This window comes from Xyrauchen texanus, chromosome 21 (genome assembly GCF_025860055.1).
Source record: "Xyrauchen texanus isolate HMW12.3.18 chromosome 21, RBS_HiC_50CHRs, whole genome shotgun sequence".
Lineage (NCBI taxonomy): Eukaryota > Metazoa > Chordata > Actinopteri > Cypriniformes > Catostomidae > Xyrauchen > Xyrauchen texanus.
The window spans coordinates 11,665,755-11,737,843 of record NC_068296.1 but is presented as its reverse complement, the minus strand read 5'-3'; the positions used below and the strand labels follow the sequence as shown (position 1 = coordinate 11,737,843).

The window sequence follows — 72,089 nt, the reverse complement described above, 5'->3', positions numbered from 1 at the left end:
GTTTTCTTTTGTTCATGCATAGAGAGCATTGTGAAAATTAACAAAGGCCATTTTATACAATACTTTGAGATGTGACTAAATGCATTCATTCATCCCAAAAATGTCATAATTTACTCTAATTTTACTCTCATTATTTACTCTCATTACACTCATGTTGTTCCAAACTCATGACTTTATTTCTTCCATGGAACATAAGAACATTTTTCAAGAATATCCTTTTTCCATACACTAAAAGTGAACAGGGACTGTCTAGCATCTCCTATTGTGTTCCATGGAAGAAGAAAAAAAAAGGAGGTTTTGTACAACACAGGGGTGAAGAAATTATGACAGATTTTTTTCTTTTTGTGTGAACCATCCCTTAAAATGAAAAAGAGCAACTAAACTGAAATACATGTTCCATGTGGAGGAAAATGTGAGTTAGCAGGCAAAATCTCTTTTAGCCTTAATTCAAATTAATGATGTGTCACATTGAAACTAATTTCAAGTAATGTGTACTTTTCTTTCGTTATCATTAAGATTACAGAATACGGCCCATTAACTGCGTACAGCAATTTAAGATTCAAAGATATTGTTCTTAATTTGATTAAGAACATGAAACAAAATAAATATGGAAAGTTGATCAAAGTTAGAATCTGGTCAATAGAAGGCATTCACACACAGCAAGTATATTTGACTTCTGCGAGATAGCGACTAAACTGCATTTTGTCACAACTAAAAACTATTAGTGGTAAGTGGTAATGCTCTCTAATGAGGTGTGTAATCTCTGTGTAAACATAAATGTGTATCTGACAGATATCGGTATGCTCTTTTAGAAAGTTAGAACCCACGCTGTAAGCCCCTGTCATCCAAACACGAATCATCATATGCCTCAGGTATATATCTGCTGACCTCACAGTTAACCAGAGGGACTAAACATTGTTCCCTACAGGTCTTTACAGCACTGACACAGAGAAAATGTCTATTTTTAACCATATAGTCCTGTTATCCTTGAGGGGCTTGAAAATACAGTGCCAGCTGGAGTCTTAAAGATAACTCAATAACTCTAAGTGCAATATAGCAGTAAAATAATGCATACATTCTCAATTCATAGATTAAAGGGATAGTTCACTGAAACATTATCGCATCATTTATTTACCCTCATTTACATCCCACATGTGTATGACTTTCTTTCTTCTGCAGAACACAAACAAACATTTTTAGAAGAATATCTCGGCTCTGTAGGTCCATAAAATGCAAGTGAATGGTGATCAGGCCTTTGAAGCTCCAAAAAGAAGATAAAGTCAGCATAAAATCAATCATCCAGTTCATCAATGCCTTTTGAAGTGATCTAGTTGGTTTTGGGTGATAACAGACCAAAATGTAACTCTTTTATCACTTTACATCTTGTCATTGCAGTCTCTTGGCGCGATCATGATTTCAAGATTGATTACCCTTCCTAGTACTTGACGCATGCACAGAGCATTAGATGGCACTGTAGGATGTGTAATCATCATTTACTTGCATTGTATGGACCTACAAAGCTGAGATATTCTTCTAAAAATCTTTGTGTTCTGTAAAAGAAAGAAAGTCATACACACCTTAGATGGCATGAGGGTGAGTAACTGATGAGTGAATTTTCATTTTTGGGTGAACTATATCTTTAAGTAAATATAATGGAAAGGATAATCCTCCCATACATTAACTGGTCAGACATAAATATATATATATATATATATATACATGTATATATCTATACTATAAAAAAAAAAAATGCTCCATTCACCTAATGCTGTCCCTTTCTTTTTAAAGGGTAACTAAACACCTGCTCAGAGTCTGACTCCACCCACTAGAAATATTTGAAAATGCAGGAAAAGTGGGCAGACCCCGACGGGGATAGAGGGAACGAACTGAGTGCGGGGCTGAGCGGGGGGCACCTGAGACTCGTAGTGACGGATTAATTGACAGCTGCTGTCAGACTCTATGTTATTATTATTCCTCACACGGTCGCAAGACGACATGTACATGAATCTGCCGTAAAAACCTGCTTACGTCAGCTGTCACCGCTTACGTCACGAAGTACCGCAACAGCCAATAGGACAATTCAACTGCAGTTCAACCTGAAGAGGGCAGCACTCAGATGTTTTTACACCATATATTGTAGAATTAAAACACTTTATACACAAATGTCAAAAAAATTACTTGAATCAATGACCAGTACTATTAAAGCCCCATGCTTACAGATCATTAACTAAAAAAAGTTGGTTTAGGGTTTAGTTACCCTTTAAGTGTTGTTTTGCTGTCAACAGTATTTTAAACACAGAACACAGATTTTGCCCACAGTGCAAATATTGCAAATACAGTGGCATCAAAAGTCGAAGAACACTAGAGAAAATGCCTGTTTTTCCATTTCTTTTTCTCATTTTTTTTTGCTTTATACAACCCTTATAATTATGTATTCATCATAACAATTCCAGGGAAAAGTTGAAAACAAATATTGAAAAATTTACAATTAACATGACCATTTCAGAATTTCTTAATTTTTTTATACTCAAAATCCTAAACATTTTTGTTTATTACCAGGTTTTGTATGTGGTCTCAAACATTTGGACCCCACAGCATACATGCTCACAGTCACAGAACTGCAAAGACTATTAAAATATAGTGGAAGCTGCTCTCATTCTTTTTCTCAGCTACCAGTTTATAGCATTTGAAAAAGACCATAAATGTAACTGATGATAATTTATGAGATAGCATAGCTTGTTTAAGAATCATCATGAGCCTTGTAATATGAATATTTCCTAAAAAATTGTCCCTTTAAAATGAGACTGTTTGACATTGCAAAGTTTCCTGTTTTTTTACATGATGAAGACTCAAACTGAAGCAATGTGAATGGCTGGTTTGCAGGGAAATAGTGCTTCAATATATCCAACATGTTACAAACCAAATCAAAAGTGCGTATGGCAAAACATATAAAGTAAAATAGCCGACATTTGAGTGTAGCACTACATAAATACAATGAGGTGAAATCAACTGTGAATATTTTGCACCTGTAGTCATGTGCATAATCAGGCATCCTGCTGCCACATGTCAGCACATATTCACTAATCTGTGCTGTCATGTTAAGCAATGCTAACTGCATTTATAAGTGGTTTATTAGGAGATGTGTTCTGACATAAATACTTGATCTCATATACATATATATATATATATATATATATATATATATATATATATATACATATACACACACACACTGTACCAATATGCTCTCAAAATCTTAAATTAAATCAAAATGGTTTCATAGTTTTGATAAAAAGCACGAGATATTATTCTTCAAGTAAGTTTATAACACATGCATCTCCTTTAGAGTTTCAGAGGAAATGCCAATATACCAAAGTCTGCAATCAAAAGTCAGACATTTCAATTTGATCTGAATCCAAATATTATGTGCTCTGTAATCTGTATTAATTGTATATCTCTATTTTCTTAATGACTGATAAAAATGGCCTTGAGAAACATCTCGAGTCAATTAGGCATACCCAAGAACTCCATTTCCTTAGCTGTGACAAACAGAGCAACCTCTAAGCAATAAATAGTTCCTATTGGAGCAGGCAGCTGAAGAAACCGGACTCAAACTTAAAGTCATGTTGAATTTACCATCCAAAACAGACAATTTACAGCACAATATGACCATAATATTTGATGGATACAATTCTGATAGGACATGTGTGTATATGGATATGCAATATATTTAATATTTTATTAATATATAGCAAAAATCTACATAATTATAAACAAATATGAAACCTATTTCTATCAGAGCAATCAAAGGCACCATGCTATGGAGATTTGTTTCAGAGTGAACAATGAACAACAGGTTAGAGGGATGGAAAGATGAAGAGACAGGGCAGACATCAGCGTGTTAAAGAGATGTTGAAGGGGAAGCGGGGCAGAAAGGCGAGGGAAAGAAAAAAGAAAGTTAAAGGAGTACCTCTAGTCAGGTTTCAGCTCCAGAGTTGACTGAAGGGTAACATTGTCTACTTTATAAATGGCATGTCCCTCATACACATTACTCGTCGTACCAGGAATCTCTCACACACGTACCAGTGTGTGAGAGAGAGCAGTCTTGCCGCAGGGGGATTACTTCAAACAGATTAGAGTCACTACTGATCTGCTGGCTTTTACTATCTCACGGCAAATCAGGACACTTGAAATTTTTGTCCATCCAGTCCAGACCAACCTGCTTACTCATGTGACGTGTCAACATGATCTGTGTTGAAATCTGCATCTTAGTTCGGAATTTTTTTCCACCAAGTTTGGACCCAAATTCCAGACAGGCGGAAGCGCTTCAAACGCTACCATGCTGCAAATTTTCATGCCCTGAAATTGCTCGCTTTGTGCCTTTTGTAACACATTACTTTTGATATCCGGCTAGACCAAGCTGTTTTGAACTCAGTACTCAGTTAGATCAGTTAACAGATGTGCCGTCCCTTTCATGTCACATCCATTCAAAGAAGCTGATAAAAGAACTGAGTTTTGGTCTCAGTTCTGCTGTGCATATGCACAACTATAGTTCCAACTTCAGCCACTGGGGAGCAGTTCAGAAATTGAAACAGAGTTATGTTATGCTAGTTCATGCACGTGTTTGTTATAATCTACACAAAGCTTTTGAGTTCACTTACATGATTGGCTTTTTTCAGAATGAATACTCATCTCTTTTTTTCCAGATGTGGATCATGGATAATGACAGAGACCATTTGGAGGTGGTCAACAAGCTGTCAGCATTGACCTACCTTATCTTGTATAGCAATGACTGCTTTAAATTATTATGTAATATTCCGCAGAACATCTGAAATACAATCCTTTTTTCTGTGGCACTATTGTCACTAAATTGAACTGCAAAAAGTATGATGTCATCTGCCAGTGATTGGACAATGAGATGAGCCAGTGTTGTTTTGATGGGCTGGTCGAAATACTCAAACACTCAGAGCAATGCCACTGAGCCACAGTGTTCCCCATTTTCGACGCAATCAACCTACAAATGACTTATTTATAGTTGTCTCTGCATATTAAGAAAGCAGCAAGGTAAATATATATGTATATGCACATACCTGTGTGGTTTGTGTAAACCTCACTCCCCTGGCCTCAAGAGGCACACTAGCGACTGATGCTAAGGACTGTAGCCTTTAGCCTCCTCGTTAGTGCGCCCGCCTCACATGCTGGCTAACCCTGGTTCAAATCCCGCTAAGAGCTGGTTGAGCAGGACTGGTCACATTAGTATCAAATGACCAGCCAAATATTACTCGCTTAATCTCAGTAACTGCCCTGTTATTGGATACTTTCATTCATGGACTTAATGAATCCTGGCTTACTGCACATAGTGAATTTCTACAATGGCATTGGTAACTGAAAACTACTGTGTTTGAATAATGCATCATCCAGGCCACTAGGGGTCAGTGTAAGCCAATGTAAGCCACTTCGACATACTTAAAAATAATACTGAGTGCACCTTTAATGTTCCTTGCATTGGCTTAAATCAGTTATCCCTACAAACTGAATCTGATCTAGAATCTGATTACTTTTTTCACATTTTCTATGCTGATATTTGGAGAAATGTTTGGAATTATGCATGGTAAAAAGTGTGTTAAACAGACTTGAGAGTACTAGATTCAATCAAATTAGCCAAAATAAACAAACAAGCAATGGGCAGTGGAAGTGTAGAACTTTGTGAATGATGGGCATTCTTATTCTGTGGAAATCTTTGATATGCCGCTGAAATCGTGGATTTTGCGGACAAATTGTGGATATCTGAAATGTATGCCTTTTTTAAAAAACAATTCCTGTGTATTTGTTTTTTATAATGCTCATATTTCTCTTTTTTAAGCCTGTATTACACTGATGTGTGCAAAGATTCTGCCTTTTGAGACAAATTTCGGGAATCCTAAGGGATTTCTGTCATCGTAGGCCATAATTGGCAGTCTTATTCGTTTAGTGTGACATGCTAACTGACGGCCGATTACTTGCCTTTAAGATAATCTTTAGCTTCAGACGAAGTTCTGAAATTTTGGGTCAAAGACCTGCAGTGTGACTACACTGCATCTGATGACACAATCAATACAATCAGCATGTTGATACTAGCTTGTCTATGTGATATGCCAACAAAAATATGCCATTGGCTAGCATTATATTCAGGCTATGATCATAATATCAAAATTACCTTGAGTTTGCATTGTAGAATGGGCATTCCATGGTGTTTTTTTTTTAACCCATCCTTTTATTTCAGGCAAAATATAGGAAAAATTTGCGCTATATCTTGTTTTTGCTTGTATGGAACTGTTTTTAATTTTGTGCGTCTATGCAGTTGAGACAACATCACGCGGATGGATGACTATTTCCCAGTCAACGCTATCAATAGTGAGTAAAGTCCTAAAAGATGTATATCATGCAATCTGACATAGAAAGAGTTGATATTGCTCAGTCTGTCTTGGCATCTTTACTGGGGTCAAATTGTACAGTCTAACATGCTGCAATCATAAAGGGGAAAAAATTATACAGTGTGAACCAGGCTGTAGTTTATAAACTGGCTCAGATTTACTCTAATGCTGATTAGATCTGAGAGGCTCATCAAATGTCATCCATCTTTGTAATCCACTTAAGTTCTGTGGCATAACTAGAGCAGTTTCCATCAAAGCCACAATGCACTCAGATTGCAATAGGGAATAATCTAAACATGAAAACTCAATCCATCTTCAGTTGCTTTGACATTCATATTATAAACATATTAGCCTAAAGTAAAGCATGCAACTCAGTAGTGCAGAGAGATGCTCAATAGTTTGAATTATCTGCAGTTTTTTAATATGATGCACACAAAAATTCACAGAGCAGCATTATTATTGTATTGAGTTTTTCATTTATATTGTATTTCTCATTTATTTCAATTAGTTCTATTTAGTCTTCACTTTTTTTACTTTTAGTTTTAATTTAGTTTTATTTTTATATTTATTTTTCTTCAATGTTTTAGTTATAATTAGTTTTTGATTTAGTTTTAGTATATTAGCAGTGCCAAAGTTATTTAATAGTGGAGTGGTGGTGGCGTAGTGGGCTAAAGCACATAACTGTTAATCAGAAGGTTGCTGGTTGGATCCCCACAGCCACACCGACTTACAGAGCCATTGTGTCCTTGAGTAAGATACTCAAGGTACTCAACAAATGTCATTTTTGCTGGGAGGGGGCAGTCCTGTTTTTCACACAAGCGTGAATCTGGTCACCCTAATTATAGCACTTAATAATAATTGGGGAGAGAATTTAAACATTGACATTTATGCATTTGGCAGACTCTTTTATCCAAAGCGACTTACAGAGCCCTTATTACAGGGACAATCCCCCCGGAGCAACCTGGAGTTAAGTGCCTTGCTCAAGGACACAATGGTGGTGGCTGTGGGGATCGAACCAGTGACCTTCTGATTACCAGATTACCAGTTATGTGCTTTAGACCACTACACCACCACTAACACTCACATGGTTGGTGCAGCCTCCATGGGGGATGGAAAAGCAAGCTCCACAAATCTCACACCTCACTCCATCTGTGACTCCTTTTTTAGAAATTAAAATTATTTTTGAAGATCTTAATTATGCAAGCATGCTTCCTTGACATTTTCCAGCTGCAATTTCATCTGTGCGCTCTTTCAGATTGACACTTCAATCAGTTCACTAACTGGATGTCTATTGATAGGGTATTGTGATTGGATAGTTTAATCCAGTCATGTACTTCAAATAACACGGTGTGATTTTATTGGTTTCTCAAGCCGTTTTGTTGTTTTCTCTCTTTTAAATGTGCACATGCATATTCACATTGTTTTTTTAATTGTGTATGATTGTTAGGTGAGTTGTTTGGCTTTTTTATTTGCATGTTATTATTTGCATATTATTATAATGAAACACTAATAATGCAGCGTTGAGATATTGGGTAATGAAACTTTCACTAAATAAAATCTTCCACAGTGCCATGTATTAGCACTACTGTATGTATCCTATTTGGAGAAGCTCTACCTCACCTGTGCATCATGAATCACATGCCAGGCTAAGAAAAGACCTCAACCCCTGCCTTCATTCCCTTCCCTGCTGCTCTGCCTCATTTGTCACTGAGTGATCTTATTGTGAATCTGTGTGGCCTGCTGAGACTTGAGCAGAATGACATTTCTTCTTACTGTCATTTCTTGACAGAGCAGTCCATGGAGTTACTTTAGAAACTCTGAGATGCCTTTCATGTAAACTTAAAGGAAAGAAACTTCCAAAGTGATGTGAAAGGCCTTTGAACCATACATGAAATAAACAATTTATATAAAACACTGCTCTATTACTTCACTCTTATTTCAAAAATATATAAGAAATGCCTTGCCTCACATACAGTCAAAAGATAGTGTTGACTGTAATCTGTAAATGTGCATTCAAAATGTACTTTGGTTAATTTGTATAACTTATTTAACTTTCATTAAATAATGTACGTTCATCTAATCTATGAAGCATTGCATGAAATCAGTTGCCTGAGACAATGTTGTGGTCATTAAACTAAATACTGAAACATAGAATTCCACGATTGACAACATCAAAATCAATATTTTATTCCATAAAGTTATTCAATAAAATGTCATAATGATCGTTAATGCTGTTAATCAAAGAGTTAACCGATGTTTCAAACATAAAGTAAATGTTTAAGGAACTTAATGTCCAGCGCATGAAGCTCACATGGTTGTCCATGGTCTCGTTTTTGCATCTCTAGTTATGACTGTATTAGTTAGGGAACAGATGCAAACTGGTGGCCTACTTTTAAATTCTAATTAGCAATGTGTCACTTAATAATAAAGTGAAAAAAGACAAAGCAGGTTGATTAAATAGCGATCACCAGATACTTTACTCTATGAAATAGATATTTTCAGGAATGCAGCAGTTCTATTACATAGGAGTATTTCAACTTAATTAACAAAAAAGCAAAAACGTTTTAAAATCATAATACCCTAAAAGTCTCACTAATTATACCTTTGTATTTCCAGACCAGCTTTAACAGAGTAATTAGAAAAATGACAGACACTAATGTGATTCTATGAGACCAGGTTGGATTTACCAAACCCTAGATTGTGTTGTGCTGTACATCCAAGCCTGGTGGCTTTCTGGACAGGCAATTAAGCTTACAGTGCTAGTAGCACAATGATGCAATGCTTTGATGACCCATCAACCTAAACTCTTGAAGGAGAACTTCTACTTTTTCAATAACTGACATTGGCACATCAAATCTGCTATTCAAGTGATTTAATATGAGATACACAACATTTTTCTTCCTTTTGTTTTTTTTTTACGCACACACCATAGATCTGACTTCCCCTGCTTTCTAAATGTTTCGAAAGGTTAGTATTTTGGTTGAGGGACAATGCACACATATAAATGATGCATGTCAGATAGGTGGGTTTTCAAAAACATACAGTGATAAACTACATTTTGTAAACATACTGCATAAAGGATATTATGCATTCACATTGCATATTGAACACCAGTTGAAATATTTGAACAGCTCAAATACCAGTGGATCTAAAAAAAAACAATAATAATAATAATAATAATAATAAAAGATGCATACATAGAACAGTCAAGGGTAAAAAGAGAGTAAAGTGAAACATCTCTTAACTTTCATTTGCTATGAATAATATATATATATATATATATATATATATATATATATATATATATATATTTTTTTTTTTTTTTTTTTAAATACCAGTCTCTATCAGGTTGTAAAATGCACTACTCAGACAAAACAGTAGCTTCCAAAAGATGTTCTTTGAATAAAAACAAAAATACACCAATATAATTACACCAACCAAACATGAATACTTTATAGACCTTAGAGTTTTGCACCACATGTCTTCTGCTTGCATGTAAAAATTTAATAAACTTGTACAGACCTATGTTTCAGTAGGCTACGCATCCTCGCACGAATAAGCATCTGGCCTACCACCTGTATGAAACTGGGAGAAACATATTTACCAAAATGTGGAGTGGTGGTGGCGTAGTGGCTAAAGCACAGGGCTGTTAATCAGAAGGTCACAGGTTCTAACCCCACAGCCACTACCATTGTGTCCTTGAGCAAGACACTTAACTCCAGGTTGCTCCGGGGGGATTGTCCCTGTAATAAGTGCACTGTAAGTCGCTTTGGATAAAAGCGTCTGCCAAATGCATAAATGTAAATGTAAATTTACCAATAGAAAAATGACCAGTAATGTATTAACACTGAGAGGGACTTAATCATAATATTGAATTTTATATTAGTTGTAAGATTGTTACAGTCGTCCCATTACAAAAATGGCTAAATTGCTAAGTTCAGGCATTAAACTTAATGGTGCAAGCTGATTGGTTCTTGTTGTCTGTTAGTCAATCAGTTCGCAAGCCAATCGGTTCACATGGTGTGAGCTGATAGGTCCTTTTATATGTAATCTGGCAGCCAATCAACTTGTGCACTCTCTCAAGTAAGCCGGTTTCATTGCAGCATGCTGCAAAAGTTTTCTCTGAAACCCTCCCCCTCCCAAGCTTCACAGGTCTATATCTGCTACATGGTGATTGTATTTATGTCTAATTGTGCATCAGCATATCATACATGCTTGATGCAGCATGTCTTGTGTTTTTCTAATTGTACAGCAGCAGCAACATGTCCATATGCTTTACTCAGTATATCTGTTTATGTTCTAGCAGTAGCAAGTCAACGTATTTGCTCTGCTACATCAGCAGCAGCACTGTAGCATATCTAGTCCGCCAAGACCAATATCCTATCAATATGTCATACCAACATTAACATGCTAAATCTTTCAGAGAGTTGTCATGACTGCAATAGACATCATAACGTTTGACAAACATCAACATAACAAACAATTACTGGACATCCAAATTTATTTTAATAGGGTCTCTCATAATTAGTCAATTTGACAATTATTAGTTCATAGTGATTTATTATTATTATTACTTACAAAGTGATGTGTTTGTAGGTCATATCACTTTGTAGAGAGAACTACTATGCATATGTTCAGTAATCACTCTAGCTTGCTTGTTATCAAAGAAAATTAGGTAGTAACAATTGCCCCTCCACTACCCTTATGTCACAAATTCTACTCAGTTACAGCATACTCAGTAAACACTCAATTAGCACTTTTATGGTAGAAAAATAATAATGGTGAAAGTCATACCTGCGCTGCCATGAGTGACAACTCCATCCTTCTCTTCTCCTCCTTGTGTGGAGTGTGTTGAGAGAAACTCTCTTCTGAGCGCACGGCTGTATATCAGCGCAGCACGAGAGATTGTTGATTATGCGCGTGGCTGCCTGCTCGGCGCGCGCATGTGTGCTGAATTCAGCTGCAGGCATGTACAGTATATGAACGCCATACTTGCAGAATTATGTATGCAACTTATTTGACTGTCAAACTCTTTTCCACTTTTGCTGACAACGTCCTTTGCCTCTTCCAGAACTATTGGGTTGTAAACAATTTTCATGTTATCATCTTGCCAAATGAATGTTTGTTTCTTTAACACATCAGCAATAGCCTGTAAGTCGAGTTGTCACAAAGAGAAGTTGTCTCATCTATCGAGTAAATGGTCAAATAACACAAAAACGTATTTTCTCTAGAAGCGGTTTTGTGTGTTCGTTTTAGACAGTTAAAAATAGCCTACTCTTAAATCAGGATTTTTAGTTGTTGTTGTATTATTATTATTATTGTTTACAAAATTCTAAAATCATGCAATAATATCATCTTTTTGTTTCTCTTTTTGTAATAGTTTGTAGCCACAGTTTCATAATTTTGCTGAAAAGACTTTAATTGGAAATTTAGTAGAATTTAGTGTGACAACATTTAGTGTGTCTTTTGGCCATTTATGTTTTTAACTTCATATGTTTTACATTTTCAGATATTTATCAGAGACTCATAAATGTGCACAAGCAGTAGCAAAAACTAATGTTAACATATACAACTTTTGATTTAAAGCATTTAGAACTATATGTTGAAATTAACATTAACCAAGATTAATAAATGCTGTGAAATGATTGTTCATTGTTAGTTCATGTTACCTAATGTTGTTAACTAATGGTAACAAAAAGAAACTTATTGTAAAGTGTTACCAACTTAGCCATGTTTAAGAATAACAAACTGTGTTGGCTATTCAAAAAGTCCATGCTTCACATATGCAAAGCCCTTGTTTCACCTCAACTATTTAAGTTATTGGTTTTTTCTGCTGCAAATTTAATTTATATTGAATTATTCACTTTGTGGATGTCCTCTTTTCCTATATAAGCGATACAAGTTTAATCACAACATCTTTCAAATAATTAAGTATATAGTTTCCAAATTTCAAATGTTCAAAAAGTCAAATATTTCTGGCAAACAAAGTGTTTTGAACATCAGTCACATCAGTAGTTTTTGCTTTTATGCTACTAAAGTGGATTAAGGCAACTTGTTAGGCAATTCAGGCAAATACTAGTTATGACCTGTAATGGTACGTTTGAGCAGAAGGACTTTTGTAGAGAGGAAAAAACCTTGAATTTATGTGTGACTCCAATTTATGAATTAATATAATATGAAACTTTTATTTTTTAAACTAAAGCTTTTGTGGGCTAGAAGGAATTATTAGTCTCTCAGGCCAGTATGTCATTCACAGATGCCATGCACTCAAAGCCTGAATCACTTCACACTATTAACCTTCTGGCTGATGCTATTATTAAACATTTTCTTTATTAAGTGATTACAAAAGATGAGGAGCTGCTTCAGGCTGAAGAAAACAGACGCCTTATATGGGCTAAATAATGCACCATAAATTCTGAATGAGTATTGAAATGCATTAAAGAGAGAAATAAGGAATATTTCATCCCCCTAGCATTATGAAAAGAAGTGTAAGTCATTTTAACATGTGAAACTTTAGTCTTTTGCCACCCTTTATTAGTTAGCTTAATAGCTTAAGCACTTGAGGCCAATAACTGCATCTAGCTCTTCTGAAGTAATGCATTCTGGATAATTAATTTTCAAGCAACCAGTTAAACAGTAAACCTTGAGTGGTTCAAAGTTGTCCTCAAAGCCCCCAATGTCAGCACAGAGTTGAATATGATTTAAGTACACAATTACTTGCATGAATGTATCACTAATAGGACATATTAAAAGGTTACATTTCTGTCAGTTTAAATGTCAAGTTAAATTACCATCACATTTACAACACATATTTAACACATAGCCTATTTAAAATGTTCGCAAATATTAGTTGTTGCTATATGGTACAATTTTAAACAGGACAAAATACCAATAGTAAAAAAAAGTTTCAATGTGCTGAATTTTAATACTGATAGCAAATGTGCAGGCTAAGCTTTTTATTCTGCTGCATTATAAGCAGAATGTCTAGATTAAGGCAAGAAACAATTGTATTGAGTTTATAACAGGACTGATAAGAAAACAGGTCAGAAACAGCCACAGGCACTGGTGTGTTCCTGATCATGCATAATGACACTCAAAGGTGTGTGTGTGTGTGTGTGTGTGTGTGTGTGTGTGTGATATACAGAGAAGAAAGATAAAGAGAAAGAAAGATAAAGAGAAAGATATAGTCTTTTTTTAGTGTATGAGTGTATGAGGATGTGTGTATTCACATCTGTGTATGTGAGTGTGAGGACAGCAGCTGTGTCAGTTAAAAAGAGACTTGACTGAGCTGCTTATAGCCTCACTGGTTTGACAGATGTTCAAGTTTTCTCATGCATCCCTCCAAAACTACTCCTGCCACCATCCCACTTGCCAGACGTCTCCGTAGATATTTCTGCCAAAACAAAATATTAACATTCTCTAAAGAAGTTAATATTTATTTGTGAAAACCAAAAGGCTTAGGATATGAGCAGGAAATATTGCTTGCACATTGAGTGTACATATATTGACAGGGCCCTGCATAAGTTACTATTCTACTAATTACTGTACCATCTTTTTGTTTTTTTTATGAGCTTTAGTTATTCAAACTCTTGACTAATGAGGCAAAAACTTTGTGCATGCATTAGACAGAGAGGGTGTACTGGACTGCACTTATTATAAAAATGGAAGCCTTGCAATTTCTTGATAAATCCCAGTGAATTGCAAATGATGCAACTAGTTTGGCAAAAGAAAAGGAGCATCATGGGTAAGCCTACTAGTCTCTAAATGACCCAGATAAATGTTCATCATGTGACATAGCTGTGACATGGCACCCATGGTACTATGCTGTGTGGGACTGCTGAGGTCATCATGTTGCGGGAAAGGGTTTGTTCATGTTCCATGCCCTACTGTGCCACCTGTCAGTTTTTTGTGGGATATAACCACATGAGCCCTGTCATGAAATGAGATGAGCTGGTAAAACAAAGGATGCATGCAAACACACTGGAAAATAGAAGCAGATTTATACAACTCATCTGTTTGTGTAAAATATTTGTAAAAAAAAAAAAGAAAGTTATCTTGAAAATAGTATAAAGTTTTTTTAAAAACATGTATTTATTTGATACGTTTTTGGAAATGCAATCTTTGCTTTCATGTTCGTTTCATATGTTTTTAAAAATATTTATACAATTTTCAAGATAACGTCTTGTAAAATATAATAAAATATTTTCCATGTACACATTTTAGACATAATTAAAAAACAAAAAACAGTTTTTAAACATTTTACAAGGTGTAAAGTATTAAATCCTAAATATCATAAAGTTTTCCTATAATGAGACTATTTTCTTAATTATGAATTCAGGACGGTTCCAGCAACTATTCATATGTTTATTCTATACCCTACAAAAAATTTAAACATAAATATTTATTTAAAATTTTAAAACATGTATATTATAGAAGAGAAGTATAGTTGCCCTTATGACATGAATTTTTAATGCAATTTTGATAAATTTAAATAGAGATACAGATAAATATTGCCACAGTGAGGTCATGGTACTTGGCATGGCTTTCATTGTTCTGCTGAACACAAACTAAGATTTCCAGAAGCATATCTCAGCTCTATAGGTCCATACAATGCAAGTGAATAGTGGTCAGAATTTTGAAGTAAAAAAAAAGCACATAAAGGCAGCCTAAAAGTAATCCATATGACTGCTGTGGTTAAATCCATATAATTTCTCAGCAATGATATTTTGAAACAAGCGCTGTCACGTAATGGAAAAGTGATTTCACCTATCAAGAAGATTACGATCGGATCGCGTAATCTCCTTTATTGAAACATATCGTTTAATTTAGGAGATTTGCATTCATGATCATCAAATATGACGCAGAATTGGATTTGACACTAAATTTCCGTGTGGACAATTTTGAATATGTCGTGTTTGTTACTACTGACAGAATAAAGTACTTTGGATGTGGTATATCGGGCCACTTAATCCATTCATGTCCCAACAAGAATGCAGCTGGAGGTAGTAAGGATAGTGGTTCAACTGAGATACGACTGACCGTCTGTAGAATGTAGAAATGATCAGTAATGCAAAGTGTTTTAAAAAAGGAGAAGTTTTTGAAGATCAGAAAGAGTCAGAAAGTGGAAGTGAATTGTCTGACTCAAGTACAGTGTTGTCACAGACTGAAGGTATAAGCAGAAGCTATGATGTTGATGACATAAATCGTTTTCTTAAAACCACAAAAAACAAAAGAGGTGTGATTGTAAAGGAATTTTCCTTGATCTAATGCAGTTCCATTACAAAGCCAAAAGCCTAATAGCAGATGGGTGCCTTTCAAACAGGGAGGTTTATCGTTTGAAAAAGATTGTGAGGAAAGTTGGCACGGAGTTAAATGAAAATGAAGACTAAGAACATTAGTAATCTGGTTTTGCTTGTGTTTTTTTGTTTGTTTATTTATTTTAGTATGGCTGAAGTGCGGATTGCCTCCATGAATGTTAATGGTGCTAGAGATTATACAAAAAGAGCTGAGCATAGTGACGTAGGAGTGGTGGTGGCGTAGTGGCTAAAGCACAGGGCTGTTAATCAGGCTGTTCTAACCTCACAGCCACCACCATTGTGTCCTTGAGCAAGGCACTTAACTCCAGGTTGGTCCGGGGGGATTGTCCCTGTAATAATTGCACTGTAAGTCGCTTTGGATAAAAGCGTCTGCCAAATGCATAAATGTAAATGTAAATGTAGTGACGTGAACAATGTTAATGATTGGATGAAGGAATGGGAAGGCTCATCATTTTTCAGTCACAACACCACGTTAAGTGGAGGAGTAGCAATATTATTGGCAAAAACATTTAAAGAGTTTTTGAAGGGTAGACTTTTAAAAGTGACAGCACAAGTGGAGAATTATAATTTTGTTTTTATTTGTGTGTATTTCCCCAACTCAACAATTGATAGGATGTTGTTTTTGGATACATTATGTTCTGTTTTACAAGATGTTTCTAATGATGATTATTTATTCCTGGGAGGAGATTTTAATTGTACAGTGAGTAATTGTGACAGAAATCATATTGAACCCCATATGCCTTCAAGAAAATGTCTCATTCAAATAATAAATAAGCATGAGCTAAGTGACGTGTGGAAGTTTTATCATGAGGATAAAAGACAATATACTTGGGCACACGCACATGATAATGTTTTATCTCTGGCAAGATTGGATAGATTTGATGTGTTTAAGCATCATGCTGGTATTTTTAAAAATTGTTGTATTTTTCCTGTTGGGTTATCAGATCATTGCATGGTGCAATGTTCTTTTATTTTGAATTATGTCAAGCCTAAAAGTGCTTACTGGCATTTTAATTTAACTTTGTTAGATAATAACGATTTTATACACACTTTTAAATTGTTTTGGGCTGATTATAGAACAAAAAAAAGAATCTTTTCAATCAGTACAAAAATGGTGGGATTTTGGAAAAGTACAAATTAAACAGTATTGTTAGCAGTATGCTCACAACAGCACCAAAGTTTTAAATCAGTCAATGAAAGACTTCGAGAATGACATACTTAAGATACAGGAATTGGCAGAATTAACAAAACAACAAAGCTATTTGAAAATTATTATTAAAAAAAAGAATCAATTATTAGGGGTTAAAACACAGGGGGCTTTGGTCCGGTCAAGATTTATAAGTCTTGATCAGATGGATGCAACTTCAAAGTATTTTTTTAACCTTGAAAGGAAAAATGGGCAAAAAAAAATCATTCACGCTTTGCGATCTGAGGAAGGAATTCTGTTGTCCAATCCTGTAGTGATTAGGAGGAGAGCAATTGGTTTTTATGAGAAACTGTACAGAAGTGAAGTAGGATCAGATGATATCAATGAGTGTCTTTTTTGAGGATTTACCAAAAGTGTCTGATGAAGCTAATGCAGAGATTTCAGGTGTGCTTAGCCTGGGAGAACTGCGTAAGGCCGTTCAGAGCATGGAATCCAATAGACTTTTATAAATGTTTTTGGGAAGTTTTAGGAGAGGATCTCTTAGAAGTACTCAATGGTAGTCTGGACGAAGGTCTTCTACCTTTGAGTTGCCGGAGAGCAGTCCTGACCCTCCTTCCCAAAAAAGGAGCTCTCACGGAGATCAAAAACTGGAGACCTGTTTCACTTCTGTGTAGTGACTATAAACTTCTTTCAAAGATTTTAGCAAACAGATTATCAAAAATTATGAATAAGGTGATCCATCCGGACCAAACCTATTGTGTCCCCAAAATGTCAATTTTTTATAATATTTCCCTCATTAGGGATATTTATGATGTCTCTAAGTTATTAAATAGTGACATTGGATTGATTTCGCTCGACCAAGAAAAAGCTTTTGACAGTGTTGAACACACATACTTATGGGAAACTTTAAAATCTTTTGGTTTTAGTAAAAGTTTTATAGATAAAATGTAAGTTTTGTTCAGTGATGTTGAGAGCATACTCAAAATTAATGGTGGCTTATGCACTCCTTTTAAAGTTTTTAGAGGAGTGAGGCAGGGATGCCCGCTCTCTGGAATGCTACATTCGCTAGCAATAGAACCTCTGTTACAACAAAAAAAAAAAACTGTAAAAGAAAAACTGTACAAGGTTTTAAATTGCCTAATTTTGGAAAACGTATAAGAGTCTCTGCATATGCTGATGATGTGTTGGTGTTTGTTAGTCAACAGAGTGATGTACAGGTTTTTATGAGTGTACTTGATTATTTAAAAAACTGTCCTCTGCTAAAATTAATTTGGAAAAAAGTGAAGCACTCCTAATAGGGGATTGGAATTTTTTTAATTTTTCCCTTCCTCCTGGCTTAGAATGGAAGAAAGGAGGCTTTAAATTGTGGAGCGGAGGGGGGTGGGGCCGGGTCGGAATATCGCGTGCCTGGTCCCCAATCGGCCTGATGAGGCACGCGAGGGATAAAGGTGTCCGGTGATGATGGTTCGAGAGAGATAGAATTACGGGCATGTCCGTCGTGTGTGTGTTTGCTTATGCTTTTGGTTTAAGTTTTCATAAAATTATTATTTATGTTGACAAGCCGGTTCTCGCCTCCTCCTTGCCCATCTTTAACTGTGTTACATTGGTGCCGAAGCCCGGGAAGGAGGAGGGATGCCCGTCGCCGTCCACCCCGGGGAGTGCCGCTGCCATCTGCCAGGTGACGGAGTAGCCCGACCGCCCGGATGCGGTGAACGGCCGCCGTCCGCGAGGCGAGTGGGGACTGGATTCCCCGACCTCCTGGAGCGATGGAGCCACTGCCAGGGGCGGAGGAGTGCCCTGCCGTCCCCCAGAAACGTGGAGGGGTCGAGTGAAGACCGCTGTCTGCGAGGGGAGGAGGGAAGTAACTCCCTGATCGCCTGGAGTGGTAGGGCCGCTGCCAGGGGCGGAGGAATGTCCCCAGGTGCCGCCAGAAAAGCGGAGGGGCGTTCTGTCCGCTGGGAGTCGGAGATTTGACTCAGGTTCGCCCAGAGAGGAGCGGCTGTCATCCGCCAGAAAGTGTGGAGGCATGTTCAAGGACCACGCAACGGTACATCAGAGAACCGGTGAGTGAGCTTTTTCTCTCTCTCCTCTCTCTCTCTCTTTCACACCGTGTTGGCCTTTTCCCTTGCCTATTTTGTTTTTGTTGATGTTGTTTTTTCCCCTCCTGTCTCCTCCCAGGTCGAGGAAGGCGGGGATGACCACACGGGAGATACACCCCGCCCCAGGGATGGGGGGTGTACGTCATGCCGGTGGCACCCCGGCCTGAGATAACGCCGGGAGGAGTGTGGGGAATAAAGTTGCTGAAGTGGCCCGTTAACCAGTCAAGCGGCGATGCGGAGTAAATGTTCGCCGGAACACTGCAGGGGTCTTCTCATTGCCATGAAGATCCCGCCCGCTGACTCGTGTATGTTCACACTGAAGTAGAAGGCTTCTATATGAGACATGAATCACTGTCTTGAAGTAAGAAAATTCTGAGGAACGGTGTTTGCGCTCCAGTTTTTATACCGGACAGCTTCGTCCTAAAGGGTGAGGCTTAAACACCATACCCAATTTTAGAATTGCCATTATTACAGAAAGGATTCAACTAGGTCGTATAGAAGGGCACTCCCCATAGTGTCAAGTTAGTGATGCAATGTCAAGTGTACTAAGGGAACTTTGAATATCTTTAAAGATTTGATGTCACTAACCTGGTAAACTTGGGCAATTTCTGTGATTATTTCATCCTCAAAAGCACCGTGTATCAACTCGGCACCTTGTGAACATGACCCAACTTCCAGACAGACTGATAAAACGCCCTGTATGAGTCTCTTTGAAGAAGTTCAGTCAAACCAGCCAATCAGATTTGCGCTGACTGTTCAAGAAAGCCTTTTCCAGTTTTGTGTGCTATAAGCATAAGACGGTTAGAACACAAACTGTGGGCTTGCCGTCTGAGGCTGAGATGGCATTATCTTGATGCTAATTATCTTGATGATAATTTTTTTTATTGTTTTTCTATTAAAATATCTAAAAATCCTTAAAACAAGATCTATTTGCTTGGTCTTGTATTAGAAGCAACACTGCATAAAATATTTTGGCTTTTTTCAGAGAATGTATTTTTAAAGTGTATTTTGTCATACTGTACTGGCAGATTTTTATAGTAAAAACAAATGAAAAAAATCTACCAGTGCTGAAGAAGTAATCCAAAGTATTTAGATTACGTTACTGAGTAATCAGAATATGTTACACATTTCATTTTAGAGCATGTAATCTGCAATCTGTAGTGGAATACATTTTAAAAGCAACCCTCCCGACCCTGGTGTTTTGTGATAAAATCGTTTACTAACATTTTCTGTGTGAAGTTATCCAATTTTACTACTTTGTTGCCATTACAATGTAACATTATAAACCCTAAAACTCTAAAATGACCTACACATTACAATTTAAACAACTTTACAGCTCAAATAATACACAAGTTTTAACAGAATTCACGTTAGTTCCTTTTATACAATTATAAGCTTCATATTTCTGCCTTTAAATCCTCCAAAAAAAATATTTTTAATAATTTTATTGTACGTGCCACACTGTAACCCAGATATTTGCTTTTTTAAAAGAAAAGGAGGGACGAACAAATACATTTTTGTGATAATCAACATTTTGCCATAAATGCTGTCAATTGAGTATTTCTTTAAGCAGAATGTTAGCTTGAGTCCCCATTCCCTTTTATTGTAGAGAAAGATGCAATGAAAGTAAAGGGTGACTGAGGCTATATTCTGACTAACATCTTTAAATATAGCCCATGGGTTGTTTACTAGCAGTTACGGTCAAAAGGATGAGAAGGAATTAAAAGGCGCATACTGTATGGTGTGTGTTATTGTGAGATACAGTGCCAGATTAAATAAATAAATAAAATGATTTTAACAAACACACATAGCACACATGCCTTATAAGAGCATTTTTACCCTAAGGCCTTTAAAAAGGACATTTCATTTCTAAGGATGAATTTGCATTTGCTCCTTTGTACCTCAGCACCCACAATGCAAGGCCTTAATTCTCTGTTGACATGTGTATTCAAAGCGTTTTACATTATGTTATGTAATTCCCACAACAGGCCTTCCTGATAGCTTCTAATTCTGACCATTGGCCAATAAAGCTCATATTTGCACACTTGTGGTTTCGGCTACATGTATCTATGTTGCATTAGGTGCAATCAGCCATCTTAATTTTACAAACACATTATGTAAACCTTCTGTCCTTGGATAGTTTACAGTAAGACAGTTGGGCTAGATCTTTCCTGTGGGACCTCTGAGGCATTAGAGGAAGCTTTGAACCTGAGAGATGTTCTCTTTCACAGCAGAACTGTGATGTAACAGGAGGAGTTGAGTGATGCTCACCAATGCTGATTTCACCCACTGAAAGCTTATGGGGACATTCATGTTTGAAAGGGAAATCACACCTGCATAGACATGAGTGGTCAGATAAGACAGGAGAGGATGACAATGATGAAGGTAATGGGAGACAGAAACTTTCTCCCCTCTTTTTCCTCTCTTTGTCACTTTCACAAAAAAGCTCTGTGTAGTGAACTCAATACACCACTAGAGTGCTAAGTTTCTCACTTTGCTGTTTTTGTTTTGTGCTTAAAATCACTGAGGTGGTGAGTATGTCCATATGATGGGCTTTTCTTTTGTCCTCTCTGTCACCATAACCATGCAGTCCAGCATTATGTGAAATGTATTGCAGAGCTAAAGCCACACTTTAACATTAAACAATTAGCATTAAAGCTGCTGCAAACTCTTACTACTCACTGAATACTGTGCAGTATACTACCTATTATGCAAAAAAGGACAGAACATTGTACAATTATATATTTTAAACAGTATGCTATATTGTTATCACATGACCTCATTGTGTTTAATTAATTGAGTGGCATCCAGTTATCATCATAATCCTATTTTATGTAAAAATGTCCTTGGCAATCAAATAATTATTTATGTCAAAAATATTACTTCTGGATCATTTGTCACGCTGGGAATTGTGGGATACAGTATCTGTAGGTGTATTCAGTGAATACAGACAATTTGCATACTGTCTGGCAGTGGTGTAGCTAAGGGTGGGCCAGGGTGGGCCTGGGCCCATCCAAATTAGGACCTAGGACCACCCAGCATATTAGAGATTATTCTTTGATTTCAAATCTATATTTATAAAATTGTTTAAAAAATGCATGAATTCTGATTTCTCAAAGTGTGAAAGAACCGTTTGAATGCGCCGCTTCTCTGTTGTTAAGGAAAATTTGATAAATAAAAATGTGGGCAAAAACTTTGCCCATCGATTTTTATTGAAGCTCACACAAAAGCTCACACCCTTATAGCCTTCTGGAAGCAAACCCACATGCTCAGAATGACTGACAGAGAGGCGTCTCAAAGATTTCCGTGGGCCACTGTCAGATTCTGACTAAAGTCGATGGTTGTCACAAAGTAAGGTTGGATTTCTCAGGATATCTGGAAGGTACAGTAATAGGGGGAGGTGTTTAGAAAATTGCGTGCAGCAGTTTTAACTTTTAAATTATGACTAAAAAAATCTATGCAAATGTTTATAAATATTCCTCTTTGTTGATATCTTAAATTTTTTTCTTGTGCTTTCCTCTTTCATAACTTCATGCAATAATTTAATAACAGTGCACACAACGATATTAATTGATTCATTCTTGCACAGAAGCTGCAGTACACATTGTAGATACACAAACATTCAATTCAATTCAAAAACTTTATTGTGCATCCCCATGGAGGGGTAGAAAATTGTCTTTAGACAGAGGCTCAAACAAACAACAAACAAGACAGACATAATTTATAATAATAAAACATGACTGTTGTAGTAGATCTGTTACAATTATCTTAAGATCCTATTTAAAATTTCAGTTGCAGTAGGGATAAAAGTCTTCTTATATTTAGCCTTTTTCACTAGAGGTACCTTATATCGTCTGCCTGATGGAAGTACCTGAAATGAATCATGAAGGGGTGGAAAATGTGGGGTGGAAAACGAAATAGCAGAAGCTTTCCTTTTGACTGCCACAATGTAAAGATCAGAGAGTGGTATTTGTTACTTTCCAATAATTTTACCTGCTAGCTTTATAATTCTTAACAGTTTGTGCTTGTTTCTAACATTTAAAGAGTTAAACCAAGATACTGTCCTTTTCCACATTAAAGCATCTCAATTTTCTCAATAAACTTAAGTGTTGGTAAGCCTTTTTAAAAATAATGTCTGAATGTTTATCAAAGGTAAAATTAGAGTCAATCTCTGTTCAAAGGTATTTAAAGGATCCCACCTGCTCTACTTCATCTCCATTAAGTAACATAGGCTTAAAAGTGTGTGTGTGCTTTGTCAGCACCACAGCACATTTCCTTGGTTTTGCTAATATTGAGGTCCAAGGAGCTATCCTCTGACCAGGCTGTGAGAAGTTTAACAAAAGTAAAATAATTGTCCAATGTTTGAGTGTCCGTCACACATCCCACTAGTGCCATGTCGTCTGCATATTTTACGAGTGTCAGATTGTCGTAATTACAGGTCATTTCATTTGTATAAATCGAGAAAAGAATGGGAGATAAGACACATCCTTGTAGAAAATTTGTATCCACAAAATCAGGGTTTGGTGCACTTGAAGCCCCTTCAGATGTTTCAAAAGTGTATTTATACATACTGTGTTAAAAGCAGAGGAGATGTCAATAAATAAAATCCTAACATTGGAATTCACTAAATCCAAACCACTCTCTCCATGCACTTGCAAAGCACAGATGTTAGAGCCTGTAGTCCTCAAGCTCCTTAGCATGTGCCTTTTTTGGTAGGGGAATAATGGTACTTTTCTTTCCAGGCCTGGGGTACAACATTACAATCTAGAGACAGCTGAAAAAGAGTTGTGTCAGCACCCCCCTCAGCTGAGTTGCACATTCCCTCAGTACTTTGTCCTTTATTCCATCAGTCCCGGTGTCTTTAGAGGTTCCACAATTTGTTCCTTGATAATTACAGAAGAAAAGTCAGGATGCTCTATAGTAGTCCAGTGCTTATCTAAATGTCTGTTATTAAAGCAAGCATAAAATGTGTTCAATTCAGAAGCAAAATCAGCAGAATCAGAGCAACGGATATTGTGTTGCTTCTGATTTCTTCCCATCATGGTCTTCCACCCATGTTTAGGCCTTGCCAGGCCATCCGTGCATTGCCTGCTGTTAAATCTTTTTACATACACGCAGTTCATAAAACAAGCAACAGAGGGCGCAACAGCACTGCTGAAATGTAATGACATTTTTTCCCACATGCAAGAAAAAAAAACACCTCTATGATTATGAGTAATATTTTTATTCAGTTCAGTTTTTGCCCATAAAAGCTGAGGGTATTTATAAAGGACAACTTCACTGCTGTTCTTTATTTTTATTATTTTATTATTATTATTTTTTAAACAAATGAAGGGTTGTAACTCAAGTGACTATAACACCAGTGACAAATTATACACCACTGATTGTGCTATAATCAGCCAATCGTCGAGGTAATTAAGTATACGAATGCCCATACACCACTGCTAAGACTAAAATCAATAAATCATACCAATAAATATATATTTTTTTCTTCAATAAAATTATTTCACGTGAACATTAAACAACACAACATCAATTACATATTTAAAATATTGCAGTGGGTGTTTCTCAATTCTAAGAATGCAGAAAACTGATTATGTTCTTATAAAGACAAGTCTTGCCAAGCTACATAGGAAGAATTAACTCGGAATGACAGGAGGACGTAGAACACATCTATTGTAAGCTTTGACGCCAGGTTCATACATAAGTTTAGATAGTTCAGCACCGACTGTGCGTGCTCGCTTGTGAGGCGTGCTAACATTGAGACTGTGTCTAACTTCATACCGAGAAAAGAGATGCTCTGAAATGGGGAAAGTTTGCTCTTTTCCAGTTGACTCGAAACCCTAAACGGCTGAGGTGCGTGAGCACCAGGTCCGTGTGCACACAGTAACTCTCGAGATTGTGCTATAATCAGCCAATCGTCGAGGTAATTGAGTATACGAATGCCCACTTCCCTTCATGGGGCAAGGGCTACCTCTGCGACCTTCGTGAAGACACGAGGGGACAGGGACCTCCGGAAGGGGAGGACCTTGTACCGAAACTTCTGACTGTCAAATGCGAACCGTAGGAAGGGATGTTTCGAGGTAAAATCAAGACGTGAATGTGCATGTCCTTCAAGACTGGTTCACCTCCGCGAACCAATCTTGATGCCGGATGCACGTCAAAATGTGCTTCTGCGTCAGCATCTTAAATGGGAGTCTGTGCGAGGCCCGGTTCAGAACTTGCAGGTTCAGGATTGGCCGGAACCCACCACCCTTCTTCAGAACGATGAAATAAGGGCTATAAAACCCTTGCCTCACCTCAGCTGGAGGGACAGGCTCTATCGCACCCTACTGCAGAAGGGCCGTGATCTCCACACATAGAATGGCGGCGTTCTTGCCATTGTGAAGTGAATGCCACAGTACCGGGGCGGTCACCTGGCGAATTTAATTGAATTGGCCAAGGACGGAAGGAACATATCCGCCATACCTGGTGTTGGGGCTTTGGGGGGGGGGATGCCGCATTGGTGAACGATGCTTCCTCTTGGGCCGTCCTTGAGACTCGTCACCATCACCTGGCCGGGTGTGTGGTTTATGTGGTGCAGTGGGGCACATGAAGGTGGAGAGCCATGTTCGTGAGGCCCTAGCTGCGCACGCTCGGTGTCAGGTCGCCAAGGTGAAGTGACTGTATGCACCAGCGGTGTGACCCAAGCTGATACTGCTCTTTTTTTGACAATGTGTGTACCACAGCTCATGTGGGGTGTGGCTAACACAAAAGAAAAGGGGAGCAAAAGCTTCTCCTCCCAGCCCTTCACCAGTGGATGGAGTGGTCTGCTTACCAGCTCCAGAGTTCCGGCAGTCATCTCCTTCCTTGGGTCTCCCATCTCTAGGGCGCCTTGAAACTCTCTTGGGGGTCTTAGCAGCGGGTCGAGAGGCAGAGTGCGTCACTCTCATGCAGGGGACTCTACGCCGGGGCCGAGAGCTTGGTACAGGCTGGGGCGGTGCCGCTTGGACTTGTGTCGCCGCAGGGGGACACCCTCTGCGAACAGACGGGGTGCACACTCTTGAACCACGCTGGGGCAAGATGTGCTGAATGGCCTCAGTCTGTTGCTTCCCCGCCAAGAACTGCTGGGCGAAGTCCTCGACGGTGTCGCCGTAAAGGCCAACCTGGGAGATGGGCGCGTTCAGGATACGTGCCTTGTCCGCATCCCTCAGTGAGTTTGCGTGCCATGACCTTTGTCACACGGAGGGCGAGATCCGTTGCCGACCACAACAAGGCACTCTCCGATATAGCGATCGGCATCTCATCCAACCCGTGAGCTCCGAAAGAGACATTACGCAGTGAGAACTTGAACCATCCATGAACACTTCCTCAATGTGATGTCTGTATAGACACGTAGCCTAAGGCAGCGATCGTGGCCGTCAGAGGCGGAGAGGTAATGACCGCACCCAGGAACTACATCAACATGATTGGCTAGGAAGAGTCTTGTGACTCCCGTCAAATCATCATTTCAATAATATAAAAATATTTGTATGACTTATTATCCAAGAGCCACAAGGATAAAGAAACATTTTAAATAAACATTTACAAAATTACAAAGAATTTATGAATCTGTGCAGCCAATATTTCAAATGGTAAACCTTATGAATGAAAATGTGCACGTTGTGATTTCAGATTGGACGGGCACGGTCTCGACTCTGTTAATTGTGATCATCTGAAGTTCATCAAGTGTAACATTAAGATATGACGTCATCAACACTTTTCACTTCTTGAAATGTTAATGTTTCACACATTTCACACGTTATTTCCATGTATTTATTTATGGCCTAAACATGAGCGTGATGTTAATTTCCTGACCTGAAGTGATGATTTCACGTCGTAGCTCACCTATCCGTCTTTTAAAGATGACCACATTTATATTCACATCAGCAGTTAAGAAAATGATCTGGTTAAGACTTTATTCCAAAAAAGAAAGTTACAGTAAAATGCTCCATAAAGGTTTAAATGCTCCATAGATTATTCATCTATTAGGATTATTCCTCCTTATGTAAATGAAGAAACATTCTCCATCTTTTTTTGTCTTCTTTAAACTGTGCTACATCTGGTAAAGTACTATCTTAATTTGACATTATTATTATTAATAATAATAATAATAATAATAATAGTAATTAACTATTGAATGTTGTCTTAATATAAAAATTTAAAAAAGGACTTTCACATATTTGGCTACAGTATATTGATTTTATTTTCATTTATTTTAATGTTTGAATTTGTATTTATTATTCACTGCAAAATGTGACATTTCACATTTTGCTTGACACCTCCTGCCTTCAGAATAATGTTGTTATACATGCACAGACAAATGAAAATTCTGTTTCATGCAGATATTAATATCAGAAATACCAGGAGAATCCAGTTAACAACATATTCCTCAGTTAATGTAGCCGACAAATTCAGCTTCAACTGGTAAGAATTTTTTTTATTTTGTATAATAATAATATGTATTACTATTATTATTAGGCTCTTATTATTAAAATACATATTTTATTAATATAAACTATAAATGTAAGAGGTAACATTTAAAAATTGGCATTTCATTTAGTTTTGATGCACTTCCGGTTTAAGCCCTGCCCACACTCGGTTCTATCCGAATACAGAGACAGATAAAGATAATTTTGTCAAATGAACAGATAAAGATACAAATACAGACAATTGCTTCACTGCACACCCCTAGTAAATGCACAAAAGAATGCACATTGAGAAACAACCAATGTAAATTAATAACTTTTTCAACGTAGTGGGGAAATCACTCTATGCACCTCTGCAGCCTCTTCTTCCTCTGGACTTTGACCCTAGAAGTTCTTTTCCAAAACCTTAAAATTTTTATTTAAAAAAAATCTAAAGTTTTAACATTGATAACACCAATGCCATGAAATCAAGAGACAAACATTTTTTTATTATTATTAAAATTATTAATTACTTATTTTGTTTTCTGTTTTGTGCAAACTTGTTAGACCTTGATTTAATGCTTGACCTGGAAAATAAAAAACAAGATAAGATAACAGTAAATGCCATAGAAGGGGTGTTTCAGGCAATTGACAAATTAAAATATATATATTAAAAAAAACAATAATATTAATTCAAACAATATCTCAACAATATAGATTTATATATAAAATAATTAAATAATATGTAATAAAAGGCTAAGTTATACAATTATGCCTTTTAAATTGGGTTCTTGACTATTTGAAATATTTTTTTTTTTTTTGACTGAAAAGTCAAGGGACATGTTTGTCACCATATTTCTGATAATGACCCAGTTTCTTAAATTCAAAGAATGATTATATATGTCCATTCTATTGTATATCCAGTTTAATATCTTGACATGTTATTTTCAGTAAATAAAGATGAGATTTTAAAATGCCAGGGTAAGTCTTCAGTGTATATGCAGTATGTCTATGTTGATGTTCACAGTCAATTGAACAAACCAATATAGTCCATGAGATGCAGATTTAATTGTGTATAAGGATTATGAGTTTTTCGCTCTTGTGTGGATTGATATGGTCTGTGGATAGTTGGATGAGATGGTAAAGCTTCCATTAATTGTCACAAATTATTCCTAAATCAATTAATCAATGAATATTGATTGTCTGTCAGGATGTACCAGTCATTATAGTTGTCCTCAAGCCACATGCACAGTTTTGTGTTTAAGTCCCAAGGACTATGCTACTTTTAAAGTAATATCCCAACCATTTTCTGTCAAAATGTACTGAATAATCCACTTGACATTCTCTGTAGCAGGACTATTTAAGTTCATGAATAACTGGTTTGTACAGCAGGAAAATCCACAGAAGAACTCTTCACTACACGTGTATATCTTGCAAATCTCAAGTAGGTATTAGATTACATTTCTACAGCTTGATGAAACAACTAAGGCACCATACTGATCTTAAAACTGAATGATTAACAATTGAGACATTCAGCAGACATTCGGTATGAAGTCGAGTTCATTCCATGTGGGTGTTGGTCTCCGCCAAGGCTGCGCTTTGTCACCAATCCTGTTTGTGATATTCATGGACAGGATATCGAGGTGTAGTCGGGGTGGGGAAGGTGTGTGGTTCGGTGGGCTGGGGATCTCATCTCTGCTTTTTGCAGATGATGTTGTCTTCATGTCATCATCGGTCCGTGACCTTCAGCTCTCACTGGATCACTTGGCAGTCGAGTGTGAAGCAACTGAGATGAGGATTAGCACCTCTAAATCTGAGGCCATGGTTCTCAGCAGGAAACCGATGGAGTGCTTACTCCAGGTAGGGAATGAGGTTTTGCCCCAAGTGAAGGAGTTCAAGTACCTCGGGTCTTGTTCACGAGTGAGGGACAATGGAGCGAGGTTGGCCAGAGAATCGGGCAGCGGGGCGTATTGCATCGCTATCACGCGTTACAAAAGAGAGCTGAGCCGAAAGGCAAAGCTCTCGATCTACCGGTCAATTTTTGTTCCTACCCTCACCTATGGTCATGAAGGTTGGGTCATGACCGAAAGAACTAGGTCAGCGAGTACAAGCGGCCAAAATGGGCTTCCTCAGAAGGGTGGCGGGCTTCTCCCTAAGAGATAGGGTGAGGAGCTCAGTCATCCGTGAGGAGCTCGAGTAGAGCCGCTGCTCCTTTAAGCGCCGAAAGGAGTCAGTTGAGGTGGTTTGGGCATCTGGTAAGGATGCCCCCTGGCCGCCTCCCTAGGGAGGTGTTTCAGGCACGTCCAGCTGGGAGAAGGCCTCGGGGATGACCCAGGACTAGGTGGAGAGATTACATCTCCACACTGGCCTGGGAATGCCTCGGGGTCCCCCAGTCAGAGCTGGTTAATGTGGCTCGGGATAGGGAAGTTTGGGGCCCCCTGCTGGGGCAGCTGACCCCGTGACCCGACTTCGGATAAGCGGTTGAAGATGGATGGATGGATGGATGGACATTCAGCAGTGCAGGATGAGCATTATTGTCTTATAGCAAAAAGTAGTGCAGATATAAAAATCAAAATTTTCAAACCTCACAGACATCAGTTGGAGAGAAATAGGCTATATTTGGCAATCCACACATTTGAGCCACAATTTGCTATTGCCTGTTATCATATATACATATTTTTAGGCTGTGATGATTACTAGGCACCCACAAGCTGAGGTTGATGTCAAAGGCCACTGAAAATCTCAAACGGGCAAGATCTGTAGTGTCATCTATTCAGATATGTGAGCCAAAATTACATTCTACCAACTTTCAATGCTGACTTTTGAATTTACTGTCACCGAACAGTAGCAGTGCAAGGAGTGATAGCTGTTAGCTCCGTTTCAGGATGTTTTTAGCACATTTGGAAAGCCTGGGTTAGAGCAATAGGCTTCAAGGCTAGAATGAAATGACAGCCATTTTCAATGGTTTACATGGTTTGTGAATCTTTCCGATAAAGACACACATTCACACAAGCAGCCATTCATTAAGAGGAGAATCTCAGTCCTCAGGGTCAATACAGTCTGACATGTTTCCTCACTTTGTGTCACTTGCTCTCCATTCACAGTGTCATCAATGAGCTCATTCATTACAGACAGTATGAGGTCACATACAATCAGCTTAAGCATTTGAAGATCGTCTCTCTAATGGCAAAAACGTTGGTTTAACATGAAAATACCAAATGGTGAGCTGGAGATTTTGGGTGCAAGTTAAAGTGTCTCTCATTGATCAGTCTGTACTTAAGAGAAAATGTTACAGTAATGAAAGATATAATCAATAATGAATGACTACTTCAATTTTATGAAATGTTCATGCAAGTGTCACCCATCTGATTTTGTCATATATCTATCTTGATGATGTGAGTGTCCTGTTAAGTACCACTTAGTCATTATCAGAACCTACCAGTTTAAAATTTGATCATAAATAGTGACATTCAACCTTAAACTACATACATTTTTTATAACCTTGAGGCCAGAGCCTTTGTAAGATATACAGTGAGGTGCAAAAGTCATAGACGACAAGTGAAAATGCTTCCTTTTGCATCCTCTTCTAATTTAATACAAAGAAATGTATTACAAATTATATCAAGTTAAGTCCAAATTGATTGTAAATACAATTAAATCAACCATTTAATTCCTTATATTAATTATTAATGGTTTCAATAATGATTTGTATACATTTGTTGTTCATACATAAAATGATTTATGTTTTAGATGCTGTTAATATGTCAGTATTGAATGTTTCCGTGTCTTTGGAAAAGCAAAGCACTCTTTATGTAAGGATGTACACAAATGTGCATGAGATAACATTAATATAGCACATTTAAAAACTTAGGCTTAACCAAAGTGTTGTACAATTCAAAAGGCAAAGTATTAGTAGAGAAGAGAAAAGGATCAAAAAGAACAAAAAAAAAAAGAGAATAAAATAAGAATACATTAATAATTAAAACTAACATTGAAAGTCAGTAAAATCTCAAACAGAATGAAAAGCAAAGGAATAAAAATAGGCCAGACAATCTGGGTATAACTGTACTTATATAATTCAGAATTTCTTGCTGCAATGGTCTCCACAAGTTTGTGCAAAACCATAATAATAACCATAATAACCATAAACCATGTTGTCCCAGCATGATTTGAAAATTTTCCAAAGAGCATCTTGTGTGCTTCAATGGACACAAGAAAATTTGACCTTAAGTACAGAGTATTAAAGGTTGATAAAGTATTGTAGAAACAAACTCTAGAATCCTGTCCTATCTGTTAGTAACCACTGCAATTTCAATTAAGATCTAAAGAACGGAATATGTAAAATGTAATATTCTGTAATATTTAGGTTTCTGGCCACAGAATCCTAAATTCTTCTTAATTTTACATCAAGATTTTTATATGGTCACAATAGTGTTTATTGTGAAGTTTAATTGAAATCATATGTGGACTTTTGGACCCCACTGTATCGATTAGTGTAACATCATGCGATGAGGGGAGAAGCCAACCTACTTAAATAGACAGTTTTGGTGAACTCCACCTTTACTTTCAACACATGTCTTGAGGTAAACGTACCACACAGATACAGTTTAGTGTTGTTCAAACCCAAAATTGAACAGTTTCTGAATACATAAATTATACTGTCTTCTAAATAATAAATCCTATGAAGAATATCATAAGCACCGTGTGGTTGTCAACCTGCTATGCTTTGGGCAATAGAGACTTGGGTTAGCTTTTGCAATGCAAACCTTGCTTTGCTGTCTTTGAATATTTCATCAGCATCTCCTCTAAAAATAAAAAAAATGTAAAAAAAAATTATGGACTCCATGACTCCGCCTCCTCCCCATGAGTAGCTGCTGTTTTCTCATTCTGACATATGTTATATTTTGTCCCCTCCTTGTCAGCTTTATCTATCTCTCCTTACCTCCTTCTCCCCCACTTCATCCTTAGTTTTCTGACTCACATGTCTTCAGCAGGCTGATTTTGATGCAGAAAAAGTCTCCCTGGAGGCAGTTGCTAAGCAACTGGCTACTGTTGGATTACGGGTTAAGTCAGAAGCAAGAAAATGCAACCATGGGAAATTTGTGTGTGTGTGTGTCTCTGTGTGTATTTATCACTTTGTGGGGACCAAATGTCCCCATACGGATAGTAAATCCCGAAATGTTTAATGTTGTGGGGACAATTTGTCGGTCCCCATGAGGAAAACTAAACATACTAAATTATGTTTTTTTTAAATGTAAAAATGCAGTAAGTTTTCTGTGACCTAAACTTGGTAGAGACAGACCACTCACCCCAACACAATATAATGAAATCTAATGGAGACAATTTAGGGAAATTAGCTTTCTGAATTCGCCACACCTCTAGCAATAACATCCCTCCCTGTTTCTCTTTCTCTCATCTCTCTCCTGGCTATGTGTCCATATTGTGGGTGCTTTAAAATGGACAGCGTCCTCATCTGTGCTATTACATTTTTTTTATACGGGTACAGTAATTTTGAGAACAGATAGGTACATGAATGAGAAAGAGAAAAGACAACAGAAGAACAAATGAAAAGGTAGCAAAAGGAAACAATCCACTTTAGAATTGTCTGTCCACCACCTTTAACACCCTCTGCATGGACTTAAAGTATAGTAATATACGCATCATAAAAAATGGGATCATACAGACATTAAAGAGGTAGTTCACATAGACATTAAAATTCTATCAACATTTACTTACCCTTATGTTCTTCCAAACCCATATGACCTATTTTTCTCTTGGAACTTAAGTCTGATGCCACTCTGCATTCGGTGACAGTAAGCCGAACGAACGTGTGATCTCCAGTTTCTGGGTAAAATGTCCACAAAGTGGCACCAAAACAAGTTGTATTTTAAGTTGTAAATTATTTTATACATTCAAAAGGTATGCATATTTTATGTAGGTTTATTAAACCATATGCTCTAACCCAAACCCCAACCTTAAACCTAACCGTCAGTTGAGTGAATATTTTATCTCAACACTGATTATGTGAACATGATTACTTCCTGGTTTCCAAGACACAAGACCCATGTCTCTGAGGCTGCTTGTACAACATGCTATCAGTAGCGGAACAGAAAAAGTAAACTATTAAATTGATGAAAAAATGTCTGATGGGAGATGGCACTTTTCCACACCAGCAAACCCTGAAGGTACACAGATGCTTGATTCATAGTATGCTACCACCCAATCTGCATGAGCCTAATGTATATTCATACATGAAATACAGATTTGGTCTCATAAAGCCATTATATTTAAACCAATTAATTTAATAAAATAATCTATAGATATGGGAACGTTTTAATAAAAATAGACATTTGGTCATGTTTCAGCATCTGGCAGTCTGAAATCAGAAACAAATGTTATTTATCTTCATGCTTCGTGTGCATGATTTTGTAGCCAGTGATATGAATGAATTCAGTCTGTTACTGTCCCAGTCTGCCTTTCGCTCTGGGAGCTTCCATTTGGACCAAGAGAGGAGGGAGGGTGGAGAGAGGGAAGTAAAGGGTGATAAAGTGGGAGAGCAACACAGAGGAGACAAGGAGGGAGGGAGATCAAACACGGATTCAAAAACCTAAGGCTGCAGACTAAGAAAAGCACAGCACCATGACTGACAGAGGAAAGAAAGACAAGACTTTGGATGCAAATTCAAGTTATTTTTGGTTTTGAAGAAAACTTCAAGTCGTTGGATGTGGATTGAGGATATTGTGATGGACAATTGTCAGATGGGATGGCAAATTTCAAAGCCTGAGCAACAGGACCCTGATGCCTCTCCCTCCCCCCTCATCCCTTCCTGCTCTCTTCTGGAACTTACAGCATGGTCTACTTGGTATTTGGCCTTGTCCTCTACATCTATTCTTCCTTTTAACTGATCTTTGTTCCTTTTTATGCATCCTTTCTGAAGGGATCTTTTAGAGATACACCAAGTAAACAGACCTTTGGCTGTCTTCCAGTCAAAGGAGAACCAGTCTTCCATCCTAAAGTACTTCCAGTTTTTTATTGCAATTCAGTGGACATCTTAGTACCTTCAGCTTTGTCTCAATAACTTTTGCTGGAAGAGACTGTAGAAGATGAAGACAGAGAGAGTGAGACACCAGAAACAGACTCTGAAAGAGCTCTGAGATGTCAACACTTGAAGGAGCACAAGTAAAAGAGGAAGACAATTTCTTCAAGACTTTAAGAGTTGAACTAAGAAACAGGCTAAGATAATATCTGTGAGAATTCAACAGTTCAACCAAAAAATAGATTAGGGCAATTTCTGTGAAATTTCAACAGTTCAATCAAAAAATAGACAAGGACTATATCTGTAAAAATTCAATAGTTCAGCCCAGAATAGAAAAATGGATTCTGTCATTTTAAATGTAGAGTGCATGGTCTGATATAATCAAAACAAGCCGGGCAACATCACCAAGGCAACCATGCAGAGTGCAATTATTGGACGAGGACAGCGAGACCGTCAAACTCACTTGGTACTGTTGCAGTGAAAGATTAATGAACACAGGCATGCAACTTGTCCTGTCCCTCTTCGCAGCAAAATAACACAACCGTCAACAAGCTTCATCACACAGAACAGCCAACAAGCTCACTGTACAAAAACACTTGGATGCTAACTGGATTTTTTAGTTTCTACACAACATTTTTAAGTTCAGACTGTTGGAACCAAAGCCAAAGCATTTTCTCAACAGTGAGGAATTGTTTAGAAACCAGAGGGAGGTGGTAAGTGTGAGAGAACTGGACTAGGCAGACGAAAGGGTAAAGGGGGAGAGGACCAGGTCTGTATGGGGCTTCCAGGAGTTCTCTAAGGTCCTGGAGGCATGGATGCCACATCGGAATAAAGAACAGGACAGGAAGTTTCTGCTTTCGCACTGGTACAATGTGTGGTGAGTATGTGTTTAAGAGTTTCACAATGAGTTGGACTATTTACAATTTATGAGTTGAACTGTTCATCTTATTTGGCTGAAAAAATCCACCCTACTTTTTCATCTGTAAATAATGTGCCTTTTAAAGAGGTCCTATTATGCTTTTTGGGATTTTACCTTTCCTTTAGTGTGTAACATAGCTCTTTGTGTATGTAAAGGTCTGCAAAGCTGCAAAGCCATGCAAAAGGGAATTATTCTCTTCCACAAACAACACTGCTCAAGAACTACAAAAAACGGCTGGTTTGTAGTCCAGCCATTTCTTCCTTAAAGTATCTACGTCACTATAACATATTTGCATAATGCCCGCCTAAGGGCTACTTTATCCCACCCTCAAACAAACGAAGTTATAGCCGAGGCCAAGATGAGTTGGGTTAGTGTTGTCGCCATGTCATGAGTACACTGTTTTCTTCACTGCAAAACCTCTTTGTTTGGACTTCCAAAGGCAGACGAATTGAAGAATCAGTGGTTCAAATTTATTTTAATTATTTAGCAGTACAACCACAACCAATGCTAGAATTTCAAGATGGTTACACCTGAAAGATGGTGCAGTTCTCACTTTGTTGGGACAATCTGGTGCTTATGGATCACAACCTGTAAGTAGGCATGATAGAGTTTTGTGTTGTGGCTATGGTGTAAACCCAGTGCTGTAGGCCTTTGCTAACCTGCTAGCTAATGTTATTGCGTTGAAATAGTTTTGCTAATCATCTGCTGGTCCACATTTACCTTCAGTTGTGTAGAATTTTGCAGACTGTTTGTCGTTCTTCCAATCATTTATAGTGATCAAGTGTGGAGATGGATTTATTTTTACAAACGTTAATTTTACATCTGCAATCCACGGTAGTGCTCGGTTAACTTGCTATGCAATGTTATTGTTTTAGTAAGGGTTAACTATTCAGCTGTGGGCCGTCTTTTACCTGAAACTGTGCAACAAAATGGTTGATCACAAGAGTCTTAAATAATTACAAGCTGTAATATTCCAGATGCTATCATGGTAGTCCATGGCTAACTTGCTCACTAACTCTCTAATTCCCCCCAGGTAATGTCCTGCCGGGAGTAAGCCTCTGTTCTCCATTCATATCGGGCGAAAAAAATTCGGCTACACCCATTCTAGCAATAAATTACTAACTTGGATACACACGTGTCTTTTACTTGAAGCTTTGTTAGGTTCACAATACTCAACAGTGTACTTGTAATAAGCTACAAAATTAAAACTTTCCATTGTGAAACATCCTGCTCAAGTTGTGCTTGCGAAGGTGGTTTGGGTCAATCAGCTTGTTCTTCCAAACTTTCATTGTTTAATACATTATCGGACTCGGGCTAGAGCTGGTATGGCAAAAACTGACAGCACTTCTACCATAGTTACAGTAGTGTTTACAGAGCTGCTCACGAAGACTCGGGAGCTGAAACTCGATTATAGTAAGGGCCGTTACATTTCCGGCACACACTCTACCCTATTGACCGATCACAACCACTGACCAATCAGAGCAGACTGGGCTTTTCTGAAAGGGGGGCTTTAAAGAGACAGGAGGTAAATCAGAACTTTTGATCCAGAGGAAGAAGAGAGGTGACAAGATATATAGAGTATGTGAAAAATAATATGTTTTTTGAACATTAAAGCATGTAAACCTATTCTAGTAGACCCCCAAAATAAAATGATGAACCTGGAAATTAGCATAATATGGTCTCTTTAAGTTTTGATTCTGGGCTTAGGTAGGGCTTTCTAGTCCTCAATGAATAATATTACTCTTTTTTTTCCTAATATTAATGATAACTAAAGCCCTGTTGGGTTGGCACAGAGGTCACCAGGGTCAGGGTTTGGGCAGTGGTCACTGAATGTAAATGACTGATTTAGAAGGAACTCTCAATCAGATCGAATGTTTCCATACATGAAATGTAATTTTTTTTTCTTTTGAAATATTTAATGTGAAAAAGGAGTTATGATCATTTGTTGTATTGACTCCTATTCCACTTCTGCAGCTTGCATAGTTTGCCTATAGGGAGGACCGGCACTGGGGCAGAAAAGTTTTAGCATCTACAATGAAATTCTGAGGCATTACCATAATTTGTATTGTAAAATAACTTTGCTGCTAAACTTAATAATATTTATGCATTTAAATACAACTTATTCTATAACAAATTCTGAAAGTACTGATTGTACCTGTGCCTTTTTTTCTCGCAATATTAAATCATTTTGATTTATATTAAAAATATATCTATAAATAGATAAGCACATTATAATACCCAAATAATAAATTCACAGTATGCCCACCACTTACATTACTACTACACCACTGATGGTGATCATAGTTTCAGTCAAAGTACTACTCACTGCAGTCTTACTGCTCAAGAGCAAAACCGCCAATAAATTAGGTGAAGTCTGTAATTTCTTCATCACTAGCGAAACTGAAAAAACTTTCCATTTTCAAACTGGTCTCCCGAACACTTCCTACTTCTGCCACTGGTCAGATAGTCCCACCCCAAACTCATGCCATTGGTTTAGCCAATGTTGCTATGCTAAGAAAGTAACATAAAGAAAATTACACACTTAAACTTTTATTTTTGAGTTCCTTCAAACACTATTAGAAACTTTTAGAATTGGTCTTTCATTTTATTAATCCTATAAAGCCGTACATTTCATAATTGATACAAGATTTTCTCCAAATCAACAACATGATTATACTTTGATACCATGATATACTGAAAAAAAAACAGTTCTGAGCTATTCTGAAAGTAGAAGACCTTTTAATACAATTTCCAAAATGACCGCCTATGTAATGTGATGCACATGTCTTTTCACTGTGAAATATTTGCTGATTTTAATAAAGTTAAAGTAATATTAATGTTTGTGTTGATATTTCAAAATGAGTATTTGCTTTATTGAATTAATTTGTTCATAGTCAACATTTTGTCCAATATTTTATGGAAAAATCACGTTGAAATGTGAGTATAAAATATGAACAGGTGTTTGATCTCTCAATCATCATTACATTCAATTCATGCCCACTAGGGATGTCATGAAATATTGATATATCGTTAATTGAATGATGTGTTTTTTTTATCGATACATTTTTGAAGCATTGATAAATTAACATCAGCCAATATTTAAATTAGAAGGCTAATTTGCATGCTTTCATTTGACTGCCAGTTGCATTCCATTCAATGTAGTCTGACATAATAGCTAAGGAGGTTACGTACCATATACTGAAGCCCGTCACGGCATGAACAAAGCATCACACACATTATGAGCTGATGGCAGTCCAAATTTATGAACATTTTTGTACTTCTTCAAGAATTAACAATGTGACATTGATGAGTTTGCAGGTTAGTGTATGAAACTGGTGTAACTGTGCAAACTGAACGATTAGAAATGGAAATGTTTATCATGCAATTTCCCATAATGTAGCATCAAATAAGTCTTTCATGCAGTTAAACCACAAAAATACATACTTGTAGCTGAAAATACATTGTGTAGGCTCTATGAAAGACACTTTTACACAATATATCATCCAGTACTGACTGTATGGAGTAAATAATTTTCGTCCTTTAATAATGATTTGGGTCGAATTAAATGGAAAACTGCGAGTTGAGCTCCATGGCACTGCAGAATTTTTAACAGCCTCCAGTTTCGAAATTTAGAATGCACCATGTTGTCCACCAGAAGTGGACTTTAAATAGCTTTAAATAACCCTGCCGCTCACACTTTACCAAAGTTGTGTTGAGAAATATGTTTGAAAGACTAAGACTATTGTACAACAAGCAGCCCTATTTATGTCTGAAAAAAATATCAATAATCTTCTGATTATAAATGCCTGAAAACGGCATCAATCCCAAGCCTATAGCCCACCACGATAAAAAAACACAGAGCTTTGAAATACTAAAACAGACATTTTTTAAGATATACTTATAGTGGGAATTCTGCTCTATAATTATAAAGATCTCGTTGTTTACCATTATAAACTATTATGATGTCATCTTACTATAAGCTCCTGAGAACCAGCAAAAAAATAAAAAGTGTTTGGTGCATGAAAAAAGCATTTGTATGAAAAATAAATAAATGTCATTGCCAAACATTTGATATCTCTGAAAATCCCATGGTATCCTTTTAATAACTCAAGATTTACAACTGTGGCATGTACAGTATGGGCATAGAGAAATTCCTTAACAAAAATGAATTGCTGGGTGTCAGAAGGAGAATAATCTTCAAAACCTGATGTATCAAATTTGATGCAAGGTGTGTGTGTGTGTGTGTGTGTGTGTGTGTGTGTGTGTGTGTGTGTGCGTGTATGGGTGGTGTATCACTTTGTGGGGACCAAATGTCCCCATAAGGATAGTAAAACCCAAAATTTTTGACCTTGTGGGGACATTTTGTCTGTCCCCATGAGGAAAACAGCTTATAAATCATACTAAATTATGTTTTTGAAAATGTAAAAATGCAGAAAGTTTTCTGTGAGGGTTAGGTTTAGGGGTAGGGTTAGGTTTAGGGGATAGAATATAAAGTTTGTACAGTATAAAAACCATTATGTCTATGGAAAGTCCCCATAAAACATGGAAACACAACGTGTGTGTGTGTGTGTGTGTGTGTGTGTGATTAAATAACATGTATTTTATTAGCTTATTGTCTATAGGTTCAAAAACAGCTCCAATAACCCTAACCATAACCCTAACCCATACTGTATATACTGATCAGCCACAACATTACAACCACCTGCCTAATATTATATAGGTCCCACTCGTGCCAAAACACCAGCAACCTGCATCTCAGAATAGAATGTATAAATATCACCACAATTGTACAGAGCGTTTATCAGAGTTCCCGTAGACGTTGTCAGTTCGAAACAGTATGGCCATTGTCTGTTTACCTCTCTCATCAACAAGGCATTTCCATCTACAGATCTGCCGCTCACTGGATGTTTTTTGTTTTTTTGGCACTAGTTTGTTGTGTGTGAAAATCCTATGAGATCAGCAGTTACAGAAATACTCAAACCATACGTCTGGCACCAACCATCATTCATGCGATTATCTAATCAGCCAATCGTGCAGCAGTGCATAAAATCATGCAGATATGGGTCAGGAGCTTCAATTAAAGTTCACATCAACCATCAGAATGGGGGGAAAAATGTGATCTCAGTGATTTGGACCGTGCCATGATTGTTGGTGCCAGATGGGTTGGTTTGATTATTTCTGTAACTGCAGATCTATGGGATTTTCACACACAAAAGTCTCTAAAATGTAATTAAATAGATAGATAGATAGATAGATAGATAGATAGATAGATAGATAGATAGATAGATAGATAGATAGATAGATAGATAGATAGATAGATAGATAGATAGATAGATAGATAGATAGATAGATAGATAGATAATTTTCTGACTATTATTTCATTTGTCAGGCAGGCTTTAAAGGGTTAATCTATTTAGAAGTAATAGGAAAGTTATATACGTAACATCGAAATTTCTGATTCAGTTGTGTTCTTTTGTTAAGTTACAGAGGCTCTGGTGCATTAATTAATATACAGTATTGTGATATGGTCTACTAGGCTCCTTCCTAGAGCCATTGTGCCATATTGAGAATTTGACCATTCCCCTTTCCTGATCTGTATTAGTGCATGGGTCTTCAACAGGGGGGTTCACATTGTTTGTGTATTCTGTGGCAGTATATTGCAGGTGGTTACTATATTAAAAAACAAAATACAATATTTAGTTAACTTAAGGGATAGTTTACCCAAAATAGAAAATTCTGTCATAATTTACTCACCCTCATGTGTTCTAAATCTTTTTATTATTTGATTTTTTTTTTTTTTATAGTGGAACACTAAATTATGTATTAGGCAGTACGTTAGTCTCAGTCACCAATCACTTTCATTGCATTTTTGTACTTTCATCTTATATCCATACAATAAAAATAAATTGTTACTCAGGCAGTAATTTTGCCTAGTACCTCATGTTTGTCCCACAGAAGAATATTATACAAGTGTGGAATGCAATTTTAATTTTTAGGTGATCTAACCCTTTCAGTAAAATTAAAACATATGCAGTGTGTATGACACTTTATTACGATAATGATTACTTTAATGATATTGCAAATGTAAGCATCATAACTAATGTAAATACACAAATATTTTATATATTAGCACACTATTAAAGATAAGGTTTAATATCCAACATTCACTTCTATACAATATGTAACAGGGTCCTTGATTCTTCTCTCTGTCCACCAAGGGGTCCTAGTAAAAAGGTTAAAAACCCCTGTTTTATTCATTAAAGGACGTCTAACATTGTAAGAAACAAAACACTGTTGAAACACCCAGAGGCATCTTTGTGGTCACTCAGTTGGGGAAATTGCATTAGCATATCTCTGTAACCTTGTCCCTGCAATTACTAGTAAATCGCTTTTTGGATACCTGGATGCCTCCATTGATATTACCATACATGTAACCATACTTCTTAAAATGACACATGACAGGAAAATCTATTAAAACAAGTTAATAAATTGTGAAAATGATTAATGCAAATATTGTACTCAAGTCTCTATTCACTCTACCATAGAAGTATGAATAATCAACTCTGTGTGTGGGTGTATTGCCGAGAAAGACAGAGTGTCTGTTTGTGTACACATATGTGTTTGTGAGGCATCTAGGTTGAGAGTATGGTCACATTAGTGAATGTGTCTGTCATAACACTCACATTAACACATGTTTTCAATTCCCTTTTGGCAAATCCGGAAGGCTGTTCTCTCGCTTAAAGGGAGAAAAGGTTTAGAAACCATGGCGACCTTGTTGCGTCATGTTAATCAGTGTGTGTTGTCTATGGGGATGTTCTTATTGTGAAATTCTTTCACTTTCTGTGGGCCTGAAGGTCTTCAGCATGGACTCGCTTCATTGACCCATAGTAATTTCATTATTTCCTCTGTTACACAATCACCCAAAACTCTGTGGGCTTCACGTTTGTCATATCCATGCAGTGGGAGGGTTTCAAATCACATCCATGTCTGTTTCTCTCGCTACCTCCTGTTCTGTTCTTTGCCATCTCTGCCTCCACTCTCTATCATTAGTCACTTTCTCTCTTCCACTCATTCAACCATGTCTACCTTCTCTTTGTTTTACGTGTATTCTACACTGCAACATTCATTCAGTTAGTAGTCATTCAGTCTACTTGATATAACCTTTAAATGTAGATTTGTTGTTGTGACCTAATGTGGTCAGGCTGATTGAGAGTTGTTAAATGATATTTTGGAACATCAAACCAGTTTGTTTAGATTTGATCACACAAAAACACATTTTCCCCTGTGTCATCTGACAAAAGAGCTAACCTGCAGTTGTTATCTTAAGGAGCTATTTTTACCGAACCCTAAAAAAATGTGTTTTGTTGGTCTTTTATTCTGCAATTAAGTTGTCCAAGGAGGGGATTTAGGGGATTTGAGTTGAGTCTTTAGTGCTTGAGTCCTCTATCATGGAGAGCAAGCTAAGGATGTATGTAAATGTGAACTTTTGAACAGTGGGCATTCTAATATGTACTTACTTAGCACTTTATTAGGAACACCTGTACACCTACTTATTCATGTGATTATCTAATCAGCCAATAATGTGACAGCAGTGCAATGCACAAAATCATGCAGAAATGGATCCAATAACAGTTATGTTCACATCAACCATCAGAATGGGGAAACATTTTATCTCTGAGGTGATTTCGACCACGGCATGATTGTTGGTGCCAGTCCGACTGGTTAATGAGAGAGGTTAACGGAGAATGGCCAGACTGGTTTGAGCTGACCAAAAGATTACTGTAATTCAGATAACCACTCTGTACAATTGTGGTGAGCAGAATATCATCTCAGAATGCACAACACATCGAACATTGAGGAGGATGAACTACAACAGCAGAAGACCACATCGGGCACTTTATTAGGACCAAAGTGTTCCTAATAAAGTGCTCAGTGAGTGTTATTAAAGGAAAATTGCACCAAAATATGAAAATGTCATAATTTACTTTCATTATAATTGCAGTTACTCACCCTCATGCCATCCTTGATGTGTGTGACTTTCTTCTGTAGAGCTCAAACGAAGAATATCTCAACTCAGTTTGTCCTTTCAGTGCAAGTGAATGGTGACCAGACCTTTAAAGCTTCAAAAATCACATAAAGACCACCAAAAAAATCCAAAAGACTACAGTGGTTAAATCCAAATCTTCAGAAGTGATATGATAGGTGTGGGTGAGAATCAGATCAATATTTGAGTCCTTTTTTATTATAAATCTCAATATTTTTTACTTTCACATTCTTTCACATTTTGACATCTGGGATATATTTTGATGAAAAACAGCATAATTTAATCACATTAACTTTTTATAGGATCTTTTTTAAGCTTCAAAGTGAGTCCCTATCATCTGCCACTGTATTTAAAAAAAGACTGACTACAATATTCATTACAATTTCTCCTTTTGTGTACCGCCTAAGGAAGAAATGTTTGGGTGAACTATTCGTTGAAGAAAAAGTTCCAAATACAGTTCCAAACATAATGTCACAGCAAATGCAACATTTTAAGTGGAATGCTCACTATTTTCCAAATCTCCTGTATTAACTGAACTTTGCATGCGCAACTGAAGTTTGGGAAAAAGTTAATCCAAAACTTCAGTTGTACATGCAAAGTTCAGTTAGTACAAATGATTGCACACATTTCTAATTACCTCTGCAATTGGACCCCTAATAACACCTAAGATCAATGAATATACAAAGTGTAGATCCCCATTTCAGATTATTCCCAGTTCCAGAGCCCAAACATTCATGTTTTCTTAATTAACTTTTCCACTCAACTTTACTGCAGAGAGATCAAAGAAAATAAATTATACAGAAACAAAATTGGAATAAGTGTGAACTATGCAATATGCATATATTATGGAGTGGTGGTGGCATAGTGGCTAAAGCACAGGCCTGTTAATCAGAAGGTTGCTGGTTTGAACCCCAAGGCCACCACCATTGTGCCCTTGAGCATGGCACTTAACTCCAGGTTGCTCTGGGTGGATTGTCCCTGTAATAATTGCACTGTAAGTCGCTTTGGATAAAAGCGTCTTCCAAATGCATAAATGTAATGTAAATATATTAAAAGACCACAGAATACAGATATAATGAATGTAGAATAAAAAGCAATATATGAAAGAGACTTGTTTTTTTAACTTGTTTTATCATATTTTTATGCTACACATAGATTAGCTAATGTGTTTAGATAACAAAGTTTCCAGGTGTAAACAAAATCACTTCCTAAAGGTGAAAGTGTGTTTGAATAGTATATTCAGGGCACCTGCCAAGATGAGACCACCTGATTTGTGGAGACAGAAGTATTTAGGGATGTCCGCTAGATGTAGACCTAGAGACCGGCTCGTCTCAGCATGCTGGTCAGAGGGAGTAGACCATCATGGTGATTTTGAAGGAAGACAGAACTGGGCCATAGACAGTCCATTAGGGAGAAGGCTTTGCTATTCTGGTTCTTTCATCTTAAGAGGTCTCCATGACAGACTAATGGTGTTGCTGGGACTCTGGAGGGAAAAGAACATAAAATCACTCAAATCTGACATGAAAAAATTAAGCCTGTTGTACAAGACCTAAACTCACAATTTTTTATCTGAAGCATTGGGGGGGATTAACTAAGAATGAACTGCACCTCATAATAGCAGCATTTATATGTGATGTCTAAAATTTTATGAATTAAGCAAACCAGTAAAAGGTGTATGCAAAACTCAATTTGCATGAAGCAAATCATGAACTTGCTGGTCAGTTCTGATTGCTAGGTTGTGGAAAATGCAGCAGACTACCATGATCTGGCAAACATTACTGCCGTGGTCGTTAAAAAAGTACACACACATTGATTTTCTAAAAAAAAAATCAGTTTACCACCTGGCAAATACTGTTGATTTTTGTGAATGAGATTAATTTACATTGATGAGGATATGTGTTTGTGCTGAAGAGAATTACCATGACTTATTTCACATATTCACATTGCAGCATGTTTCAGTTTTGTAAGCACTAGGTTAAACAGAATCCACCAGTCTACACCAGACATACAATCAGCCTACAGGGACTTGCCAATCTACTGTGCAGACCAACCAAGGGAGAAATACAGCAAGTCATCAAAAAAAGAAAAATAGAAAGGCAGCAGGACATGACAACATACATGCGGAGGCACTAAAGGCAGACATTGAAAAATCAGTAAATATGCTCTACCCAATATGTCAAGCAAGAGACCCAAAAGCAGAGGAACAGTTCACAGAATTGATTAATATCAGGATCTCAAAAGCACAACCGGGCTGGCAAACAGTAAGGGACCCGGCGCTGACTGCAGCGGGAAAGCGATGTGTGTTCGTAGGCGTGTGTGCATCATGGCAGTGTGAAAGCAGATCCGTGAGGAATCCTCAGCAAAGACTGTGTTTGGAGGCGTGTATGTGTCATGGCAGTGTAGAGGGTAGATCCAAGAGGAATCCTCCAGTGAAGAGCGTGTGGGCACAAAGGCAAGCACAGCAGCAGGTTGTAAGGTAACCGCACTCCAGACACACGGGGAGAGACTGGAAACCAACACAGAAAACGAGACAGGACCAACTGAGGCAGAGAGAGCGAGGTGAGCTACAAGAACACACAACATCAATGTAGCAAAAAACATGAAACAATGAAGGGTTTAAGCAGGCGGACAAACAACTGAGAACAGGTTAGTGGCATGATCAGCGTTCCCATGGGAACAATCAGTGTTCCCATGGAAACGGTGATCACGCATGCCGTCAGCACCTGACACACATTTATCCATGGAGGACAACTCACGGAAGTCTTCAAAGTGAGGACTAGCTTAACTCTTCCTGCTGGCCATTGACTGGATCATGAAGACATCCACAGCAGGGAGAAGAAATCTAATCCAGTGGACACCCTGGGTGCAGCTCAATTACCTGAACTTTGCAGACGCCCTGGCCCTACTCTCCCATACCCTTCAGCAGATGCAAGAGAAGATAGACAATGTGGTAGCCACTTCAATACAACTTGACCAAAACATCCACAGGGGAAAGACCAAGATCCTGAAGGTGAATACAGCCAGAACAGCTCCAGTCACTTGAAGGCAACCCATGGAAGAGGTGGAGGCCTTGACCTACTTGGGCAGTGTCATAGACAAGCAGGAAAGTATAGAAGCTGACATCAAAGCAAGAATCGGCAAAGCAAGGACTGCCTTCATCCAACTAAGGAAGATCTGAAGCTCCCAGGACCTAATGCAGCAAACTAAGATCAGACTTTTTAATACAAACGTGAAATCGGTCAGAAACTTGGAGGACAACAGTGACTACCACCAACAAAGTCTAGACTTTCATTAACACCTGTCTGAAAAAAGTCCTCTACATCTACTGGCCAAACACCATCAGCAATAATGACCTATGGCAAAAAACTTCCCAACTCCCTGCCCATGAAGAAATCATGAAAATATGCTAGAAAGGTCACAGTTTCCGCAAGCCCACATCAAACACCACCAGGTAAGCTCTGACCTGGAACCCTCAAGAGAAATGAAAAGAGGAAGGCCAAGAATCACATGGTGCCTAAACTTCGAAGCTGACTGCAAGAGGATGGGCTACACCTTGATTCAGATTGATAGAAAATCCCATAGACAGAGATTGCTGGAGAGTCCTGGTTGGTGGCCTATACCCCAGGAGGGGTAGTAGGCATAAGTAAGTAAATTGAATCACCAGCTTTTAGTGAATAAGACATTTACATTTACATTTATTCATTTGGCAAGACGCTTTTATCCAAAGCAACTTACAGAAGAGGAATACATTTTTAGAGATTCATCTTAAGGAGACAGTGGTAAGAAAAGTGCTATATTACAAAATTTCACTAGCATCAGAATAGTTGTGTTAAAGACAGATTAAAGTGCAACAAGTATTTTATTGTTATTTTTTTTTTGTTACTGTTTAAGTGCTCATGGAAAAAATGTGTTTTCAGCCGTTTTTTGAAGACAGAAAGTGAGCTAGGTTCACAGATGGCATTTGGAAGGTCATTCCACCAACGTGGTATGATGAAACCGAATATCCAGGAAAGTGTTTTGGTGCCTCTTTGTGTTGGTACAACAAGGCATTGTTCCTTAGCCGACCGCAGGCTTCTGGTGGGAACATAGCTCTGCAGAAATGCTGGAGCAGAACCAGTGACTGTGCTGTATGCCAGCATCAGAGCATTCCATTTGATATGTGCATCAACCAGCAGCCAGTGAAGAGAGATACAGGTATTTGCAAAATACCATGCCCAAAAGTGCCATAACTGTTTAGTGAATTCTCCCCACTTTATGTGTGGCGTTAGGTCAATGAGAATAAGGGCACTCTTCAAATAAAGCTAAATTCTATAAATTGCTTTGATTGATTTATGTGCCTATTAGTGCCTCTGAAAACTTGGCACCATTTCAGATGGACTTCCTGATTAACAGTGACATAGAGTGGTCTCTCAGCTCTCTGTTCAAAATAGATAGAGACATTCTTATACAGTCTTTTAGGGCTGATGGATGATTCTGATTTTGTGAGGAACTAACTGTTCATACTTTCTGGAAAGTGTTTTATAAAGCCAATGGATATTTAATGTCTTGGATGATGCTTCAGAAAAATCTAAAGTTCACATGCCTTGGTAAGTTTCGCATACTTTTATCTTCGCCTTTGAAATTGTCATATCAAATTATATCATGCAATTTGCAATGCAAAGGATCTGGGTACAGGTCCAAATGAACACGTGAGTCGACAATTTAAACAAAAGTGTTACAGAAACACAGTAAAATTATAAAGATGCTTTTATGCCACTATCAATTAGGTTTAGGATTAGGTTTAAAATTTAGGCTAGGGAGGTCGGTTTTGTTGGAAAAAAAAAACAACAACTTAAAAACTTGATAGAACATTAACTCTATTCAGCTTGGAACTGCCACGATATGTGTAATGAACCACATAATGTTATTTTGTAAAAATGTCACCACAATCACATAACTTTCATTAAATCAGGCTGGTTTAAAGGGATCATATCATACATTTACGGAAGAGGATTAGGGCCAAGCAATAATAAAAAAATAAAACCATCTTGAGATTAAAGTCATTATAATGCGAGATTAAACTCGTTAAATTTCGAGAAAAAAGTCGAAATACAATCTTGAGAATAAACTCATTAAATATCGAGATTAAAGTCATTATAATGCGAGATTAAACTCGTTAAATTTCGAGAAAAAAGTCGAAATACAATCTTGAGAATAAACTCATTAAATATCGAGAATAAAGTCATTATAATGCGAGATTAAACTCGTTAAATGTCGAGAAAAAAGTCGAAATACAATCTTGAGAATAAACTCATTAAATATCGAGAATAAAGTCATTATAATGCGAGATTAAACTTAACGAGTTTTTTCTCGAAACACAACGATTTTTTTTATTATTGCTTGGCCCTAATCCTCTTCCGTATACATTTGATAGTTTTACCATTTTTATTTATTTATTTTTTAGTCCACTTATAATGTTAGTCAAGGGCTTTTATGCAAAAAACAGCAAGCAATTGCTGTTAGTACACACAGCCAGAAACAGCACAAGATTTTATTGACTTTCCCATAATTCATAAATACATTTTATATAGTTATTCTGAGGTTTAGGAATAGGGTATGGTAATTCCCGTCCTGTGGAAACTATCGTGAAAGTGCATTAGCCACTACTAGGGGATATGTTTAGCGGTTGGGTTAGTTTCGTACAACATGGTTACAATTTTGCCATGATCAATTTATAATAGTAGCAAAATATAATTCACTGGGCGGATCAAGTTTTTGAACACCAAATATAGCGAACAGTGCTGCCCACCATTTCAGTTGTCTGGGTTTTGGATGTATTTGTCCCAATCATTTCTTCCATAGGGAAGTCATAAAATACTTCATAAAAGTTCTAGGCCATCAACCAAACCAACCATCTCTGAGGTGAATCACAACTTTTAAAACTTTAATTCGAAGCAAAGAAGTATTTGAAAATCTTACAAAAAAGGTACAAGACCTAACATCTGTAATGAGGGCACAAACTACAATCCCATGAAGCATTGCGAATGACATTATCAAATTAAAAACAATAGAAAAATATAAATCTGTTAATGTAAAGGTGTTGAATATAGTATAGAAACAATATATTTTTAATTTATTGCACAATATTCAGATATTTGCATATATACAAGTTATGTGAGAGTCTAGGGAGACTCTCTCTGTGTCACTCATAGTGTGTCATGAGAGAGGGTGGTTGCTTCAGACCTTGTTTGGCATGCTTTGTTAGCTACAATTATCTGATTGGTGGATCTTTCTCAGCAGGATATGTTTAGATCATCATTTGGAATTCTGCTATTGAAACACTATTTTTAATCAATGAAGTTGAAATAACATGGACCCATGGTTTTGTCAGAGGCATATACACAACCTTGGAGCTCATGATATAAGTGAACATTAAAAATACATTTTCCTAAGGAACAAAAAAACTAAAGAAATTCGATTTTTACTTCCAGAGCCTGACTGTTGAGCTCTATAGGAATAATTGACTCAAAAATGTGGGTGTCACGGGCCAGTTGTGAAAACCATTTTTGAAGCTAAGTTTCATTAAATGGCATTTTGCACGATAGGGAGGAACATTTAGTATAATGAAAATGTGGTTTCTCATGCTATGACCTCTTTAGAGTCAAATAATCAATTACTTCCAATAAGGCAACAAAAACAGAAAATATGCATAAAAAAATATGTGATAAGATAAATATATATTTCAAATGCTTTTCGCTGTTAATTATCCTCCATTACGTAATATAGACACTACAGAAGCTGATTTATTTATGTGAAGATAAAATGAACAACAGACAGACTGAATGTATGAGTGGAAAAGATTTAAAACTTATAAGGGATCATACTGAATCTATCACGTATAGAACACGTCATCAATTTCTTCTCCCTTGGTCTCCTTCTCTCTCACACACAGTGAGATACACTTTTTTCTTTCTTTGTCTATCAACCATTTTTTTTTTCATGTCTCTTCAATTTCTTCCTTTTTTGTTTTACACCCACACATACACATGGAGGCTTTCATCAGATATATGGTGTTGGATCTGCTGTGGCTGGTAGCTAATTACACACAGGTCAAGGTGAACCATTAAATACTTGGACACTCCATCTTGACTCAGAGAGCAGAAGATGTCCAGAGATGTTAGATACGTACCTTGAGAACAGCCATAACTACAGCAGCAGAAACCCTTCAAAGACCACAATGTGCATTGTTTGTTTGTGGGCAGGTTTTGTAGTAGTGTAGTCAGTTACATTATTATTTGTCTCTCAAGTCAGTGGAAAGGCACGTCAGTCCTGAGAGCACTTTGCAGTTCCTCCAGACGAACTCCAGCTGAGCATCAACTCTGGTACAAGCCACATTTTGGTGGAAAAGGGTTTACAGATACTTGAGGGACATGAGAATTCCAGTAACATTAGAAGAAGAGCATGTTGACTAAAATAATTATGTTATTTATTTGACAGAATTCCCTACTCTCTAATCCTTCTATGGGAACTATTCAAAACTTCCATAAAAAATAGAAAAAAGAAATGATAAGTTTGACACCATTTATGTTGCATATACATGATTGTGAGAGGTGGTTTGTCGTAACATAAGGGCCTATATATCATGTTCATTCTCAGATAAGGTCTAAATTTAACCACATTAAACATTCAAACAGGCGCTTTAAGATCTCTTATAATATTAATATTGCAGTGTAGCCTCTTGTAATGTGGGTATGTCTAAAAGGATATAATTAATGCATGCTTTGTGAACTAAATTGAATGTGTACAACTGGAATACTGTGGGTACCACTGGACTACTGTATTAGGTATTCATTCTGACCTGGTTTCCCACCATCTCCTGACTGCAGACAGATGCTTCCAACAAGTGTTTAGTATTCAGAGATAAAGTTGTTTATTTTAAAGGGATAGATATTCTCCTTTATTTATGTACTCTATGTAAATTGTGATCGTTACTTAAAAAAGTGCTTCCAAAGTGAAAAAATGCTGCGCATTTGAGCCATAATGTTGTCTTTATGTTGGACGTTCGATTTTCAGAAATAGTCGCAAATTTCGGGACCGTCTCTAAAGTTGCATACGTCATTGGTGTACACATTTCTAACTTCAATCGCATTTGAAGCATATCTCCTACAGTCACAAAACCAACTCCAGAGTGATCATTTACAGTAGGTGTCAGTAAAAATTGACACCTTTTAGAGTTTTTATATCTATTAACATAAACTGTCAAATCATATGTAAACATTGCTATGCATGTCCATACTGTATAGTCTCATACACAAAATATACCATAATTTGAAGCTCAATAGCTTTTGAAGAGAATAATTAAAGTCATACAACCAACTCCAAATTGTTCATCTAGGAGTCTGGAATTTTTAGATTATATTTAAATATTTCTGTATCTATCAGTATTGTAATAGGCCTTGGTGTCAGGATCTGGATTTTATTTCTTTCAGCTGGCAACAAGATAACAATGCGATCTAAAAAAAATAAATGTAATAAATTGCAATTAAATTGAATACACTAATAACCACTAAAACAAAATGAAAAGAAAGACAAATTGCTATACAATACAGGGAACTGTGTACAGTTTTATTTATGTACATGTTTAGACAGATTATGGATGAGAGCCACAGGAATTCACAATTATTTACATAGGCAGCACTTCCAGTTAACTTGTTGAGGCCTGTTGAACTGCTTGTCTGACATAGAAATGCATGCCTCATGGAACCACATCTTGCATCGATGACATTCAATCTGAAAATAATAATAATAATTTTATCAAATTGCCCAGAACTCACTCACTCACTAACTATCTCTCTTTCACTCACTCACTCACTCACTCAATCACTCACTCACTAACTATCTCTCTTTCACTCACTCACTCACTCACTCAATCACTCACTCACTCACTCACTCACTCAATCGCTCACTCACTCACTCACTCACTCACTCACTAACTATCTCTCTTTCACTCACTCACTCAATCACTCACTCACTAACTATCTCTCTTTCACTCACTCAATCTCTCTCTCTCTCTCTCTCTCTCTCTCTCTCTCTCTCTCTCTCTACACACACACACACACACACCTGTAAACAATTTAGTATGCCCATTAAAAATGTATAGTCAATGCTACATTACCCACCCAAAGCATTTTTGGACTTCATTTGACAGTGTTTAAAAACCTCATGAGCAGGCTAGTATAGTTAGACAATGTCAAAGTCTGTCATTTTATTCTTAAGAAAATTATCATTAAGAATCCAGAGATTTTAATTATGCCAAGTCTCTGAAACACCAATAGGAGGGATAGAACATCATTCTTTAAAGACATATTTCTTCATTTTGAAATTTTCAAGATGATACTGGAGAGCACTGGCTAACAGCTTGATCCAAAATATAATATTTTTGTTTAGAGTAGGCACATACATGGCAATGTTTACATATGATTGGACAGTTTATTTGAATAAATATGGAAAATCTAAAAGGTGTGCATTAATGCTGACAACTTGAGGAACACTTTGGAGTTGGTTGTATTACTAAGTCATTCTCTTCAAATGCTACTGAGCTTTAAATAATGGTATATATTGTGTATGAGACTATACATTAGGGACATTCATAGTAATGCTTGCATATGCTTTGACAGTTTATTTTAATAGATATCAAACATCTAATAGATGTGCATCATTGCAGACACCTAGATGAACACCTTGGATTTGGTTTTGTGACTGTAGGTGATATGCTATTGAAGTTAGAAAAGCACACACCAATGTTATATGTAACTTTAGAGAAGGTCCCTAAATTTGCGACTATTTCTGAATATCGAACGTCCAATGTTAAGCCAACTTTATAGTACTGCTCAAGTGTGTGGATTATTTCAATTACGACAACTCTCAGAGTAGATTAAAGATTTTTTATGAATGACAATGGAGTAAGTTTGGTCTTGGCGGAGTTTCACATCACAAGCTTGAGCAAGACGTGAACAAATCGTAGGCTTAACTACATAGTAACTACAGCAGCAGACCCACCAGGGCTTTAACACTGTAAGCGTTTTAAAGTGTCAAAGCAGCAGCTCTATATAGAAAATAAAGTGATTTCTATGGAACTACGTTGAGTATTTTCCTTTATTAAAATATTTATACTTAGCTGGAATAGGAGATTGATAAGTATTACAAACTTGAAAGGCATGAAATCTTATTTACATGATGCTGATCTAACCTTATGTAATCTTACATCAGTTAGTGGCAGCAAACACAATAAACTCTGATCCTTACAAACATAATTCAGTGGAGAAACTGAGGGGGGAAAGGACAAGCCGAATGTTTGTACAACACAGGATGCGATCACTCGGTTTAGATCGATCAATAATAAGTGTATACAACCATCAAATAGTGATATGTCTTGGTTCAAACATCAGGCAAATCTGTAGAATACTTTCTTCATAAGAAAAATTATGCACTTCCAAAAAAAAAAAAAAAAGAAAGAAAAGTGAACTCACCATCACCAATAGCTGAAGCAAGCAATCCATGCTTTTTCCCTTGTTAGTTAATCTGTAAAAAATGTAAGTTCAGGGTTATGAGCACTTTGTTTCTCCACAGTCAATCTTGTGTCATCCATCGTCAATAAAAGACTGAGGTAAGTTCTGAATTTAGGTCACACATGCTGTCGTGTGCATTGTTTAAATTTGGCAGCACACTGGCTGTAGGTATTGTTGTTAACCCTTTAGATCTGCCCTCTGTATAGTAGTATAAAAGACATCTGATCTGATGACTCATCTGGGCTGCCACCTTCGGGTCTGCTCGCCCAGTCTGAGGCTGACGCGCAGATGTCCTCTATGCTTTCCCGGGCCGCCGTGAGCGCGAGGCTGGACTGGAAACCTCCGCAAGCAAGGTAAGTGCTTTGAGTCTTTTCTCAGCACCCAAGCCTCAGGACACTCTTCTGTCTACCGACACGCTATTACCTGTTCCCCCCCGCTGCGAAGCCCCGCCCGGTATGTAAAAAGCAATCGTCCCGTTAGTGCCCCTCACGCAGAGTTTGGATGCATGGCTTTCACTTCCCAATATGTCGCGCTGGCTGGCCAGGATCATCCGACTTGGCTACGCGATTCAGTTTGCCCGGCTCCTGCCTCATTTCAGCGGTGTTTGCTCCACTTCCATGCGCGGCGAGAAAGCCAGCGCCTTACGAGCAGAGATCACAACCCTGCTCCTCAAGGATGCGATAGAGCCCGTCCATCCAGCCGAGATGGAGAAGGGTTTCTACAGCCCTTACTTCATCGTACCAATAAAAAGCGGCGGGTTGCGACCAATCTTGGACCTGCCTTACACAGACTCCTGTTCAAAATGCTCACGCAGAAACAGATTGTTACCTGTGTTCCACAGCTAGTTTGGTTCGCGGCGGTAGACCTGATGGATGCGTTCTTCCACGTCTCCATTCTGCCTCGACACCGACCCTCCTATGGTTCGCGTTCGACAGACAGGTGTATCAGTACAAGGTCCTCCCCTTCGGCCTGTCCCTGTCCCCTCGCGTCTTCACGAAGATTGCTGAGGCAGCTCTTACCCCGCTAAGTGAAGTGGGCATCCGCATACTCAACTACCTCGATGACTCGCTCATCCTGGCTCACTCTCGAGAGTTACTGTGCACTCACAGGGACCAGGTGCTAAGGCACCTCAGCCATTTAGGGCTTCAGGTCAACTGGGTAAAGAGCAAGCTCGTCCCAGTTCAGAGCATCTCTTTTCTCAGCATGGAGTTAGACTCATGACAGCGCGTCTCACCAACGAGCACGCTCAGTCAGTGCTCAGGTGTCTCGCTCTCTTCGAGCCCGGCACAGCGGTTCCTCTAAAACAATTCGAGAGGCTCCTGGGGCATATGGCATCATCAGCCGCGGCCATGCCGCTCGGGTTGATGCATATGAGACCGATTCAGCACTGGCTACAGACTCGAGTCCCGATATGGGCATGGCGCCATGGCACATACCGTGTGACAATAACCCTTTCTGGCCATCAGACTTGCAACCCTTGGACAGACCTCTGCGTTCTGCGGACCGGAGTCCCCTTGCAGCAGGTGTCCAGACGTGTCGTGGTGACCACAGACACGCCTTGACAGAGTTGGGGTGCCATGTGCAACGGGCACGCTGCCGCTGGCCTCTGGACAGGACCAAGGCAGCATTGGCACATCAACTGCCTAGGGTTGTTGACTGTATCTCTTGCCCTACAGAGGTTTCTCCCACTAATCCGGAGCAAGCACGTCTTGATGCGTTCAGACAGCACCGTGACGGTAGTGTACATAAATGGGCATGGCCGCGTACGCTCTCGTCATATGTCACAACTCTCCCGCCATCCCCTCCTTTGGAGTCAGCCGCGACTCAGGTCGCTGTGCGCCACTCACATCCCTGGCAACCGCAACACGCAACACAGCACTGTTGTGGCAGGTTTCGCCGAGTGCAGAGTGGAGGCTCCACCCCCAGATGTTCCAGCTGATATGGGACCAATGCTGCAAGGCACAGATAGATGTCTTTGCCTCCCAAGACAACTCCCACTGTCCGCTCTGGTACTCCCTGACTGGAGCTCCTCTTGGGGCAGATGCGCTGACACACAGCTGGCCCCCAGGGCTGCGCAAGTACGCATTTTCCCCAGTGAGCCTTCTTGCACCATTGCTGTCCCCCTCCACCTTGAAGGTGTATGTAGCTGCTATCGCAGCCCACCACGACGCAAGTCCCTAGGTAAGCCTGACTTGATTATCAGGTTCCTGACTGGCCACTTTTAGCCACTAAGCGTCGCTCCCTGGATGTTCTTCTCCCTAGCCTTCTGGCCGTTAGTCTGGACCTACCACCGCGCCATTTCCCACGTACGGCTTCACAACCCTCGTGGTGTATTTTCCACATGTTACCTCCCCCTAGATTGGGCAGGATGTGACCTCCACAGGGTCTTTTCCCCCTGAAAGAATAGGACCGGGAAAGACCGCCTTCCCAGACGCATTTCATAATGTTAAGCCCCAGCCGCTTCACGTCCTATGTGAGAGACATAGTGAGAGAAAAGGCGCGGCTGCCAGGCTTGCTCCCATGCTAGTCATGTATCCCCTGTTACCCCCTCAGGGGCGGGGGGAACTTAAGGTCTGTATGTGACACCTCTTTGGGGGCGTTGGGGAGGGCCAAGTGTAGACGACACAGTTGCCTCTAGAACACAGTAGCCTACTTGCACCTGTCTCGGCAGTTCACGTAACATGGTCAGTGCGTGGTGTTTTTATATGAGACCCCCCTGTCATGGTTACTGTTGTAACCATTCCCCGAGGGAAGGAACGAGATGTTGTGTCCCTCCTGCCACAGCACTAGACCTACCACTATAAACGGCCGTACCTTATTTTTGGCTCCTCAGTGCAAAATCCTGACTGGCACTCGCTGCCCCGCTTCCCTTTATACCCATATGTCCGGGGCGGGGCATGCAAAGTCTGTCTGCCAACTTGACATTGGCCTTTTCTCAGGTTCAGGGGGTATGTTTGGCATCCCAGGAACTTCATTCAACACAACGTCTCTTTCCTTCCCTCGGGGAACAGAGGTTACAACAGTAACCATGACTTTTGGTGCATTTTGAAATGTTGTCTTGTCAAAATTAACCGAACCAAGACGAAAATTTACAATGGTGTAACAATTTTAGCCAGTATTTCTGAACAAATCTAACTGACTGACTGACTGATTGATTGATTGATTGATTTAAATTTTGGATTGATGAGAGTTTGAATTGGTACAGTTAATATGGAACATTTTGAATAAATAAGATCTTCCAAAATCAAGTTTTGGACAGCCAATCCATTGTTGTTAACACTATAATACTTCACAAAAAATTTTATTAACACAAATATCAGCATAGAAATATATGCAGCTCCATCTCAGAATCAAAGATGATGGGTGTGTGTCATGTGACAAGAAGCATAATACAAACTCTTGAATCTGCTCCATTCTGTCTTGTTCCAGTGTTAAAGTCCTTTAAATAGGTCCTTAGTACAATGGATAGAACAAGATGGTTGAGTCACTGAGTTCATCAGATGATGCTTATTTTTCAGACAGTGGTTTTAGGCTGTTGGGCTTGCACGGTGTGAGTCAACTTATCCTGTTAGCTTTCAGTCCTCTATTCCACCCCCAACTTTTTCTTGATTTTTTTTGTTATTTCTCTCTCTCTCTTTAATTTTTTTTTTTATAGTATTGTACATGAGTATGTAGAGCTAATAGAACTAAAAAAAGATATCTACTCTCTGCACTGTTCCGGCTCAATTTAACCTCCAGTGGTGGATCGTATTACATTCTAATTGCAGCATTTCAAAATGTATTGTTTTTACCCTTCTCTAAATCTTCTCCAACTAAATCAACTCCAACCAGAATATCCATTATAACCAGAATAACCAGAAGTGTACCACTTTACACAATGTCTCTTTTTCTTTCTGTTTCTTTCATTCCCTCTAATTTCTAGCAGCCATGTAGCTGTTGCGCAGGGCTGTTGAATATCATTCTGAGCCTTGCAAGGCATTCAGGCCATGTGCAAGTTCTTCTCTAACTAGGCCTAGAGCAAGGAGGTGCCGCTTGTATTTCCCCCTAATTGGGTTGGAAATAATTGTGTTTTACCGCTGAATGGCTAAACTATAGCAGAGTGGAAAGAGGGTAACAGCCTTGTCTCACAGGCTCTCATGGGTCCTTATGTTGCTGCAACAGCTGCTTGCCTCTGTCCTGTTCACCCCCAGACATCTTCTGTTGCGAAAAAGCAGTCAATAAACACCTGAGAAGATGTTCAGCCATAATTAGTGGACATTCTTTTTTTTTTTTTTTTGAAAAGCCCTCAAAGCTTTCGCATCTGTTCTGTTTATGTCCAATTGATTAGCCGTTTAATTACAAAGTGGCAAAACTGGCTGCCCATGATTACGCTGAATATGGATTGTAAAACATTCACTTTGACATGTGGATCACATCAGATTAGAAGGGAGAGCAGATTTGTGAAACAAGAAAGAAATGACAACCCAGAGAGCATGCCCTTCAGTCGTACTTTGGCTAATTGTAATGTGCTTTGTATGATTTCATAATTTGTTTGATTTTTCATCTTATATATTTGTAAATCTCAAAGAATTGACCATTTAACATCTTATAAAGGCACAATTTTATATTTTTGAAGCTTCCATTTTCTTGGCCTTCTATATGTGTGTGTTTTTACACCTTAGAACTGTGTGTGTGTGTGTGTGTGAATCAATCAGACTTGCGATTTTCATCTAGTAGACAAGTTTTACTTCCTTTCTACATCCGTTGACCGTTGGGCACAAGAGCTTCTTTGTTGGGCATTCCAATTTCTCCCATTAATTTAAACAGAAGTAACTCATCTCTGCTAAAAAGTATCTGGCCTCACACCTCACACTATAAAACTACAATGCCAATCATGTACTATGTCTCCTCCCTGAATTTTGCACACTTTTACTCTGATTTCTTGCAATACAGGGACAGTTGAAGTTTATAAAAGCAATACCTTACTTTATTTAAAAAGTAACTCCAATATTATCGTCTAAAATAAAAATTTTCGCATTACTTTACTTGTTACTAAAAAAGTAATCTGATTATGTAATGTGCGTTACATTTATAATGTTACCACCAACACTGACAAAAACACAGGCAAAAAAATCCCACAGATTTAAATAGATGGAGGGACCTGAGCCATATGGTCCAGAATATCATGAAGACTAGAACCCTAATTCTAACCCTAACCCTTCTGGGTTATTATTAGAATAACCCAGAACACCCTCACAACCACCTACTGTAGCAGTGTCCTAGCAACCACCGAGATCCCCCTTAGTAACCTCAACATGCTGACAATAGGTATATATCAATGGACCAATAGTGCCCTGTGAAGTGTACTTAACACAGTATTCAGTCATCTGATGTGAGATTTTAATCCAAATAGAGCATATGGCCCTGTCCCACACTACACCCTCCACCCTTGCTACTTTCTCTGAGTGCAGACCTCTCGGAGTGCTAAAATGTCAAATAGGACACGTACGGTCTTGTGGACTTCTCAGGAATGCGCAAATGAAGACCACAAGACTGCAAGTCCACATCACGTCTGCCATATTGATCATGGCCTATATGTTCTGTTAGAAGGGCACTGCAAACAGGAGAGAGGATACATTTCTCATCTTACTTGAAACCCATAATCAAAGTGACAGGCAATGCTAGTGTTTGATGTTGTTGCAGGATATTCCAAATGAATGAATTTTGTCATTTTTCCCCCATGCTCAGTGAGTAGAGAGCAGTGAATTCTGCATAGGAACCCTGCAAAGATTTAAAAAATCTTATTTTAAAGTTATTTTAGTATGTTTTGCATGTCCCTGTTTACTTCAGTCAGTTTTCATTCTCTCTCTCTCTCTCTCTCTCTCTCTCTCTCTCTCTCTCTCTCTCTCTCTCTCTCTCTAGCAGGCGTGGCACCCCCTGGAGGTGGGGATCAGTGATATTAAACATGCTCCCCCATGGCCATCATCACAGGTGCCGGGCCATCGTGAAGGAGCCAGAGAATGATCGCGAGGAGAGAATTCTGGCAATACTAGGGATTATTGGCACTGTGCTCAACCTACTGGTAGTCATCTTCGTCTACATCTATACCACTTTTTAAGATCCCAAGTTACAGGATTCCCTCATTCACTGAAGGAGTTTCAATAATGCATAAAAGATCATACGTGGATAAAAACTGGCATAATGTTTCTTTGCCAAAAACCATAAAACAGTGCCTGGCCTATTCAACCAATCTAGAAAATACAACTAATAAGCTAAAAACTATGCTGAGACCTTCTAGATTCAGTTAAGTACAAAGGGAACACTGTTATAAATAATTTTGTCATCTTAACATTTTGAATATTTATCTGTTCATTTTATATAATCATGTTCATAAACGCATGTTCTCTGATTTTTTACGTGAGTATTATATGCTATTTCAGATGTCTGTGAATTTCACTTACAGCTGACCTGTAATGTGGGCACAACAGTTGTGGGTCTAGAACAAAGCACCATGAAGGTTCAGATGTTTAAGCACTGAAATCAATTTTGGAGCATGCTGAGATAATAGAGAGGAACTTATTTGGATTTATTTATTGGATTTGTTGTATTACTGCTTTATTCTAAATTCTATACAAAGCACAACAGAGCAGAATTCAACAATGGCGACTTGTTCTCAGGTTATCAGATTAAGAAACTGTCAGAATGTTTACTTGAAAAGTAAAGGCACATTGATCATTGTTGGGCTCTTTTGTTACTGTCACACTCATAATGAGACTGATCTCAATGTACATTTTCGACTCAATGTGCTTTTTTCAACTAAAAAACTTTAAACTGAGAAAATATTAGTTTTAGTACAATAGTTTTGTAGAACAAATGTGTTTTGACATTCTGTAAAGTATGAAAGGTCAGTTGGAATTATATGAAATAAGACAGGGTTACAAATATTCTTTTATGACATCATAATAATAATATTTTAGACTGTTGAAATGGAATATTAACTTCTGCAAAGTTTTGAAAGTAAATATTTCAATTTAATAAAGTTACAAAAAACTGTAACCAATGTTTGTAATAATTATGCATAATTTACATGGACTGTATTTCAATAATCTGAGGCTTATTAATAATATAAGTCTTATTTCTTTATTGTGTTTTTATGTCAGAGGGTGAGGGGAGACAAAGTGACCCAAACGCAGAGGGAAACTTTTTTTACCACAACATATGTAAACAAGGACAGGCTCACCTGACACCAGCTGCAGTAATGAGCTGAGTCAAAAGCTATAGCCACTCAGCGGGCTTAGGAATGATGTGTGTTAGTATGATGAGTGTGTGCTTTGATATTGAAGTCAGGATCAATCCGAAGAGAGCCTGTTGAAGCTGGTGCGAAGCAAAGCCCAGGTGAATTTCTCCCTCGACACGTGGGCAGAGACCTAGGAATCCTCCTCCAAGGGATCTGGGCGACAATACAGGTGAAGTCAATGGCGAAGAAGAAGATAACCACGCCTCTAGAGACAACCAACAGACAAAGAGAAATCTCCAACTAAACAAGAGAGCATGGTTAACACTTGACAGCAAACAATAAACTGAGAAAGAAAGAGGGAAAACACAAGGAATAAGTAGGGAGTGCAATCAGTGTGAAGCAGGTGGAACGGGCGAGTAAATCATTGCCATGATCAGCTCTTCCCGGGGAACAATCAGCGTTCGCATGGAAACACTGATCACGCATGTCTGTTCCCCCTATGTTTCCCCAGTTAGTGTTTCCCGTAGCACTGTTAAACATTAAACATAGGATGAACAGACTTTGACAGCGCCATTAAAATAATGTTTAAAGGCACTAAGGGGAACACTAACCGGGGAAACATAAGGGGAACAGACTTTGACACATGGGAGAGAGAAAAACAAATAACAGTATGAGCCAGCACAAATGCCGGAATCATGATGTTTTATTGTTTTAAAAGTGATGTGTGTAATACTTTTTCCTATTCTGTCTTTATTTTTAATTTTTTCATTGTAATATGAATAAAATCTTATGATGGCAATATAATCATACTTAGAAAGGAAATCCCTTTGGAATGGAAGCAGTTGGCAAAAGTGATCAGCATAAGTACCCCGATATTTATTGTTCTCTGGCACCAAAGAAAAATAAATACTGAATCACCTGAAAGGCTAAATAAGAGATTTCCCTTTCTTTAATTAGTTTATTCGGCTCTGTTGATAATGAAGATAGATGACAGGAAAGGAAGTGGTGGAGGAGAGCATGTGAGCAGGCACCTTTGGGAGCTGGAATGCCTGCAGCAAACATAAAACCATCTGCTCTCCTCATGGACAGTGGCATTTCACAACATACAATGTTTACACTATGTGATTGTAGGAGATACAGTTTTCAGATGCATGCTATTCTATTATGTTGAATATAACATTTTAATATTATATTATATTATATTATATTATCCCCTTACTGAGACCTGAATGTGACTGCTGTGTGCGGTTTCCATTCCTCTTTTTTATTTGTAACAAGTAGTCCCTCAGAAATACGCAAAAAAAAAAAAAACATTTCACATGTCCATATATGTGTATTTTGGGACTAAGTTCAAATAAAACCAAGCTATAGATAATTTTTAATCAATGGTTATTATGTTTTATTTAAATTAACATAAATAATTCTTATTCAAACTAATGGTCAGTATCATCCAATCACTGCAAACCATGTTAAAATCAAATTTAGCATGAAAATTCTGACTCTATGTAGTCTACTGATTGTCCCATGGCTGCCAAACATGTTGAGTGGTCTAAACATCATCTGCAGCCTGTACCTGAACTTTTGACCTGATGTTACCAGTGGCTGCATGTGAAAGATATAGGATGTTCCCTTGCTCCCTAATTAAACAATGACTTAACCTAATAACCGTAAATAAATTAAAAAAAAGTTTTAATGGCATATTGGATGAAACTAGAGTCTCTACTCTTTTGACTCAAACAGGTTTATGTAAAACCTTAATGAGATTTCTTACCAAATGTAGTTTCTCACAAAGACAAACTCACCATGTTGTTTGTCACATGACTTGGTACTTCGGAAGTTTAACACTTTAATGACAGCAAGAAATCTCCTGAACTGAGATCAGACAATTTATATAAAATTAAATTATGCATAGCCTATAGCGAAGCCAAAACCTAATGTCGACACTAATGGACACAGGATCTCAGGAGTTGATATTATATTATATTGTATTATATTGGTCACACTTTACAATAAGGTTACATTAATTAACATTAGTTAATGCATTATGTATCATGAACTAACAATGAAGAACTTATTTTCTACAGCATTTATTAATATTTGTTAATGCTAGATAATAAAAATACAATTGTTCATTGTTAGTTCATGTTAATTGTGCATTAACTAATGTTAACATATACATATATTAATATTAATATATATTTAAATCAACATTAACCAAGATTAATAAATGAAGTAAAGTATTGCTAATTGTTCGTTCATTTTAACGAATGTTGTGAACTAATATTAACACATTTATTGAACCTTATTGTAAATTGTTACCATTATATTATATAGTGTTAATCTTTCATCTTGTGCTAAAAGGATTATTTTAAAGGCATTCTTCTTTACCCAAACATTCTGTCATTACTCACCATCATGCCATTAATTTACATGGCTCTTTGTACATATCACAGCAGTTTTCTGGTAAAATTAACACTAGAAGTGCTACAACAATGACTTTGATTCACTTTCACACAAATCACAATTAAATGGGCAGATTATATTTACCTTTCACTCTGATTCTCAAATAATGCTACCGTATCAAATCAAAACACTTTTAATATTGCATATATGTTTTCATTTGTGGTGAGCAATTCCTTTAATGTTGGATGGTCATTTTTATCACATTTACCTAGATCTATCTTTTTAATCAGTCAACAACAATTTTCAATATTATATAATACATCTAAATAATGAATATCTATCTGAATTAATTTAATATGCTAAATTATTGTGGATTGAATTCAGTCTTACTTGAATTGCTGAGATCCATAAAGGCTGATATGACCACAAAACACCTTGTTTTTACTGTCAGCAACAGTTTTTGGGTGTTACTGAATTCAAGCTGTGGAAGTATGAGGATTAGAATAGGATGCTCCTGTATCGTCATAGTCCCTTATTTTTTAGAGCTGTGTAAGTCTGTCAGCCAAAGACCAAAATCTTTAAAATATGAAGATACTTGTAAATATTTCAGCAGTTTGTCCTTTCCCTGAACTCCCAAGGAAACATCACTGTACAAACAGGATTGTTCTGTAACAACAGTGGATCAATGGGATGCAAATGAACTTGTGTGTATCTGTCCCAAATTGAGCGTCTTGCCACTATATTAGCCCAAGCACTCCGGACAAAGTCTAGAGATCAGTCCTTGGCCTTACTTGTCATTAGCTGTGAATTATTGACATAGACTTTTTATTTGCTTCTTTTTAAAGGATGTTTATGTGTAAATACATAAGAACTCTAGATTTTGAATATACACAAGAGTCAAAAGCATTTAACTTCACATACTGTAATACATTAATCTACAATTAATATTTTATACTAACCTGTGGTAAAAGCACATCAGAATAGAAAAGCTTTAGCTTAACAAACAACATAACTGTATGTACTATTATCATGGTAACACTTAACAATACATTTATATACATATTTTGAATACTGTTCATCATACTTTCATTGTTTATTCCAGTCCTTTTCACTTCACTTCAGTATATGCCTAAAACACACTATGCTATTTACTTTCATTGTTTTGGTCTTAAATGACTCTTAAATTGTTTAACAAATCAGCTGAATCATTGTTTCAGTGACTCACTCAGATGCCAACATAGAAAGGTTGCATGACTTGCCCTCATCATCGAAAACTGTAATATGAATTTATTTCCATTTTTGACCAAGGACATTGTTGTTTACTTTTGTGTAATAATCAGTTTTCCTCTGTTTGTCTCTCTCTCTAACACTGACACCCTGTCAACAACGAACGCGAGCGGCGTGTCGAGTCAAAAGCAATAGAATCAATTATAATCAATGATGCTGTCTACACTGGAAGCGTCAGTTGCGCCGAAAGTAAACAGTTGTCCTGTTCCATTTTGTGCTGCACGTGCTGGCACTACTACTGCCAGCTACAAAAATAAACAATCAAGAACGTTTGTGTCATGTCAAGTCAATGGATGCACCATTGACTTTCCACCAAGGCTTTCAACATTCTGCCTAATCTCCATTTGTGTTTCACAGAAGAATGAAAGTCAAATGGGTTTGGAACAACTTAGGGAGAGTACATGATGACAGAATTTTCATTTTAACAGTAAACTTTCCTTGAAGAAAGGAAAAGGCCTTGATGGCTGTTTAACACGGTATGTGATTTGTTTGATTGACCATGTGTAATGTAGAAGTTACAGTGGTTTACACTGTAACTTCTACATGAACCACTGTAACTTCTACATAACACATGGTCAATCAAACAAATCACATACCGTGTTAAACAGCCATCAAGGCCTTTTCCTTTCTTACTGAACCAAGAAGTTCCCTGAAGCTAAATGGGACAGCAGCCCGACTCCTTTGTGACTGAGCTATGAAAAGCACATTCAGTAAAGAGACAGAGGGAGAATAAACAAACAGTCATTTACATCATAATTCAGAAGACATTTTGCTTGAATGTATAGACAATTAAATGTAGGGCTAAGTATTAATAATTCCTTAATTTGTTTATTTAACATCTGATCTTTGGGTCAATTTCCATCTAGTGCCTTATAATATGAGCTTGGCATAGTCATTTCAAATGTGCTAAAACAGGAATCAATCAGTACAGGGTGAAGAAATGAAACATTTATTAATTAATTGCAGTTACCAGTGCTCTAACTAACAATTAGGATTCCAATAAACCCCTAATCATACATTTTAAGTATTTAACCTCGACACGTAATTCTACTTGCACTATTTGTGTTACAAACATGAATGATAGTCTATTACTTGTCTAAGCAAATGATTTTCAACAAACGAAAAAAATCTCATACTTACATAGACATATGTCTCACAGCCATATCTAAGGATCAGAATATCATATACATGTCATATGGCAACCATTTAGTAAATGCTCAAGCAACCAATCAAAAAACTTTAGCAACTACCCAGAACCTTTAGAAAAAACATTGAAAAAGTTGAAAAGTAAATACCGGGAAAGTTGTCAGGTCAACTCCAAGATTGTACCGGTGAGTTTTGCACAGGCAAGCACTACGTATATTTTCTCCAGAAAATGTAAAACTCTAGTTTTCTTAATGAGTTGTCACTAAGCCACAGTGGTGTATCACAGAGCTCGTATTACAGCTGATGTAAGAGATAGACAGAGAGAGAGAGAGAGAATAATTTTGTAAACTTTCATGTGTGAGAGATTAGAATATTAGTTCCTCCAAAATTCTTAAAGGAATAGTTCACCCAAAAAAGACAATTTTGTCATCATATACTCACCCTCATGTCATTCTGACCCCATATTATTGTTCTTCTTGATTGCTTTTCCCTATGAAAGTGGTGAATTTTGCTGTCATGCTCTAAAAATAATGAAAAAAACATAAAAGTATCATAAGCCATTTAAGCTGTTATTCACTGGTAATCTTACCCTCATTTTTACCTCTCAAATCCCATTCGTTGCACCAAGATTGACGTCAATTAGCATGTTAACCTGCACAATCTTATATCACTTAAGCAGACAATGTGTTTGGAAATGTAAACACCTGAAATGGCTTTCCTTTGTCAGGATAAGTTCATAAATGGTTAAGGCAAAACATATCGGCAAACATACAGTAGATTTTTGTCCATTACCCTAATTACGCAATGCATGAAAGCACCTTTAACAATGTCCTTGACGGCTTATCAAATGTGTGCAAGTGTTGTTCTTCAGTTTTTTCTGTACAACTAACAATGTTTTCCAGTTATTTGGATGAGTTTATTAATGCCAGTCTATTATTGTGGACTATTTCAGATCACTCCTTAATGTCACGCAGAAACAAAACGATTAGTGGATGGTGTCGGTTGGACAGATCCTTCCTGTTTAAATGGTTCTTTGTCACTAGTCAAAACACAACGCTTATGATTAGAGAGGCTGAAAACTAGTGAGAAGCTCCAAAAGCATCCGTCTGATGTATGAGTACATACGTAGACCAACAATTTAAAAAGGAGCACAGAGGGAAGTAGGCCAAATATAGGGTTATGTTAGGGTAATAATTTGGAAATAAAACCAACAATATATTGACTTTTAAAGCTTTTTAGTATTGTTTGTTTCCACAATATATGTAGGTGATGTAATGTATTTGAATTATATGAATTTTAATATTCATTATATAAAATGTTGTATTTATAACTATCATATACCAAATTAGAATTTTTTTGGGGCCTTTCACAGTAAATATTGTCACATCATGTAAATAATTTGATTTCAAATATTAATCAGTCACCAGCTCTCATTTATATATATATATCATTTTTTTATTTTTATATATTTTTTTTTTGTTTTCTTTACATATTTGGCAAGGTACAAATAAAACACAATGATCAGAAATATCAAAGTATAATCAAAACACCAAACAGAGAGTGAAAAAATAAGTAAATAAATAAAAATAGATACACCAGGGTATCTGCATGTTCGAAGGAATGAAATTAATTTGGCCTTAAAAATTAAGACTTTTTAAGGCCAAATAAAAGAAAAATGTAATACTACTTTTGCAACACACAAAAAAAACACTAATTAATTAGCTGGTAAATACAAAACCACTGAGGCTACTTGAATGTATCTGGACATGTTTGTTTTATATATATATATATATATATATATATATATATATATATATATATATATATATATATATATATATATATATATTTTATTGTGCATTTAAGTGTTAATAAGTTAATACAACATTAAAACTCTAAATGACAGAATGCATGTGGCCTATTTTGCAACCCTTATCTTTAGTCACTTGCTTTCTAGCAAGACATGACGCATTAAACCATTGCTTTGGCAACATCACCGTTTATGTCAAACACGGAAGTGGTGGCAAAAACCATGCGTAAAAAGTAAACTTTTATCAGATTACGATGTTGAAAAATGATTCTGAGGGCTCTTAAAGATCATCAACAGATCTGACTGAACTGAGATCATTTCAACTCACAAATTTGCAGCATAAATTTATAGTGAACATGATTACATGTTTGTTATTAACTCATATCATTATAGTAATTGTATCACTAAGAATATGTTTATATTTATGATGGTTTTGTGTCATTCTTTTATTTAATCCTCTAATCTGTCAAATCTAACACAACAGTCAATGGGCTTTCTCCCACCACTTACTGCACATGTGCTGACATTTTTGAAAATAAGAGGATTGTTCTAAAGACCTTATTCACAGAAGCGCAAACAACGAGGCTGTGAGGGAAAGACTTACCAATTCTACAATGGCATGCATGGTGTAAATCTGTAAAATGCTTCAATATCCCATTTGATTTTCCACATGAGTTTTTTTGTCTACTGAGTGTCCTTAAAATATATTTTTTCAATATTTTGTACACAAAACGATCCAAAAACACTTTAAACTACAGTACATTTGTTTATTTGTTTATTGAAAGGATCCCCATTAGCTGACGCCGAGACGACAGCTAGTCTTCCTGGGGTCCAAACAATACACCCAAAAGCCAATAATTACAATCACAATTACTCACAAATATATCATATATAAATACACAAAAACAAAAAATAAATAATAAGAATAACATAGCACATAATGCAACCTCACTCAACCAATCCAGACGATATTATTATGTTGAAAACCAATACAGTCTTAGTCTTTTTTTAAAACCAGTTTTACCCTTGATTTCACGAACCACAACAGGAAGATTATTCCAAAATGCAATTGACCTATAAAACACAGTCCTCTTCATAGAGCCAGATTTAGGTAGGGGTAAAGAAATCTGTCGACAATTCACCCCTCTTGTGTAATGTGAATGCATATCTGAACAATAAATTATATTATCATAAAGAAATTTAGGAACCCGAGTGTTAATAATTCTATGAAAATATACTAACATATTAACAGATAGTCTATTCTTGACCACCAGCCAAGCAAGACGTTCATGCATCTCTGCAACACTAGTTCTCGAAGAACAACCAAGAACCAGTCTTGCAGCCTTATTTTGCGCCACTTGTAATTTTTTTAAATGACTGCTTGATGCAGCAGACCATACAACAGAACAGTAATCCAAATGACACAAAACCAATGTACAGACAACATGACTAAACAACTGTAATTTTAAAAACTGTGCACATTTACGCACAACTTTGTTGATGTGATCAGACCATGACAATGTGGAATCGAGCCAAAGTCCCAGAAGCTTCACCTTTTTTACTTGCTGTACATTTTGACCATTTACTTGTATATTAATTTTAGGATTATCAGATAATCTATACTTAGAACCGAATATTATACTCACAGTTTTTGAAATATTTAGAACAAGTTTATTTGTTTTGATCCAATTATACAATTTGCTAATCTCGCAAGACAGAACCTGATTAAGCTCTGAACATGTAGGGGCTGCATAATAAAGAGTAGAATCATCAGCAAACATAGTCAATGTAGCCTTACTGAGTATATACGGCATATCATTTGTAAAAATTTAAAATAACAAAGGTCCTAGGCAACTTCCTTGAGGAACACCACAATCCAGGGACTTGCTACTAGATAATGCACCATTAAAATAAACTCTTTGCGACCTCTCGACAAATAGCTCTTAAACCACTTGATTGCTGAGAAAGTAAAACCATAACTAATAAGTTTAGAAATCAAAATTTCATGGTCAATCACATCGAAGGCAGCACTGAAGTCTAGTAGTAGTGTTCCCACTAGCATTGAGTTATCAATTGATGTTAGCCAGCTATCCGACATTTGTGTCATTGCAGTGCAGGTGGAACGACCATACCTATAAGCATGCTGAAACATAGTAGTCAAATCATTGTTAGAAAAGTAATCTTGCACTTGCTCAAATACAATCTTTTCCAATAATTTACTTAGAATAGGCAAGATGCTAATAGGCCTACTATTTGGACCACAGAAAGTTGATTTTGTGTCTTTGGGTAAAGGAATTATCTTACCCTCCTTCCAAAGTTTTGGACACACACCACTAATCAAACATCTGTTAAAAATGTGACAGATTGGTTTAGAAATATGTCCAGCTGATAACTTCAACAGCCGACTATCCAAGTTGTCTGTACCAGCAGACCCACCAACAGTCAAAGATCTCAACAACATTTCCACCTGCACAACATTAACCTGATATCTTTCATAATACAACTTTCAATTAGCTCATCTGAGTTGGAATCAACAGTGTATTTCATTGACTCTCTAAAGTTAGAAACTTTATTAACAAAATAATCATTAAAATAATTTGCAATCTGTATTGGCTTAGTCAAATAAACTCCATTCAATTCAACAAAAGAAGTACAAGTCGATTTTTTTCCCATGATTTCATTGAGTACATTCCACATTCTCTTACTATCTGTACCGCTATCGTCAATTCTCTTCTTAAAATATTCTTTCTTTTTCACTCTGTTCACCTTGGTCACCTGATTCCTTAGAATACAATAAAATTTTCTGTCCTTAAGAGAGTCAGAAATAACCGCAACCTTTTAGCCTCTTCCCTTTGAGCCATTAAGCTCCTTAACTCAGTATCAACCCAAGCAGCACTTTTGGCTTTAACTGTAAATTTCTTTAATGGGGCATGATCGTTAACAACTCTCATAAAACAATCCATAAATAAATTAAGGGATGCATCAACATCATCAATGTCACTTATCAAATTCCATTTAATATTCTCCAATTCATTTAGAAAACTCTCCTCATTAAATACCCTATAAGATCTTTTCATAATAATTTTAGGACAGGCTCTAGGTAACTTAGTTCTCCTGGAGACAGCAATACAGTTGTGATCACTAAAGCCAACTGTTACAGAAATGGGTATTGAGCACATATCAGGATTATTAGTGTAAATATGATCAATACATTTTGATGTTAAAAATCCTGTATTGTTACTAGAAATTCTTGTTGGTTGATCCATTAATTGAGATAAACCACAGGTGTCTGTCATGGTTTTAAGCTTGCTCTTCAAAGGACAAATATCAGACAGCCAATCGATATTTAGATCACCCAACCAGTATAGCTCTCTGTTTTCCTCAGTCACTTTATCTAGCATATTACATAAACCATTTACATACTCTATCCACTCGTAAGGGGACCGTACCATGCTGATCGCTAAACAAAGAGCAGAATCAGGCAGTTTGTTAGCATTTGGGCTAGTCCCGGCACTGACCTTGTCCGGCCGAGTAGACTCAGATTCAGGTTTGCTTGACATTTTGGTGTTCCTTTGAGGCATACTGTTCAGCTGTCTCAGAAAATATGTGTCTATACTCATAGCCAATTAAACCTCCAGATGTACTTAAACTGACACTCGTTCCTTTTGAAAATAATAAAGTAAATGAATACGCTGAGCCGTAGCACCTGCAAAACACGACAGCCTTCTAAGCCGCCATCTTGAACCCTTTCCAGCTCTCATTTTATAATTGAAAACTTTACACTCATAACTAATCGCTATTCAAATGCAAGTTTGTTTGGATGGATGTGTTTGTAATTTACCATTAGTAGCACCATTTAAGTCTGTGTTTCCTTGTCTGCCTCTTGCTGTTGGTCTTCTTCTCTGCTGACCACTAGTTAACATAATACTGACCTGAGACCTCTAATTATATCCCAAGTCCTCATTAAATAAGTGTCCCGGTAAGTGCAAATTGGTAACAATTCTGTAATTGGCCATTATAACATGTCCCTTCTGACACCTCTTTTCCTCTCTCCCTCTCACTCTCTGAGGTCTTTTGTAATTAACTTTGTGTCAGGCTTTATCAGTGGAAAGTCTCTGCTGTTAATGCACAGCCTGATCTACAGGTCTTATGCGTTCTGCTCTGAAAACAAGTTTTAACTTCACCTTCAAAAGTCACAGCACACTACCCAAATGTCTACGTGAGCATATGGCAGTCAGAGGGATCTTGTTTTGCTCTCTTTGGCACAAAAAACACTTCC

At 37.4% G+C, this 72,089-nt stretch overlaps 1 protein-coding gene and 1 long non-coding RNA gene across 2 annotated transcripts in view; one reads left to right on the top strand and one right to left on the bottom strand.

Moving 5' to 3' along the window:
• The window catches only part of LOC127661213 (uncharacterized protein C14orf132), a 12,170-nt gene extending 933 nt beyond the window's left edge, over positions 1-11,237 (bottom strand). The window contains exon 1 of the mRNA XM_052151820.1: positions 11,208-11,237. Coding sequence (XP_052007780.1) covers positions 11,208-11,234 — 27 coding nt within the window. The 5' untranslated portion in view covers positions 11,235-11,237. The remainder of the gene's footprint in view (positions 1-11,207) is intronic.
• Positions 11,238-34,944: 23,707 nt separating this feature from the next.
• LOC127661903 (uncharacterized) lies at positions 34,945-62,454 on the top strand. The gene is made up of 3 exons (XR_007972806.1): positions 34,945-35,315; positions 59,850-60,009; positions 61,088-62,454. It is a non-coding gene; the product is annotated as an uncharacterized LOC127661903 (long non-coding RNA).
• Positions 62,455-72,089: the final 9,635 nt, after the last annotated feature.